This window comes from Carya illinoinensis, chromosome 13 (genome assembly GCF_018687715.1).
Source record: "Carya illinoinensis cultivar Pawnee chromosome 13, C.illinoinensisPawnee_v1, whole genome shotgun sequence".
NCBI classification, from domain to species: domain Eukaryota; kingdom Viridiplantae; phylum Streptophyta; class Magnoliopsida; order Fagales; family Juglandaceae; genus Carya; species Carya illinoinensis.
In genome coordinates this window covers 31,116,509-31,177,456 of record NC_056764.1, presented here as the reverse complement: position 1 = coordinate 31,177,456, position 60,948 = coordinate 31,116,509, and the positions used below count along the sequence as shown (strand labels likewise).

The 60,948-nt window shown below is 35.1% G+C and overlaps 6 protein-coding genes across 14 annotated transcripts; 5 read left to right on the top strand and 1 right to left on the bottom strand.

The window, feature by feature from the left end:
- Positions 1–1,129: 1,129 nt before the first annotated feature.
- On the top strand, positions 1,130–8,321 carry LOC122292300 (calcium-dependent protein kinase 7-like). Of its 2 annotated transcripts, none has more exons than XM_043100559.1 (9): positions 1,130–1,522; positions 1,849–2,368; positions 3,440–3,563; positions 3,697–3,840; positions 4,072–4,224; positions 4,315–4,430; positions 4,731–4,898; positions 5,171–5,401; positions 7,775–8,321. In XM_043100559.1, the coding sequence occupies exons 2-9, from the start codon at positions 1,859–1,861 to the stop codon at positions 7,928–7,930; spliced, it is 1,602 nt and encodes a 533-aa protein (XP_042956493.1). In that variant the 5' UTR covers positions 1,130–1,522; positions 1,849–1,858; the 3' UTR covers positions 7,931–8,321. The 2 variants fall into 2 exon arrangements, with proteins under 2 accessions (XP_042956493.1, XP_042956494.1); XM_043100560.1 differs by having other exon boundaries at positions 1,793–2,368.
- An 8,333-nt stretch (positions 8,322–16,654) lies between these two features.
- LOC122291880 lies at positions 16,655–22,242 on the top strand. 5 transcript variants are annotated; one of them, XM_043099909.1, is made up of 3 exons: positions 16,655–16,823; positions 18,772–20,875; positions 21,891–22,242. In XM_043099909.1, exons 2-3 carry the CDS (start codon positions 18,864–18,866, stop codon positions 21,892–21,894), a joined length of 2,016 nt encoding a protein of 671 aa, XP_042955843.1. In that variant the 5' UTR covers positions 16,655–16,823; positions 18,772–18,863; the 3' UTR covers positions 21,895–22,242. The 5 variants fall into 5 exon arrangements, with proteins under 5 accessions (XP_042955843.1, XP_042955839.1, XP_042955841.1 ...); XM_043099905.1 differs by having other exon boundaries at positions 16,655–16,847; XM_043099907.1 differs by lacking the exon at positions 16,655–16,823 and adding an exon at positions 16,857–17,330 and having other exon boundaries at positions 18,772–20,879.
- A 1,770-nt stretch (positions 22,243–24,012) lies between these two features.
- Positions 24,013–28,408, top strand: LOC122292406 (sulfite reductase [ferredoxin], chloroplastic). 2 transcript variants are annotated; one of them, XM_043100746.1, is made up of 8 exons: positions 24,013–24,314; positions 25,002–25,784; positions 25,862–26,158; positions 26,395–26,592; positions 27,175–27,309; positions 27,441–27,557; positions 27,649–27,807; positions 27,998–28,408. In XM_043100746.1, the coding sequence occupies exons 1-8, from the start codon at positions 24,144–24,146 to the stop codon at positions 28,196–28,198; spliced, it is 2,061 nt and encodes a 686-aa protein (XP_042956680.1). In that variant the 5' UTR covers positions 24,013–24,143; the 3' UTR covers positions 28,199–28,408. The 2 variants fall into 2 exon arrangements, with proteins under 2 accessions (XP_042956680.1, XP_042956681.1); XM_043100747.1 differs by lacking the exon at positions 24,013–24,314 and adding an exon at positions 24,707–24,809.
- Positions 28,409–29,239: 831 nt separating this feature from the next.
- On the bottom strand, positions 29,240–29,826 carry LOC122292407 (photosystem II 5 kDa protein, chloroplastic-like). Its single transcript, XM_043100748.1, has one exon. The coding sequence runs from the start codon at positions 29,726–29,728 to the stop codon at positions 29,396–29,398; it is 333 nt and encodes a 110-aa protein (XP_042956682.1). The 5' UTR covers positions 29,729–29,826; the 3' UTR covers positions 29,240–29,395.
- A 5,564-nt stretch (positions 29,827–35,390) lies between these two features.
- On the top strand, positions 35,391–39,109 carry LOC122291319. 2 transcript variants are annotated; one of them, XM_043098996.1, is made up of 4 exons: positions 35,391–36,227; positions 37,046–37,342; positions 37,788–38,183; positions 38,465–39,109. In XM_043098996.1, exons 1-4 carry the CDS (start codon positions 35,763–35,765, stop codon positions 38,810–38,812), a joined length of 1,506 nt encoding a protein of 501 aa, XP_042954930.1. In that variant the 5' UTR covers positions 35,391–35,762; the 3' UTR covers positions 38,813–39,109. The 2 variants fall into 2 exon arrangements, with proteins under 2 accessions (XP_042954930.1, XP_042954931.1); XM_043098997.1 differs by having other exon boundaries at positions 35,393–36,227; positions 37,797–38,183.
- A 2,174-nt stretch (positions 39,110–41,283) lies between these two features.
- On the top strand, positions 41,284–45,042 carry LOC122292801. Of its 2 annotated transcripts, XM_043101320.1 has the most exons (4): positions 41,309–41,439; positions 42,936–43,044; positions 44,418–44,518; positions 44,642–45,042. In XM_043101320.1, exons 3-4 carry the CDS (start codon positions 44,425–44,427, stop codon positions 44,785–44,787), a joined length of 240 nt encoding a protein of 79 aa, XP_042957254.1. In that variant the 5' UTR covers positions 41,309–41,439; positions 42,936–43,044; positions 44,418–44,424; the 3' UTR covers positions 44,788–45,042. The 2 variants fall into 2 exon arrangements, with proteins under 2 accessions (XP_042957252.1, XP_042957254.1); XM_043101318.1 differs by lacking the exon at positions 42,936–43,044 and having other exon boundaries at positions 41,284–41,439.
- Positions 45,043–60,948: the final 15,906 nt, after the last annotated feature.

Here is a 60,948-nt window from a genome sequence, read left to right as displayed (position 1 = left end):
TGTCATTTGTCAAAATGGTTTCAATTTTTTACCTGTCTTCATAATTAATTATGCTTTTGAATTTGGATCTTTGCAAGCCTGATACTTGGGATATGCCATTTGTCTCTCCCTCTCAGAAGCACGAAAATAAATAAATAAAAAATAAATAAAAAGTTATTAGCAAGGATAATAATGCCATTTCCATTGGGCAGTCAACAAAGTGCATTGGTTGTATAGCTCAACAAAGACTCTATTCTCCCTTCTTTTTCCCTTGTCTCCGCTTTGTAAAAAACCAATTTTATTTTTAATATTTTGCCGAGAAAAAAGTAATTTTTAAAAAATAAAAAATATAAATACGTAAATATAGAATTTGCTTTACTCAAAAGGTAAAACGAAGAGACGATGTGCAAAATCCAATGTTTTTGGTATTTTTAAAAAATCATTTTGGACTTTTTAAAATGAGACTGAGAGAGAGAGGATTATCGGATCAAACTTGAAAATCAAGGGAGTAACAAAATATTTGAGAAACAATAGTGTAGTCGTGAGTATGCAAATGTCGTATTATTATATAAAAAAATAGATAAATATGATATTCACGTGAAAAAAAATTAATTTTTTAACAGTGAACTTCACTTTTTTTTAAAACGATTGCACGACACTTGTACAGTTTACAATTGTATATAATATTAGTCAAAATATTTATTTTCAAAATTCAGATACTGATCTTTTGTACTCAGCTTTAGAATTTAATTAGATTTTAGGTTGGATTGAAAAAGTGAGGTATTCCAATTTATTGTTCATGTGTCGAGGAGAAGAAAATAGCCATTTTTACTAGAACAAAGCATCCCAGAATTAGTTTTTTTTTTTTAATATATATTTCTAAAAAATTTCTAATGAATGTAACAATTAACCAGAAATCACCTAAAAATTAGTTAGATATAACAAAATTTATACCGCCTTTCCTTTTAGCTGTCTGTAAAAATAAAACGAAATATATATATATATATATATAAAGAAAATGTTACGTTTTTGTTTGTTAATAAATTAAAGCCAAAATTAAAAAAATAAAAATAAAAAGAGAAAATTGAAAATTGCAAAAGAAAAGGGATTTGGTGAAAAGCCAGAAAGGGTTCATGCGTCTGTCTCATTCCGTTGTTGAATCCAAAGAGCAGTGAAAAAGGAAACTACATGAGAGAGAAAGAGTTTTAGAGAGAGAAAGAGTGAGCCTCAACCAAAAAAAAGGAGCTTTCTTTGACTCTCTCTCTCAATATTCATTCACACTTTGAAACTGATCCTTTCGCATTCTGCACTTTCCCCAGCCCTTCATTTCTTCTTTCCCCACTCCCCAAAACCCAATTTTTAAGGAGCCCGGAATTGGACTTCACATCTAATCATTCATATTGGTCTTCCTTGAAAATCTTTTTTGTCACCTAAATTCCCCATGATTCGTTGCTGGGTTTTGCTTCTGTAATATTTTGGCATATTCTCTCCCGTGCCTTGTGTACTGTTTGTAAACAAAAATACCCTCTTGCTCTTTTTGCAGGTACGTTTTTTTTTTTTTTAAAGCAAAATTATTTGTAACTAGAAGTGGTTAATTCTAGTCTGTGCCGTAGGTTTGAAGATTTTTTTAATTTTATTTCGCAAAAATTCATCCTTTTTTCGTTGTATGGATGTCTTGAAGGCCAAAGATTCATGGGTTTTCTTGTAAATTTGAGTAGAATTTGCGGATTCTTTCGAGATTATACCTTTTGATGAAAATGGATCCGAAATTGTGAATTTACCAGATGACTTAGGTTATTCTCTTATTTTACAGTATTTCCTCTCGGATTCTGATTTCTTCGCCTTTATGCTTTGTTGGGTCTTCTGAAGGCTCGGATCCATGGGAAATTGCTGTGCAAACCCCAGTTCTCCTTCTCAGAAGCAACACGGGAAGCGGAAGAAAAAACCCAATCCCTTCTCTGCTGATTACGCCGTGTCCAATGGAACTGGAGGCGGGAACAAGTTTTGGGTCTTGAAAAATCCGACGGGCCGTGACATCACGGAACAATATGAGCTCGGCCGCGAGGTCGGCCGAGGTGAATTCGGGGTCACATACTTGTGTACCGATGTGTCTTCAGGCGAGAAGTTCGCCTGCAAATCGATATCGAAGAAGAAGCTTAGGACTGCGGTGGATATTGAGGACGTGAGGAGGGAGGTGGAGATTATGAAGCATTTGCGTAAGCACCCGAATATCGTAACCTTGAAGGATACTTATGAGGATGACCAGGCAGTTCACATTGTCATGGAATTGTGCGAGGGAGGTGAGCTGTTTGATCGGATTGTGGCGAGGGGGCATTACTCGGAACGAGCTGCAGCGGGTGTTATGAAAACCATTGTTGAAGTTGTTCAGGTTGCATTTCGATCACTTTTTGAGTTATTGGTTTGGTTTGACATTATAATGGATTTTATGCTTGTCATGTTCCTTGATATCTATGTAGAATTTTAGATATTGTTTGCTTTCCCCCTGAACCAGCATGTGAGACCTTTGGGTTTTTCTTGAATGATACTGGCTGAGTCAGATGAAAGTTTCTTCTTGTAGTTATGATTATATGCTGGTAAATTTGTATAGGGAAATTCTATATGATTTTTTTACAACGTTTATAGTTCTGATATTGCTTTTTTTGTAGAACTCGATGTGATTCTTATTCTTCGTTATTTAGGCTTTTGGAACTCCAAGTAACAAGATCAAAAAAATTTGAGTATTTATTTTTCCTCTCCCATCCCGTGTACTTGAGCTCTTGCCTATTCTTATGATCAATAAAATTTTGTCTACCAATAAAAAAAACTCCTCCTTTCCCTTTTATCCATAGTTTTAAATCTCCCATTCTCATCGATTTACTCTCTAGGCAGGGCATGACCGTCTTTGTTGATTGGTCAATGAATTAATTGTTGAGCGAACTATTGATACTGTGCTGCCATCGAGTGCTGATACCTGCTTCACTTTAAAGCTGACACTATTGGCATTGTCATTGTTTTGTCTCGTGAATATTTTTATTCTTCCTCGTGAACATTGCTTGGACTCTTTCAACATTTTCTAAATTGTAAGTTGGCTGACTTCTGTGTGAATGGGTGCATGTAATTACTAATTACTAACTTATTGTGAGATCTGTCTCAGATGCAAACTGATTGGTTTTTCATGTGAGGAACTTTCTGTACTTTTTGAAGCTTAGGTTTTCTTTCTATGTCGTTTACTCTCTCTCTCTCTCTCTCTCTCTCTCTCTCTCTCTCTCTCTCTCTGTGTCTCTCTCATGTTTCTGTGTGTCTCTAAATTTTGCCTATGTTGGACCAAATTATTTGTTACCTCTGGTAAACTCTCACATGTACTAATTTAAATGAACTTACTGTTGTTGAATATATAATCCTGCTTTAGTTCAACATGTTCATGTGAAGTAATTTCGTATGTTTACATGCATCATTGCAGATGTGTCATAAGCAAGGAGTGATGCATCGTGATCTCAAACCAGAGAACTTTCTTTTTGCTAACAAGAAGGAGACATCCCCCTTGAAGGCAATTGATTTTGGGTTGTCGGTATTCTTCAGACCTGGTATTGCACCACATCTGTCCTGCCTGTTTTATTCCCTTTTCCCTCCCTTATGGACTTTCATATTTAAGCATTACTGTCATTTTTTTCTTTTCAGTTACATTTTACTCTACCTGAAGAATTTCATTTTGTTCAGGTGAGCAATTCAATGAGATTGTGGGCAGTCCCTATTACATGGCTCCTGAGGTTCTAAAGCGCAATTATGGCCCAGAGGTTGATGTCTGGAGTGCCGGGGTTATTTTGTATATTTTACTTTGTGGTGTTCCACCATTCTGGGCAGGTTAGTTTTCTATTGTCAGTGATTCTAATGGCTTTTTTTTTCTTTTTTCTTATTAGTTATTTTGACTTCATATGTAAAATTAAAAGGATGTATATAAATTACAATTACAGTATCGAACTGTTTCAAAATTTCTATTTTTGGTTTAGATCATTTTACACATGTTCTCAAGAATGTGCTTCCTTTTATTTTATGTTCTGGGCTCCATTGTCACGATTGTGTTTCTTCATGCAGAAACTGAGCAAGGGGTGGCCCAGGCAATTATTCGTTCTGTTATTGATTTTAAGAGGGACCCCTGGCCCAAAGTCTCGGATAATGCAAAGGACCTTGTGAAGAAAATGCTTGATCCTGATCCTAAGCGGCGGCTTACAGCTCAGGAAGTGCTTGGTAATGTTTTGCTTCATAAGCTTTATGTGTTCCATATATTCTAAAATTTATTGCTCTATTAAATAACTATCCCAATACTTTAAAATGTAGATCATCCTTGGCTGCAAAATGCCAAGAAGGCTTCAAATGTTCCCCTGGGCGAGACTGTGAAAGCCAGGCTCAAGCAATTTTCAGTGATGAACAAGCTCAAAAAGAGAGCTCTAAGGGTAATGATCTTGATTTGCTTGAAAGAACAGGATGCTGAAAGAACAAGATACCAGTGTGTAAAAATATATGGCTGTGTGAGAGTGAAGATAATCTTATGCTCGGCTCTTTCACATGCTCTGTTTGACTTCACACTTCACACTTTTCTTGTTTTTAGTTTTTTTTTTTTTCACCTATTATAAATTTTTCTTGATCAAGAGAACTTTCAAAGATGTAATAGTGTTCTTTCCAGATTGCTGTCATTGTAAAATCATGATTTCCTCATATTTGATGTCTGAACTTTTTGAGTTTTTTTATCCTAGGTGGTGGCTGAGCATTTGTCAGTCGAGGAAGTGGCTGGCTTAAAGGAAGCCTTTGATATGATGGATGCTGGCAACAGAGGCAAGATAAACCTTGAGGAGTTTCGATTAGGGTTGCAAAAGCTTGGCCAACAGATTGCTGATGTAGATCTTCAAATACTAATGGAAGCTGTAAGCCTTGCAAAACTATTGATCCTTCATGATCACCCCCTCCCACTTCCCCCTTTTGAAGTATATTCACTGGTATAATCTAGCTCCAGATAATATCGAGAAACTGAATATGCTGACCCATGATAGATTTGTTTATGTTCCCCTCTACCACCCCCCGCCCCCCAAAAAAGAAGAAAATAAAAGAAGAAGACAACAACAAAGGTCGGAATGTTTTGTTTCCAAAATATGATCAAATTATTTTTTGTAAAATATTTGAAATTTGGTTTCAACAGGCTGATGTTGACGGGGATGGAACTCTCAATTATGGAGAGTTTGTCGCAGTTTCAGTTCACCTTAAAAAGATGGGCAATGACGAGCATCTGCACAAAGCTTTTGCATTCTTTGATCAAAACCAGAGTGGTTACATAGAGATTGAAGAGCTGCGGGATGCTTTGAGTGATGAACTGGAAGCTAACAGTGAGGAAGTTATCACTGCCATTATGCATGATGTGGACACAGACAAGGTTAGTGTTGAAGTGCATGTGAATTTATCAAAACTACGTAGTGCAGAATACTAATATTTAGGAAAGCTTTGCTGTAACAAACCCTTTTTCTTCCTCTGACATTCACTCTATATAAGGGCAATACCCTTGGACTAATTAGTAAACGCTGTCTTCTTTCAATATCTTATACAAAGTCTTCTCTAGTCTTTTGGCTATTGTAGAGCTCTTAAACTTCCAATATATTGCTATGGTCAATTGGTAGTTACTTTTTGTGGGTGATAATATCGTATTGGGACATTCCAAGCTCTGCTGCCTACTGATGCTACCTTTCCATGGAATTCATGTTGTCTCTAGGGTGAAATGCATGTATTTGGTTTGGTTCAGTACTAATGCCACATAGGTTTCCAATTTTTCTAATCGTACACAGCTATTTGTTCTACAAATAAAACAAATAGCTATTATCTTTGGTTGTCTCTCCTATATACTTGATTTACACGATTTTGTAAGTCTCAATGGAAGGCCCAAACCACATGGCCTATACTTCAAAAGGACTAGTCAATGATACAATTAGAGCCCGATTGGAATCTTATAAAGAGCAAGAACTTCTCCTTCCCAAGCAATGTGGGATCTCATACATTACCTACCCATATCCTTATCATATGAGGTATTACAATCTACCCCCTTAAATTCCCAACATCCTCGTCGGGCTTATCTGTTGTAGGTGGCACGGCTCAAGTCCCACATTTCTGGTTGGGATAGGCTCTGATACCATTTGTAACGTTCCAATGGAAGGCCCAAACCACATGGCCTATACTTCAAAAGGACTAGTCAATGATACAATTGGAGCCCGATTGGAACCTTATAAAGAGCAATAACTTCTCCTTCCCAAGCAATGTGGGATCTCATACATCACCTATCCATATTCTTATCAAAAGGACTAGTCAATGATACAATTGGAGCCCGATTGGAACCTTATAAAGAGCAAGAACTTCTCCTTTTCAAGCAATGTGGGATCTCATACATCACCTACCCATATCCTTATCATATGAGGTATTACAATTTTTTAGTATCCTTCTCTTCTAGTGGATAGGTGTCTCTCTTGTATACTACTTGTGTACTTGGGTTGCGCCTTTGCACTTATTAATAAATAATTTTTTTTACATAAAAAACTATTTATTCTAACCAAATTCTTCTGTCCTCCTTTGTTAAGTTATTAACTGAAAATTTCCCATGTTTACAATTGTGCCCACACCCAAACCCAATATTTTTACCCATTCGAGTTCATGGTCCCCTTTCTCCAACATCTGACACCAGCATCTTCTCCACGATCATTCTAGATTTGGCAAGAAATTATCACCACCACTTTTCCTGTTGCAATCCATGAATACTTGAAAACCAAACCTCGACCATCCATGGTCAAGACCTCATTCTCCATTTCACGTAGACATGCACCCCAAGATTTGGTACTCTTGCCAACCAAAAGTGCCAATTCACCACTTCTCCATGTAGCAAACAACCCCTGGAGAACTCATTTATACCAATCAGCATCCAAGTTGGGTACACATCACCCACAAGACCTCCCAAAACACCCACACCTATTCTCTTCAACTCCCAGCTGTGACTGTTCTGACTACCACATCGGGCACCAGATTTGACATCCATTAACAATGCCAGGCCTCATGCAACCAAATCAATGACCTAAACCTCATAAAAACACCCAAGCCACACACATATCCTTGGTTTGGGCAATAAAAGCACTCAAGCCACACCGCTTGAGAACCGTTAAGCAGCTAGTGAACAAATCAAGGATGATAACAAGAGAGACTGCTTCAATCCCAGCTTTTGTGGAAGTAGTTGCAAGTGTAACATCATTTGGGCCTAATATGGGAGAATTTATGGGTTCAAATAACCAGGGTCGTTGGTGCATTTTTCCCTGGTTTTTAAAAAAATGGAACTGCTAATTTGCTTGTTACTTACAAAAAAAAAAAAATAATAATAATAATAACTTCCTTGTTTTTAGCACCCTATATCATGTTCTCTTTCTGTGGCATTACCTTTTCTTTTAGTCATCTCATAAATTCCCCATGATGCCTCCTTTTTTTTTTTCTATCACATGGTAGTCTAGGGTTGCTATCCCCTGGAGCTATTGTGCTTAATACATTCATTTAATCAATTATTCCATATCCCACATCTTTTGTCTCTCGTTATAGATGACTGACGGGTACAATCAAATGGTTCCTAATGTACAGTTTTGCCACTGGTTTTGTGCTTCTTCTCGTCATTAATTATAATAATATACCAGTGCTTAACACTTCATATACAGCCTCTCTTATAGAATTCTTAGATAATTTGCTGTATTGGGTGTCTCAACCATGTTCTGATTTAATCTTGCAGGATGGGCGCATAAGTTATGAGGAGTTTTCTGCAATGATGAAAGCCGGTACAGATTGGAGAAAAGCATCCAGGCAATATTCACGAGAAAGATTCAACAGTCTCAGCTTGAGGTTGATGAGGGATGGGTCCTTACAGGTAGCCAATGAGGGTAGATGAACCAACTATTATTAAAAATTACTAGAAATAAAAACTGATGTTTGGGAAATGAACATATTCTTTATTTTTGTTGGGGTTTATGCAATCCTTTGTATTTTTTTCATTTTATTTCCTCCAGACCTTCAAATAGGTTGATCGGCTTTAGGGTGGCCTTAATGTCTCTCTTTCTTTTTTGGTGTAACCTTTTTCTTTTCTAAGCATCAATGTCTTCTGGAATAGCCATCTTTAGGATTTGTTTGTTTTAAGGTAGTTGCAGGAGAAAGAAGAAGAATTAATGTTATCGTCGGGGAGAGTTTCATGCAAGTGTTAATGTTATGGTGAAACATGTGCTTGTAAATATGTCGACTCAGGCCCCTTTCTATATAGATATATTGTTTAATTGCCGTTTAAATTCTTACATGTGCTGTTGATTTTAGAAGCTGTCACTTGCAATTATTCATTTTTTTTCCCTTTTACTATTGCATTGTGTGAATATTTGTTTGTTCATTTTGTTTCGTCTCTCTTTAATATCACATCCCTCACAATAATTTTCTCGTCTGTCACATTTTTTTCCTTTATTTTGTGGACGAAGTGCTGTCATGTTGCCAAGAAAAGAAAGAAAACAACATCCCTGTAACAATTTCTAGCTAAAATGGTGTATTCACATGTATACTTCCAATGTACATGGCTTACGCCTTCTTCACATCAATAAATTTTAATATTACTTATCAAAAAAAGAAATAAAAAAACATATCAAATACTACTAAATGTTTATATTCTTTCTGACCATACAAAATGTGTATGTATGATTTAAATATTTAATTGTCTTTTAATTTGATACTTTTGGGATCTTATCCCATTTATCAAAGGTATCATTTGACTTTAATTTATTTACGATAAATTGAAGGTGTTGTCTCGTTAGATAAATTGAGTAATGTTACCTATCATCCTTTTTATTATTTTTTCATAATGTGTCATTTAGTAATTAGAGGCTATTTATTATATTCTACTTATAGATTAATAATTTAAATCAATAGAAGTTGAAAGGATAATTAAAAAAAATGATGACAAGTAGAATTTACACCATTTCATGACATGGTATTTAATGATTAAGTAATGTCACAGATAGTCGTGGAGTGTGCAAACATTGCATAATCGTTTTGAAAAATAGTGGTATCTATTATTAAATAATTAATTTTTTTTTCATATGTATCTCGTATTTATTCATTTTTTTCAAAAAAATTGCGTGGCGCTTGTGCACTTTACGATTGTGCGCAAATATCATTTTTCTTTTATCTATTCGATTAAAAACTATTTACTTATGAGATTTTTGTGGGATCCCACACCTTCTCAAAGGTTACAAACATGATAATCTTATTATTTCATCAATTTTACATTTTATCAATTGAGAAATATTGCATATGTATCCCTCACTTACAGAAGAATTAATAACTTTTTTACCCAATTTTATATGGTGACTGAGAAAATCTTTCCTTCCATAAATATTTACCAGTGAAAAACAACGAAGTATGCATATGTTGCCTTTTCTAATATTAATTATGCATTTTAAATGGGTAACCTATTTATTATATACGATATGAGCAATAGGAAAGCATATCAGATTAATTATCTTTTATATCCTAATCCTTAATGGTTAAGTATAAACTAAACAATTATTAATAGCATATAATAGTAACGGTGGTGTTAGAGCTACCGAGAAAAGGTATCAAGTTCGATACTGACAGTATAATTTTTTTTATGTATTTTAAAATATATATATAAATAAATACAGAACTAAAAAATAAATCTTTGAAAAAAGGAGTTAATTGATATAAATGATAAGTACAATTTGTCGGTGTACTTATCATTTTTTTGACAGTGAACTCGATATGATTTTCAAAATCTCGAACTTTTTGCCAAATTAGACAAGAAAGAACCTTTAAAAGGAGGTGGGTAACCTAAATTGCTTCGGTAGTTTGAAAACAAAATGAACGGAAAACAAGTAAATTTGAGCATAAGTCAGAAAATAAGAGTAAGAGGATGTCGGGAAAGGCAATGCAAGAACAAGAAGAAGAAACAACTGAGTACACGAGGAAGAAAAAAGTTTGGAAAAAATGGGGAACAACGCTTGCAGAGAGAATGTACAAAACCATGTAAGTTAAGATGAATTTCATCTTGTCATACTTAATCTTAATTTTGTTAATCCTATAAATTCGGTTTCTTATTATATATTTGTTATTAACCACGCTAGGGGTGGGTGGCGGGTCACCCTTGGCTGTTAGATGTCGGGGTGTGGGCCCCACCTGCACATGGAAGCTTAGGTAGGGACGGAGATAGGGCTCAAGATTGCCCCTTCTAGGCCCAACTTAAATGACATCATTTTTTTATTTTTATATAAAACGACATTGTTTTATTATAGGATTTGAGTTTCGTATAAAATACAAAATTTTCATTCTCAACTGCTCAACTATTCTCTTTTCCTCTCTCTCTCTCTATGTTTATGGTGTCATCATCACCCCCAATCGATTGCCTTCATGGTCTCTCTCCCTCTCGCCATCGGTCACAGTCGGTATATATATATATATATATATCTCTCTCTCTCTCCTGTTGGTGGTTCGTCGTTAATATTTGATAACTTGGAATGGTGATTCATTGTTGGTTGGTGGTTCACAGGTGGTTTTTGTTTTTTCAACCATGGGAGGCAGTGGGTTGTGGGTTCTTTGTATTTTAATTGGGGCGACGAGTGGATCAGGGGTCAATCTACCCCCAATAGCCGGACAGGAGGCCTTACCCATAGGGGACAAGGCCAAAGCTCGGGGGCAAGAAATGGGACAGTGGCACCCTCCGTCGGTGGTTCAGGTAGTACCCCTAATCCTCACCTTGCTTTTTCATTGAGAGTTTCAATTAATTACTAGTATTGCCATATTAGCTATGCTTTTAGATAATCGTTTCATCCATTGATTAGACCATACTTATTTTCTTCCTATTAACATTTTACATATTGATACTCGTTTGGTATTTACAAACGTCCTAGAGTCCCATTTTATTTATTTTTTCTCTTATGTAAGACATTAATCTGAGTGAACAATTGATCAAGTTACAAATTTATACATAAATTGTAGGCATTGTAGGGTTTTAGATTGCGAATAGACTACACAAAGAAAATAAAATCAAAACACTCAATTGAAGATATTCAAAGAAGAGGACACACCAAGATCAATAAGAGAGGAGTGCCCAACTTATAACGAGCAATTAATTCAACAAGATTTAGTTACAAATTTGATGTGTCAATAAATTGTTACTGTGATACTAAAAATTAAAATATCAATACTTTGATTTGAGTTTGTTATCCAATATGGTTAAAATTAAATTCTATAAATAAACTTTTTGATTTGACATTAGAGAATCCTAATGATGTGACACAAAGATGATAAGTGATATGAGTCCTTTTTTATTTTTTTATTTTTTTTAATATGATAAGATAGTGCTAGCGGACTGTCCAACACTTATCCCAACATAAATATGAGTATTCTTTTTTTTATTTTTTTTGTAAGTATTTTTTTAATATTTTTAATTATTAAAAAAATAAAAATATATATAATTTTACTAATAATTACTTCCTTAATTATAAGTAAAAAATAAATTAAAAAATTAAAATACATGAGTGATAAGAATGAAAAGCTCCCCTAACATCTTCCAATATGATATCTCACAATTTCCTTATTCTTAGTAATTTATATGGTACATTCTCTTCGTCTCTCTATCAGGTAATTGTGGCGTTTTGTGTCATTTAGAATGTCTGTCCAATAATATTTTAGAAAAATACCATTTGGGCTATAAAAAGTAAAGGAAGAAAGAAACTGTGAGCTCTGGTGCATTGACCTGAGTTTAAACTCTGAGCAAGTTCCACTAATATTTTTCATTTAACATGAATTTTCGTTTTGTTTTCTTTTGCTTATTTGATGACTACTGATGGGTGTTGGGGGTCGCTAATGACGTGACTTCTTGGCAGAGAACAAAACGGGGTTTTTGCTCTTTGAAACGCTCAAAAATAGCAGGTTGAGCTTTCGGAAGTCTCCAATACCAAAAGGGTCGGCTTGGCTTTTGCTTAGTTGTCACAATCACAGCCATTGGAGCTTCCATTTCTAGCTTTGAAAATAAGGTACCCACTCTTTAACGTTGTTAATTTTGGGTCAATGGCTGAACTCTGAAGTGTTTTGAAAAAGAAAGAAATTATATAAAAATATATTTATATAATTTATTACACTTATTGTATGATAATTTATAATATGATATATTACATTAAATCATATTATTTTGTGTGTTACATTAAGTTGGTTACACATATAATAATAGTCTTTCTTTAAAATAGAGTTCAACTATAGTGTATTTAGTGAGGCATGATACTTCACTCTAATATTTTTAGTATTGATCTTTGAATTTCAATTATTTCTAATATTTTTAGTGTCTTTCAACTTTTACAGTATTGAGATTTGAATTTTAATAAGTTTGCAAGTATGTTTCTTCATCAATTTCTGTTAAAAAAGAATTAATAGGAAAACTTCTACATGACATCAGATCGCCACGTCTCAACTTTCGATTAGCTGAGGTGGCATATTGATGCCACGTGATATATTCCTGTTAATTTTCTGACAAGAGATTGACAAAAGTACCTAATTACAAGTCCTTTTATATTCAGATATTAATATTGTAAAACTTAAAAACTGTTGTCTTAATTTGTAAAAACATGAAAACTTGAATACACAGTAACAGTGGCCTTGTGCAATATAGACAAAACCCAAAAGCCGAATTGGACTAAGTAGAGACAATTAAACAGACCTCAAGTGTTTTCCAACCCGAAAGTCCTTAGCATCCTTGACAAGTGAACCAAATAGGTCATTGCAATATTTCAGTTTTAGAAATGATATTTACAGTCAGAATGGGTTACTGGGATATTAGGATGAAAAGAAAAATAACATAAAAGGGTGGACTAAAATGCAATGGCAGGACTTGAATAATATTATTTACAATTTTAAGATATGTAAGTTCCATATAATTTTCTTAGAGAAATAACATTTAACAAGAAAATACAAGCTTTTTCATGTAGTTCTAGGTGTACTCAAACCTTAAAATAATAATAAAAAAATGCACGAAACTTATATGAAAACTATATAAATCATTTTCTATCAGTCGTGATTGCTAGACATTGATGTAAGCAGGTAAAGAAAATGATAATGATACACTTATTATCATCTTACTATTCTTTTACTATTTTAGTGTATTTGAAATTTTTATTTTTTATAATTATTTTATTTTAGGTATTTTTTAACATTCTTAATTATTAAAAAAAAATTAAAAAAATATATAATTTCACTAATAATCATTTTTTTAATTATTAAAAAATTAAAAAATTAAAAAATTAAAAGAATAGTAAAATGGTAGTAGGAGGGTAATATCCTTATCATTACTTTTTCAAGAAACATTCTTCGATGTACATCTTGACACGTGGCTGCATTAGGTTGTATGTAGGGGCACCTGTGCTTACTTGAGTTCTACGATCGAAGTAACACTAGAATAAGCTAATTTTGCGGAGCAGAAGGGAAGTGGAATATTGCAAAGGGGGCAAGGAGTGAGTTACTGCATGCAGGGCTTAACTAATATAAAATGCAAAACTAAAACTCTTTTTAAAGTAGATTTGTATATTTTAAATATTTAAATTTAATTATCCGAAATACGTCGTTTAAAAGAGAATAAAATCAATAGAGAAATGTTATTTATTATCTCAATTTTTATTATCTTCTTATCATTTCATGATGTGACATTAGATGATTAGAGATTATTTATTATATTTCACTTGATCTAATGTCACATTATGGAATGATGAGAAGATGATGAATATATTTTTTCAAATAAATAATAAAGAACATAAATTCTCAAGTAAAGAATATTTGAAAAAATAAAACTTTTAAAATGATGCATTTAACAAGGAGTCAACCATCCAAATTCAATAGGGTGTATTAGTTATAATTCATATCATATCTAACATAGATTTGGTTAATTAAAATACCACTGCCAAATAGAGAAATATATATAAAGTATCCAATTTTAGTTTATATGTCATTTTTAATATTTGATTTTTAATATTCAAATTTTTAAATTAATATTTTAAAGTAAATTATGAGATGTGAATAGCGTGTGATGTAAAAACTTTCAAATAATAATATTATTTTTTGATATCATGGATACGTGTCTGATTTGTTTTATTGTGTTTTTTCTTTATTATTGATTATAAATATATACAAAAAATGAATGTAAATGTAGGTACGAGGGTAGAGTCTTCTCTTCTTTCTTCTTCAAATTAAATCATAAGAATAATAATGCTTTAATTAACTCTCCAAAAGTCCAAAATAGTTATCGCTGTGCATTTTCTTATAAATTGAGATAGGAATACCATTTGGCAATGCAAAGAAACAAACTTTCAAGCTATTTGAGAGTCTCTTAGACCTATCACACATGCTTAAGATAACATAATATTAATGTCTAAAAGTCAAATTACCGATATTCTATTATCAAATTGGTGTGTCGAGTACACCGTCCACATCATTTAAATGGTAAAATTTAAAAAATATGATAGGTCTAAGAGACTTTCAAATAACTTGAAGGTTTGTTTCTTGGCATTGTCAAATGGTATTCCTATCTAAATTTAGAAAATGCATAAGATAATTATTTTGGAGAGTTAATTAAAGCATTATTATTCTTATGATCATCTAATTTGAAGAAGAAAGAGAGAAGACTGCAACCTAATTGACCTTCCTTTTAGGCTTTTTGTGTATACTTCTCATCAATAAAAAGAAAAGAAAAGTGAAACACAATAAAATAAATTAGACACTTATCCATCATAAATGAGGTATAAACTAAAATTGGATACTTAATATATTTTTCTCTATTTGGCAATGCTATTTTAATTAACCAAGTCTATGTTAGATATGATATGAATTATAACTAATATACCCTACTGAATTTGGATGGTTTTTTAGTTGACTCCTTGTTAAATGTATCATTTAAAAAGTTTTTTTTAATAGTCTATTGTGAAGTACTGTTCTTTATTAAGCAATGCTAGTTATAAGCTTGTTAACATGTAATGATTTGATTTGTAAAAAAATTAATTTTATTTTTATTTTTTTTAAATGATCAAATCATGACATGGTAATGGCATTGAGGATATGTACTTTATCCTAGCTTGTGAATATAATTTTCATTCTTTATTATAGATTTTATCAACTGAATGAAACATATGTGCTGATTGAATTTAAATATTTAAAATATATCACATAAATAAATAAAATTAAAAATTAAAAAGATGGGAAATATACATTTAAGACTTGGTTTGGTTAACAAAAAATAAAGCATCTTATTTTCTCTTATCTAATATAATCATTACAATTTTTTTAAATTTTCAAGCAAAATATAATAAACAATTCAATTTTTTTAAATATCAAAATAAAATTAATATTAAAAAAATTATATTATAACAATATTTTATTTAACTTTTAATAAAATATCTTATCTCACTTTATCTTATTTAAACTACGTAACCAATCTCATTTCAACTGCATAACCAAACGAGTTTTAGAGTATTCACAATGGATTTTGTAAAATATAAATTTCTGTAAAATATAAATTTCTATAAAATATAATGAAAGATGGCCAAAAGTCCCTTCCATTGGATCATCTATTTTATCTATATTTTACATTCAGCTACAGTAAATCCTCTACATGTAGAGGTTACTGTTCATTTCTTTAAATATTTTTGTTTTATTATTTCTCTCTCATTTTATCCTCTTTCATTTTTATCTTATTTTCATTTTAACCCTTTTATCACTTTTGCACAGGCTCCACTCTTTGATCTCTCATCTATTCTCTAGCACTCTGTTTATAGTCTATTCAACTTTTATGTATGCAAAAGTTTTGATATTGTTAATAATAAAGGCATGTATTTTTTGAAAATATTTTCAAGAATTATCGAGAATATATATATTTTTTAATATATTTTGACAATATTCTCATTATATAATTTTTTTTCATATTTTGAATTAATTTATATTTTGGTTTAGCTAAAAAATTTGGATTAATTTAAAATAAAATATATTTATATGACATTGTATATGAAGAGATATTACAAATATCAAAAGATATAAAAATATCATTGATAGTTAGAGAAAATATTTAAAATGAATACAAAAGATTAAAAAATATAATATTTAAATAATATAAAAAAATTAAATTGGATATATAATATATTATAGAAATTAGTATATAAAATAAAAAATAAATTTTAATGATATATTTTAATGGATAATACGCATAAAGTATCGGGGGTGCTCTGAGCTTAGTGTTACGTGGTTAGCCAAGCCCAGGAGTAACTCACGCCTGCATTCCACTTCCCTTCTACACTGCAAAATTAGCATATTCTGGCTACTTTTACTTTGGAACTCCAAGAAAGTACAGGTGCTCCTACGTCCAACCTAATCCGGCCACGTGTCAAACGTCGAAGAATGTTTCCCGCCTATTACGAAGCTGACATGGCATAGTACCCAGTGCTGTGATTGGCTACAGTGCTATTCTACATGCTCACGTCAATGCCCAGAAAGCACGTCACTGCCACTGTGTCAAAGGCGCACACAGCAGTGGCCAGACTTGGGTACTACCCAAGCCTCAAGGTACTACATCAACATGCTATTGCTTTTTAGGCTCCCTTTTTCGTTCTCTCTATTTTTTTTTTTAAATATTTTTTCCTACTCCTCCTGATGTCCAAGTAGTTCCAAATTTAGGTTCCTTTTCAGTTATACTCTCAATGGCCTATTTGGTCCACTTGTCAAGGAAATCAAAGGACTTTTGGGTTGGAGAAACTAGGGTTAGTTCTGTTCCAGCACTTCAGGTTTGGTTAATGTTTTCCTTCTTGGTCCAGTTTGGGTTTTGGGTTTTATCTGTACTCTTTTTACTGTGTTTGGGTGAATTTATTGCATGATTCAATTTTTGACCTCTCCAGGATTCTTCATATCTAAGCTTATTTGTAATAGGTTTTAGCGTTAATGTGGTTTTTGGTTGTATGCAATTGAATTTCTCTAATTTAGCTTCCCGAGCTTTTAATGTTTGCGTTTTCTGAGTTGGAATGGGCTAATTCTTTATTTGCTTTCCATTTTCTCTGTGGGGAGGGCCCTATTTAAGAACCCTCTCAGGGAATTTGAAACATGGTTCACTGGGAAGCTCTGCTAAGCAAGTGGGATTTCCCTGCACACAATTCTCTACCATATTGGTGAAGTCTTTAGCAAAAATAGAGTTTGCCACAAGTTTCTCGTTAGCAACAAGGGGGTTTCTTGATTGAGCTCAGTGCTTGAAGCAGTGTCTGAAGCAGTAAGAGGTTCTCTAACTAAATCCTCAAAATCTCCCCCCGACCCACCTGCGTTTTCTTCTGTATGATTATTGAATTCCATTTGACCATTTTTGTTCCTTCATACCCAAGGCTTTCTTGTGATTTTTGGGTTGCATGCATTTTTCTAGGCTTCAATTGTGATGCAATTGGTTTGCTAGACATCGGCATTCAGGTTTTGGTTGTTTTAGGTTTATGGGTCTCTGTTGATTGTTTTGATCTACGACAATTTGATTCTTAATATCTGGAGTATTCTCCTCATATTTAAGGCATCTTATTGTTTGCCACTATTCTATTGTGATGAAATTTAGGTTTTCCAAAGTAAAGATTCAAGTTTTGCTCTTTTTTGGTTTTGAGATTCTCTTGAGTGCTTTGATATCACCCTTGTGGGGTTTCTCAATTCATTGTATTTTCTACTTGTTATTGTCTTGCACGTATTTCGGCTGTGGTTTTCCTTTTAGTAGAAGCCAATATATGGCTGCTTGCTTATTTTCCATTTTTGTTGCTTTTATTAAATACATGCATTTGCATCTAGACACATTCAAATACATATGTATCTATATCGTCCTTTTCTGGGTTTTCTAATCAGAGATTGGATGATATAAATGTTCTGGGTTAAAAATAGTGGCATTTATCATGCAATTAATTAATTATCAGTGTTTTACTTGGGGCTGAGTCGGTGCTTGTTTGTCTCTGGGCTTTTTCTTGAATGCTTTCATTCACCAAACTACTCTGAAACTCAATATTTACTCCCTAAAACAAACAAACAAGCAGAAAAGTTTCTGAGATAGGTTTAAAGAAGCAAATGAGATTAGTGGGTAGTATATATATTGACAATTGCTATTCTCATCCAAATGTTGGTTTGATGATTCATGTATCTATTGGACTTCAATGGGATTGCATTGCGTTGCATTGCTTGATGAAGTTCTATATCTGATGAATTAGGCACTAAAATTATTCAGTTATTAATACGTTCTGAAATTTCAGGAATCTTGAACAATACGATACAACAAACACTTAAGTTTCTTAAGACTTAGTTTCTTGTTTGGGGATTAATGCATGGATTTTATTTGAAAGAAACCAAAGTACCAGTCCTGGCTATTAATGGTCAAGATAAAGGATCCTTAAAGAAACGGCAAGACTTTTCAAGAGTACATGGATTCATGAACTTTCTGTAGAACTGGCTGCATATGACAAATGCAGTTGCTAGTTTTTTGGCGTTTTCTTCTAGCTCTGAGTTTAAAGTCTTCATCTCTCATGAATGTGTGATTTTTTTTTAAAGGTATAGGGTTGTGCACTTGCTTTTAATTCCATTTTTTTTGTTTTATTCTTTTGATTATATGTTTTAGCTTCTTTTTCTCAATCTTGGTAGAAATCTTCTTCTCTTTATTTTTGTTGTAACAATGTTTTGATTGCTCCATGCTTGTTGCAGGATTTATATTTAGCCTGGTGCTTCATTGTAGGGTTTCCCTGACGATCCTTTGCATCACAAGGTTGGCAGGTTGTGCATTCTGATTTTTCAATATGACTAAAAAGGGTTTGGCCAAGAAAGAGGATAAGAAGGAATCTAGGTCCACAACTCGAAAAGCTACCAGTGGCACAAACAAATCAAAAGATGCTTCTGTAGATAATGAGATGAGAACTGGGTCTCTGAGGGACGAAGTAATGAGAAAGGTTGTTGGTAGTTCAAAGGGAGAGGAGTCTGCTGTAAAAAATGGTAGTAAATCTAAAGATGACACTTTAGATGATGATCTGAAAATAGGGGCTCTGAAGAATGAAATGCTGAGGAAATCTGCTGTTAACAAGCCTAAGACACAGAAATCTGGGGCCAAAGAGGTAAGAAAATCAAATGATTTTACCATAGATGCTGATCCAACATTGGAGGTTTTGAAGACTGAAGAAGGGGGGAAGGTTGCTGGTGATAAGTATATGGGAAAGAAAGTGGCCAAACAGAGCAGCAAACTGAAAGGCAGTGGTGCAGATAATGATCTAAAACTAGGGGCTCTGGAGGATGAAGTAACAGAGGCAGTTTCTGGTGGTAAGTCTATGGGAGAAAAATCTGCAGCAAGAAAGACTAAGGCAAGAGGTGGTGCCAAAATTGTTGATGAAGAGCAGGATGCAAAGACAAACATGATGAAGGAAGCGGGTAAAGAGGACACTCCCACTCCCATGAAACGAAAGAGGGGAGCAGATGGGGAAATGGCACAGGCATTTTGGTTGTCCATAGAGAGAAGTTCATCTAGGCTCCGCCCAAGGAAGGAGGTGCCTGCTTTCCGTTTGGTAGATTTGGAGGATGATGATAATGACAGGATTGTTGGCAAAAGAGTTAAGGTTTACTGGTCAGGGTCACGAAAATGGTTCACTGGACACATCAAAGCTTTTGATTCTGACAAGGGGCTGCATGATATTCTGTATGAAGATGGTGACTGTGAAATTTTGGATTTGAGGAAAGAGCGATTTGAGCTTGAAGTTGTGGCCACCGACTGTTTCAAGGTGAGAACCAAAGCCAGTTCTGAAAAGAAAGTGAAGGGTTTGGATGGTGCCAAAGTCAGTGCAGCAACTTTGAAAGAGGAGATGGTAGATGCTGAGAAAGAGGCAAAGGAATTGGAGCCAGAGAAGAAAACTCCAGCAGAGATACTTGTCAAAGAAAATAAAGATCATGATGTTAGTAATGAAGGAGACCTCATTGCAGAAATGGGTGTGCAAATGCTTCCTGAAAAAGCCAAGGAGGTGGTCATTAATGAGGTTGTTGAAGAACCTCATCAAGCTGGTTATGAAAAAGAGCAAGATAGATCTAAAATGGATGAAGAAGCCACACAAGTTATCGGGCTGGTAACTAATTCTCAGGCAAAAGAATTGGGATCAGGTAACGTGGAAGGGAGTGCAGAAGCTGTGGAAGTTGACTTCATTGAGGTAGACAGTGATAAATCAGTGAAAAAGCGTGTGAACTCAAAGAAAAGAGTGGGACCTGGAGCTGTGAAAAGAAGAAGCTCCAGGTCACAGAACAGGAAAGAAAGCAAAGAGGAAGAAGACCAGGATAAAAATAAGGGAGGTGTTTCTCATGATGATGAAATTAAGGACCAGATTATGCATGTCGACGTCAATGTTGTCAAATCTGTGGAGGTTAATTATAAGGACGTTGGAAAGATTGATTCTCTTGCAGAAGCAGTACATGAAGGTGGAATATCAGCTGAAGGTCAACATAACACACCAGATTCCAAGGTTGAGGAGAAAGAGATGGATCAGGCAGAAAAGCAGTCTGAGATAGGAGATGTAATGGTTCCAGAAGATGCCATAAATAGGTTGGGTTTGAGTTCAAATGCTCAAGGTGGGAAAGATGATATGGAGGACTCAGCTGTTAGTACAGAAGCTTCTGTTCGTCTGGATGAAGTCAAGGAAAAAGTAAGTATCAGAAAAATCAATGTTGAAGGACCTGGTGATGTTGATACTGGGAAAGCAAAGAAGGCCGAGGATGACAATAATCCTGAAAGCATAGCTCAATATGTCCGCAGGGAGCGATCCCTAGTTCAAACAGAGTGAGTATGTTCATAAGAACCTGAATAATCTTTAGTGGAATGGGAATTTATGATATTTGCTTTCATCTCTTGCTTAAGTTACATGTTACAGTCTGGTTTATGTGTATGCATGTGATGGGCTTTAGGACCTAAATTTTTGAGGATTGCCATTTTCATTTAGGTGTATCTGTGCCAAGATTAACCCTGCCATTATTATTGTGTCTTGATGTATTGGCTGATCAGATGAAATACTCGATTACAATAAACCAGTATAGTACCACATATGGAGTGATCAGTGGAAATACATCTGTTCTATAGACCGAAAGCATACGTTTCCTCTAACTTTGACTGTCTAATTGATGTCTCTTTTCCTGTCAAGTGTACTTGAAGTTATAACTGACTCATTACTTAATTTATATCTTACCTCTTTTGTACCTTAATCTATTAGTTCTTTTCAACATACTCGTATGTATGCTTTAGTCTGTGTATATGATTTTGCTTCCCTGGGCGAGTGATATTAAAGATGAATTAGCCCATTTCTGCTGGTGAACTTTTGAGGTTTAATTTGGCAAGGATAAACATTCTTGAGGTTTGCAAAGCTCGATTTCTGGCAGCTCCATATATCCCCTTCCTTTTTGTGATATATCAATTCCTCTTTGCTGTTTTGTTTTGTTCAAAATGGCAAGGTGAATCAAGTTTCCTGAGAAAAATTCAGTCTGAATTTTGATATGCTCTCTGGCACCCAACTCGTGATTTGGCCACTTACCCATCAGAATCTTGTCAATTGATCATTGCCTAGAGTTCCAGATCACCAGCTGACTAGGCAATGACCCATTAGAGGAATCCAATGGAAGTTTCGCACTTTCTGCCTCTTAAACACAAGATGTCCTGCTACTCGGCATAAAACAACTATCATATGCATCATTGTCCTGTCTTTATCACACTGTCAATTCAGCACAATCCTTTTTTCCCAGAATGTTTTTGGGTATTGGTGAAACATCATTATGATACCTTTACCTTGTTCTGGTTTCTACAGGTAAGCCTTTTGAGTTTGAAGATGGAGCTAGCCTTTGACTGCAAGAACACGTCATATCCAAGGTGACAGGTGGCTTTGATCTCCATAGAAATCAATGGCGTAAAATGGGAAAAATGCACTGAATTGTGTCAAATTTCTTTTCTTTTCTTTTCTTCTTCGGCTTTACTTCCTCTCTCTCTCCCCCCCCCCCCCCCCCACCTTTTTCCGTTTTGCCTTCCTCCCTTCTGGCTTCTCTCCAATCAGAAAAGCAGAAACCATGTGAACTTGTTATGCAAAGCATGCTCTATGAACCATATATGGAAAAAACTTCAGCCTTTAAATGTATAATCTATCCTGCTTTATATTGTGGTGAGCTCTTCTGCTTGTTTCAAACTCAAAGCGTCATTGACAATACTCGATGGAGTGTCTGGCCTGATTGCTCACAACCTAGGGACTAGCTTCATTGTCCTTGAACTAGAACTAGAAGCACAAAATGTTGTTATGGAGCCGTTACTTTGCTTGATGTCACTCGTCCCGCATCTTTTAATGTTTTATTTCTTTTTCATAACTTTGAGCTTTAGGCCATAGTATTTGATTCTGCATAAGCCTGTAAGATAGCTCTTACACATATTAGCATGAATGATTAGGTTAGAGCTCATGGGATGCCAGCAATTTGTATGAAAACCCGTCAACTGGTTCTGGTTATAGAAGTAACCATGTCAAGATTTTATGGTCTAGTCCATTTAGTTACATGCATCATCAAAACCAAAAAAGTTTAGTTAACAGTGTTTACTTTAATCAGCTTCCTTTAGGTAACAGTTTTTATAATTTATCTTCTGGATAGTGGGTTTTATGATTATAAAGTTTTGAATTTTATACTATATCATTGTTTTTTCTTGTAGTGGACCTCGTATCAGTCTCCAACTTTAATTCCTGGTAGCACTTTTTATTTTTTTAAATTTTATGTGCAATTATTTTTATGTATATTTTATATATTTATTAATGTAATTAAATGTATTATTTTTTTAATATAAAATAATTATTTTTATCAATCTAATGAGATGTTTAATAAATACGCAAAAGTGCTAGCAGAACTTTTTTTTTTTTTTTTGGTTGTTTTTATTATTATTTCTGAAAAAGAGGCAGCCATGGTAAAATGGTAAAATGCGTCTATGTCCAAGTTTAATGCATCCCGGAATCCCAGAAACTTTTACTTCCCTCACTGGATGTCTGTCACACCTCCCTGACCGCTCGATCTTGGCGCGTGATTGTGGTTCGTAGATACGCATTACGCATAGATTCGTAGGGTCATCTTATATATTATCATCTTTAATAATATTACAATATCATCTTTAATATTGATCTTTTTTTTTTTTTTTTTAAAACTAAGCTAATATTGCTCTTGTTAATTACAATATAACTGAATACTATTTAAAATATCTTTCATCTAAAACTTAAGGATTAAACCAATATATTTGGAAAAATAATAGATGTAAATAAAATATAAGTGTTGTTTGTATAGTGAATTTAGATAAGATGAATTAAAATGAAAGTTGAATAAAATATTATAAAAATATTATTTTTTTAAATTATTATTATTTTAAGATTTGAAAAAGTTGAATTGTTTATTATATCTGTATAAAAATTTTAAAAAATTGAAATAATTAGATGCAATGAAATGAATTGAGATTAATTCTGAATTTAAACGGAACAAGATTTCTTTCGTCCCATCATTTAAAGATATTATTGATTATTTTAATATGAAAAATACTTAATTAAGTCATGTTTAGTAATTAAAAGTTTCTCAAAATTTTCTACTGCCTCAATTTCGTAACCAAACAATTTTCATAAAACTAAAAAACACTTTCACAAGAATTTCCTTCTTTTTTATATTTTTAATTTTACTAAAATTATATTTAAATGATGTCATAAAAGTTTGAAAAACTCATGAAAAATATGACATTCACATATCTCATCAACAAATATTTTAAAGAATTTTCGTTCCTTCTAAATAAATAGTTGAGCCGCTAATCGAGCACCCCGCGCGTGGGGGTGATGTCGTCACCTCGTGACACGCACGTGAGGGCGCACGTTGGGAATGACCTTTTGTTTTTTTTTTTTAAATTCCCCCGTAGCAGCCATTCCATCAGAGACGCACGTCTCTCTCTCTCTCTGTGTTAAGAGTCCTCAACCATTTCTTTCTGTGCTTCTTCTTCTTCCTCTACGTTCGTTCCCGCACACACCCTAGTCTTACTCTTCGAATTGGACAAAGCAATGACTTCGTCTTTTGGAGCTGCGAACTCGGCCCTGCTCGTGGACCACCAGAAGATTCAGTTTCCGGCCTTTCGCGGCCTCAGGTCCTCCAACTCTCTTTCTTTGTTCCCGCGCCAGCACTCCGTTTCTGTTTCATCTTACCGTCCTTCGCTTATTAGAGCCGTGGCCACGGTGCGATGTTTCTACAATTTTCTTTTGAAAGCTCTTTTTTTGGTTTGAATTTGAAGTTTGATTCCGTTATCTGAGTTAGCTCTGTTTGGGTTGTTAGAAAATGTAGGAAAAAGATACATAAAAATTTACTCTGTTGCGACATCTTTGGGAGGATGAGTGAATAGAGGATCTAAATGCTTAAGAAATGAGGCTCACTTTAAGTGATTTCGGTTTAAAGTTCTTCTCGTTTCTGTCTGTTTGTCTGTTGATACATGTTTGGAATGTAAGGAAGATCTCGTTCCTAGTTGGACTATGAAAATTGGTCTTTGAGAACCAAATAGCCCTTGAAGTTTTTTACTAGTGTTTTTAATTATTATTTTTCTTGGTGTCTGAAGGGGTTAACGGTTTACGCGTTCGAAGCGATCATGATCTGTTCGTACTTCCATCTTGTTGCTAGAAAACCTACAAAAAGAATAGCTCACTCAACTTGGCTTTTATGACAATTTCATTAATGAGGTCAAATTACTTTCTTTTTTTGATAAGTAATTATTGAGGTCAAATTATGAAACATATCTGTTTGATTATTAGCAAATATAAGGCTCAAATGCACCTTTCCTTAGGAGGATGTTGATTGTTAGATTGACATCTCTTCATTTTGCTAAGCAAACTACTTGGTTTCGAAAATTTGAGTAATATCTTCTTTTGCAGCCCGCAAAGCCTGACAGTGCTTCCGGGACTAAGCGCAGTAAGGTTGAAATATTCAAAGAACAAAGTAATTACATAAGATATCCTCTTAATGAGGAGATGTTGACGGATGCTCCAAATATTAATGAGGCTGCCACACAAATGATCAAGTTCCATGGGAGCTATCAACAGTACAATAGAGATGACCGTGGTCAAAGGAATTACTCATTTATGCTTCGTACAAAGAACCCATGTGGAAAAGTATCAAACGAGCTCTACTTGACAATGGATGATCTCGCGGACCAATTTGGAATAGGAACACTTCGTTTGACAACCAGACAAACATTTCAGCTCCATGGAGTTCTGAAGAAGGATCTCAAGACCGTTATGAGTACCATCATTAAAAACATGGGCTCAACTCTTGGTGCATGTGGCGATCTCAACAGGAATGTTCTTGCTCCTGCTGCTCCATTCAAAAGAAAAGATTACCTATTTGCACAGCAAACTGCAGAAAATATTGCTGCACTTCTAACTCCTCAGTCAGGCTTCTACTATGATGTATGGGTGGATGGGGAGCGAGTCATGTCGGCAGAACCTCCTGAAATAGTGAAGGCCCGCAATGATAATTCTCATGGAACAAATTTCTCTGATTCACCAGAGCCCATCTATGGAACTCAGTTCTTGCCAAGGAAATTCAAAATTGCAGTCACTGTGCCTACAGACAACTCGGTTGATATTCTTACAAATGATATTGGTGTTGTCATTGTATCTGATAATGAAGGGGAACCTCAGGGATTCAACATATACGTAAGATGGATAAATCTCAAAAGTTTCCACGTTTACTTGTATGGCTTATAGTTGATAGTTAACATCTTTTATTGCAGGTTGGTGGTGGAATGGGAAGAACACATAGGTTGGAGACAACTTTTGCTCGTTTGGGAGAACCATTGGGTTATGTGCCGAAAGAGGATATATTATATGCAGTGAAAGCTATTGTTGTTACACAGCGGGAAAATGGGAGAAGAGATGATCGGAAGTATAGCAGAATGAAATATTTGATCAGCTCCTGGGGGATTGAAAAGTTTAGAAGTATTGTTGAGCATTATTATGGAAAGAAATTTGAGCTGTTCCATGAGTTGCCGGAGTGGGAATTTAAAAGTTACTTGGGATGGCACAAGCAGGTTTGTTCTGGACTTGGTTTTAGTTGTCTTTAGTTTGTGTTGAGGTGTCAAATATTTAATGGGAATTGAGAATTATATTATGATGTGTAGTTGTAAAAAAAATTATGTTTTTATAAGTTGCTCCTCCTACTTAGTTTGTAGTATATACTATCTCAAATCATAACTTTATGACCAAGTCATTGCCGTAAATTCCCTAATTCATGCCCTTTTTACTGACTGTACAAAATTTTTAACAGGGTGATGGCAGTTTATTTTGTGGGCTTCATGTTGATAATGGTCGTATTGGGGGGAAAATGAAGAAGACATTGAGGGAGATAATACAGAAGTATAATTTGAGCGTGCGACTCACACCAAACCAGAATATAATCTTGTGTGATATTCGCAATGCTTGGAAGCGTCCCATCACTACAGCTCTTGCTCAGGCTGGTCTGCTGGTGAGATATTCATGTTCTTCAATACTGTTTTGTGGCTGCACTTTCACTCCGTCAAAATTTTTCAGTTTGAACCAGTCAACCTTTTCAATGAAGTGGGATTACCCTGCAATGTTGACATGCGACCTTGTCCATGTGATTTTTATACAATTTTCAATTTTAGAGCCAACAATATAAGTATTTTAAAATTGATGCACCTGTAAGAGAGGGCTGATGACATATTATTTTTCTGGTAAATAGCAAAGAGATAAGAGGAGGGGCATTTATTGAAATTTTATACTGCTCTTCGTCAATTGAATTTCAAGTTTACCTATGTAGGTACACATTTGATTCAAGTCCTTTGTAAAACATTTTACACTTGTCTGATTACCACTGCATGTCCAAAACTTATAAGTATTCAGATTCTTGTTCTCGAAGCTGTAACTATTTGAATTGCATTATCTTGAAATCGTGTAGGGTTCCACCAATTTCAAGTTCAAGGGATGTTATCAATCCTTTCCTTCTTTGTACTTCATTAAGCTTAGCTATGACTTCTTCGGATCTTGTTTCCTTTGTGGGCATATATTCATTGTTGGTTGTTTACAGCAACCTAGGTATGTAGACCCGCTCAACATAACTGCAATGGCATGCCCAGCCTTTCCACTTTGCCCACTGGCAATAATTGAAGCTGAACGGGGAATACCTGACATCCTTAAGCGGGTTCGTGATGTATTTGAGAAGGTATAATTAAGATTTCAGGTTTATATACTAATTGAGAGAAGCACTAAACACATATGGAAAACCAATTCTATGTCTGTATAGGGATCAGGAGTCCTGATGTGTACTAATGGGTGAAGCCTTTGTGATGTCAGGTCGGTCTTAAGTACAACGAATCTGTTGTTGTAAGGGTAACTGGCTGCCCCAATGGTTGTGCTAGACCATACATGGCTGAGCTTGGGCTTGTTGGTGATGGTCCGAACAGCTATCAGGTATTACTGCCACTTGCTTAACTCTCGTTTTATTGAATAATCAACTTTAATGTTAGGCTATGAGTTCCACTTTTAATGTGTCAAAATCCAGATATGGCTTGGTGGAAGACCCAATCAAACTTCATTAGCAAGAAGCTTCATGGATAAGGTTAAGGTTCAAGACCTTGAAAAAGTTTTGGAACCTTTATTTTATCACTGGCAACGCAGAAGACAATCCAAAGAATCATTTGGCGACTTCACAACCCGCATGGTGAGTAACAAAGCAACTGATTCTGTGTTTTGTTGTCCCTATGGGCTATGCGTAGAAAGATAGCCAGGTTTCAAATTTTGTACAATAAAATGATAGTTGACTTTGCAGTAGACTAATAGTGAAGTGATTTGATGGACTTTTGCGGTAGACTAATAGTGAAGCGATTTGATGTGGACTGCTAATGTGTCAGGGATTCAAGAAACTAAAGGAGTTGGTTGACAAATGGGAAGGTCCAGAGCTGGCAACATCGCGGTACAATCTGAAGCTTTTTGCTGATAAGGAGACATATGAAGCGATGGATGAACTTGCAAAACTGCAGAACAAGAATGCTCATCAGTTGGCCATGGAAGTGATCTGCAATTTTGTTAAGCCCAATGGAAAGGGTGAATGAGATTGCTATGGAAGTCATTCGGTTGTTTTTCCATGGCATTAAAAGGCTAAGGTGAATGAGGATCAACTCTCTCCGACCTGTTACTCTTCGGTAACAGCTGGAGTGAATGGATACTGGTTTTGGTATCATTTTGTATCGAGTTTGTTGTGTTTTGGTTTTACAGCATCCATATTTATATATTTATATAATTTTCCCGAATTTTGTATCCAATCTGCCATTTAGTTAAGAATTTTATTTATTCTTGCTTCATAAGATCTCCAGTCCATGCGCTGATTATAAATCCCAGTTCCAAGAGTGTCAAAAATTGCAGTTCTACATGTTGAGAATGCATAAAGTTAAAGCAATTCCTGATTACGAATCTATGATAAAAGAAGCTCCTGAGACTTGAGAGGCATCTGTCACAAATCCACCGAAATAATTTTGCTATTCATTCTCAATCTTCTTAGGAAAGTAGCTTAAGGCACATCAAATAGCTTGTTTACAATGTGAAACTCAAATGCTGTGCAAGATAATAAGGTAAGCCTTTCTCAAAATCGATTCTGTCCCGTTAGAGGTGGGAAATATTTGAAGGCGTGATTGTTGAATCGATTTTCTTTTCCCCATTTTGGTGTACCATAAATGAGATAGCATCATATATTTCAAGATACCTTAACATTCTGAAGAGCTTAGCAATCTCAATAACCAAAGATATAAGAGGGAACTAAAAAACTTTCCAGAATCTCAACGATGGGGGCTGTATTGATAAAATGGAGATAATTGTTTTTGCTAGTATATGAGCAATACTGATAGAGAGCTTTAAACTGGCCTCAGGTACATGTTAGTTTAATCTGACACCAAACTTCTCCTTCTGTCTCATTTCAACAGTTCTAGGCGTCTTTGTATGTATGATCCTGCTCAAATTCTACCTTACATTTTACTGAACTTTTTTCTAATCAATTTTGTTTGCTATATAGGTGTGTATAAATTGTCTGAATTTGTGGCTACGTTTCCCTTTTCTTTTTAAAAGAAAAAGTTAAACTCATATCACTCTACAATTACAACTCTGATCAAATATGGGCAGATTTAGCAGATGAAAGTTAAATGAACATGAGTTTCTTCCAACGAAAAGGATCATACAAATATGCATAGAGTTACATCTTTTAAATTTCCCTCGGACCAACCATAAACAATTAACTCAAGAAAATCAAACCCCTTCCCTCACTTGCGACAGATACGTGCAGTAGGCATCGTGACACAGACGGGTCCATACTTCTTCTTGGCTTCTGGGGTCCCCCGCTTTGGCTCGACATCAGCAATGGCAATCTTTGCAACGGAGAATGCTACAGCGGCCGCTGCTGCTGCAAAGACCAAGTCCCTTCTCCCGCTGCTGCTCTCTTCCTTGCTGTTCCGATTGAATTCCAAGTTGGTTTTCTCTGCTTCTGTGGCTCTTACAGCCTTGGCAACAATGAGGCTCCGGCGAACAGAAGTAGAGGGATGCTTGGTTGCAGTTGAGGCTGCTAGGAATGAGGCTGTCATGGTCACGGATGCCATCTCTGCAGTCTGATTGCTCTCTTTTTGTTGGTGAGAGACGTATGAGAAACGTATGACTGATTTAATCGTATAGAGTACAGATGATTTTGCTTGTTAAAAGTGTGAAGAAAGTCGAGGCAGTGCATGCTTGAAGGGATTGATCCATTTCCTTATCCGAAGAAATGTGTTGGCAAATGGGCTTTTGCCACGTGTATATTTTTATCTTACTGAAAACTCTTGGTTCCCCAAACCTCTTGAGTGATACATCCAATTGCTTCAATTAAGCATGATAATATTTATGCATCTCAGCTTTAATTGGCTATTGAATTAAGACCAATATCTATATAAATTTCAATATTTTTTACAAGCTCAAATGACACACGACAATTTAATTGGTACGGATAAAATCTTATTTAAGGAAAATGAAAAAAAGAAAAGCTAAAAGTTTTCTCCCTGGCTTTGGTTCTCCCTTCTACAATGGCGTAATAGCCTCTTTTCTGTCTCCCTTTTAAGTGAATTGTTTCGTCAATTCTCTCCTCTGTAACCCTCATCGAGTCGAAGCTCAACATGTGCATCATCCACTTTTTATCATAATCTTTGACTCCCTTCTGACGACGGTATGATTCCACATAGATTGTTTGAAGCTGCCTAGCTAGGCAAACATGGAAGTTATAGCTAGCTCATTTGTGGGAATTGGAGTTGTTGTGGAACCATCATTTTCTCAACTACCTTTGCATTTATTTTGTATCTGTTCTACTCATTTCTTTCATGGTGATTGGGGGGATGGAGCATATATATTTTTTCAAAGCGACTGCACGCCGCTTGCACAACCACGACTGCAAATATCATTTCTCATATATATATATATATATATATATATATATAATGACCTTAAAACAACTGTAGAATGATCATGTCTGGTACGAAATATTAAATGTGGAAAGGAGTAGGGACCAACACAAACCATGGAGAAGTCACAGCAGTTTCATTGTAGTCCAAGAAGCATGTTGATTTTAGTGAATGCCAATAGTTGTAAACTTATGACATCTATCTCCCTCTATCAGGAGGAATGTTTTGGGATTCGAATCTAGATACACTCAACCTCTTCAACATATTAATTTCGATGGATGAGAGGTCATGAGTTTGAGTTTTCATGGACACAATGTTAAAGAAAAGAGATTCATGTCCATCATCTTCGCCCATCGACGTGGGTAGGGCCTCTAGTGGGTTAGGGTTAGACTATGGCTCAAGTTTGTTTTAAGAGAGCTCATTCGACACCCTACCCAGCTAAGGAATCAATCTTTGGTCTCTTCCTCCTTATTATGAAAACACTGTTCATGAGTGTCATGAATCGTGTGTACGGACCGTGTCTTCAGCATTTTGCTTTGAAATTGAAATCCAAATAAGATTGATTCTCATTGGTCTTTTGATGGTGATGATACAGAGCTTTTAAATTTCATGTGATCGAAGTAGGTAAGATTCCACACAAGTTTGATATGGAGAAGAACATACAGAGGACAGGTACATGAACTCCACCATGTGAGACATAACATTTTTGTTGCTTAGCTGAATTCTATTTCTTAATGATTAAAGCATTGACTTGACTTGGTTTCTTCTTTTTGCAAAATATTCCCCAGCTAATAATTTAATCAAACGTGAAGAGTCAGACAAACAAGAGTTATCAAGGACGATATTTGTTTAAAACTAGATGGGAAAAAAAGTATTGGAACTAGAGGTGGTTTTGCTTGATTATTGGTGTCGTTTTCAGAGCTTGATTAATTAATATTAATGTTGGTTTCTTCCACAGATTCCAGTACCATATATATAGTACAACCTACAACGGTAAACTAATGAAATTGCCAGAACTCATTGCAAAGGATATAGTTTTTTTTTTTTTTAGAAAGAGCCGAGGTCACATGTCCATGAGTGATCCCTTTCCAATTTTATTAAAACTGTGGTTACAACTCGATGCCTGGGGGTTACAGAAAAGCCCAAAACCCAAGAATTAAAAGACCAAAACCAACTAAAGAAACCAACAACTTACAAGACCAAAAAACAACCAAAATAAACCAACCTGCAAAATAGCTCACACATAAGAATCAAAAGGGAAAACACAATTACAAGAGCATACCTCATTTCGAAAGCCTCAAATATGGTAAGCCAATTCTATCCATTCGAAGGAGACCGCACAATTGGCTAGGCAAGTCTTCCTTCTCATCAAACCAATCCCGAGTAAGGCCCCCAGCTCCCTGCTTCGCCAGAAAATCAGCCACAGCATTACCTTCACGAAAAACATGAGTTAGTCTATAATCCAAGCATGCAAGGCACGCACGAAGTTCATCCCAAAAATCCTCAAAATACCAAATATTACAGGCACCCTTAGTAACCCAGTTGACCAGAAGTTGAGAATCAACCTCGATATAAACCTGTAAAAAACCATACCGACAGCACCTCCTCACACCTTCCAGTAAGCCTTTCAATTCAGCATAATTATTGGAACTCTGACCTAAATCCATAGAGTAAGCTATACACAAATGACCACTGGTATCTCGAATAACACCCCCAGCACCAGACTGACCCAAGTTACCCAAGCTACTACCATCAGTATTAAGCTTCACCCAACCCTGCTGAGGCTTAATCCATTTTACCATAGTCACCTTCTCAGGTGGAGAAGGAGGGACCGGAATATCTAACCTCCGTAAAATATCACCATCTTGTTTAGCCAATCTCAACTGTTTTATAGACCCTTTAATAATATGACAAATCCAATATTTAATACTGCTCCAAACCGATTCAGAGGTGTCGTCCTTCCCCTCAAGTCTAGCTTTGCAACGTCTAGCCCAGAGTTTCCAAGAAACTATAGACGGAATAAGGCCAAAAATAATACGAGTATAAGAAGAGTTACCAGCACGGCGAAACCACAAATTGACCTGCTCCTGCCAAGTATTAAAAAAACCCATGTGCACACCCAAATGAATCGCAGGCAAGCGCCAAATTTGCCTCGCAAACTCACTTGTACACAAAATATGATTAAGATCCTCAAGATGACCCTCGGAACAACAATTGCATTTAGAGACTATGGGGATACCCGCCAACCTGATCTTCTCATCCACTGCCAAACAATTATTAGTAGCTTTCCACATCATAATAGAAATTTTTTTAGGGAGAATAGCATGCCAGATCCAATGAGCCCAAGGTAAAACCGGCGCCCTTACCCTTATACAATCCCAAGCAGACTTAGTGTTAAAATTGCTAGCAATTCATTTTTCCAAACAAGGACATCCTGCCCCTCCTTACGAGTGGAGAAAAAATTCACCAACTCTGTAGCTTTCTGATGACCCACAAGCCTTTCCAAAAGAGGAATATCCCACCCATTATCAATACGACACTCTTTAACCTTCAGAAGAGGTTTATCAATAACCGGATAATGGTCACGCAGAGGACCATCATCATCCCAAGTATCATACCAAAAGGAAACATTACCATCTTTCACCAGCCACTGAGAATTATTTAAAATATCTGGGACACTTGTAGCAATCGCCTTCCAAAAACGTGTACCTTTATTAGAATCCACAAGAGATAAATGCTTACCTCGTACATATTTTCCTCTGAAAAAATCCGCCCATAAAGAGTTTCCCAGAAGCAATTTCCAGGCGAATTTCATATGTAAAGCTTTCTGAATATCACCAAAATCACGGAGACCAATCCCACCTTCCTGAATGGGTTTACAAATATGTCTCCAAGCAACCCATTTACGCTTACCTTTACCCGCAGTATCACCCCAGAAGAAAGAACTCAGAAGTCTATTCAATGCCACCAAAGGATATAGTTATTTACACTCCAAGTTGCTTAAAGAAACCCCAAAATTAGAGTATTTGTTGGCATTATGAAATGAAACAGCCATTTGTTTCTCCAACATGAGAGACTGCTATTACCGAAGTTGTTTCTCCAATGAAATACAACAATCAATATATAGTTGTTTGGAAAAAAAGAAAAAGATATGTTCTGAGGAAGTGGCTCTGCAATCTATCTGTGTGATATAAACATGGTGCATGTTTCACTCCGTGGCAAGAGGATTCCAACAAAACTTCTGTGGGCAATTGGTGCCTTTGAATTTGTAATGAATTAATGATTCACAAAGGGTACGTGAAGACAGAGAGAATCAAATCATTAATTATTGGTATGGTTTGTAGGATCTTTGAGAGAGAGAGAGAGAGAGGAGTGATGAAGAATGTGAGGCTTTGTCAGCAATGAAATAAAGAACAACTTCAACGGCACGGATCACGCTATTTATTGCTGTGAAGTGAAAATTAGACAGTGACACTCTTCCTTGTTATTTGTGATTCTCTTTAAACATATGTTGACAAAGAAAAAGGTTTCCCAATCACACGTTTTTTTTCCACTTAAATACTATTTTTTGGCTTAAAAAAAGAAAAAACTCCACCTCTTATGTTATGATAGAGATTCTCACAGTTCTTTCTCTTAATTATTTATAACTCAGGCAGTGAATTGGAACCAGTCTGAATCCAAATATTGGCAAGACTGCATTAGTGTTGTTTGTTGAACAACAAATATACATATTTAAGTTTGTCTAAAGCTTTTATTTGTTATATATCTCATTGATGGCAAATTTCAGTACATTGCATTTTGGGGTTTCTGCATTCTACCAACACCTGGCTGAAGGTTTTAATTTGAATTTGATCAATAGTGGGAAATGGGGTCATGGGTTTTGGTGCTTGCTCAGATCAAAAGCTGGGAAGTTGCCTAATTTGAAGTACAATTGAATCAAACCCACTCATTGTACTTGAAATTTGATGCCAGATGATTTTTTTATTTAAATATTTGTGAGTCTTAGACAGCCCCCCAAGTCTGCATTAGCCTAGTAAATTGGGATTTTGATGACATTTGGAGATTACACGTTTAATATAATCAGTCACAATAACTCAGATGCAAATCCTTAATTTGAAACGGCTGCTTCCTCATCTATTATCTCCTTCCGCAACTTCAGCCTACTGCTCTTTCTTCTTTTCTGCAACATTTTGCATGGAAATCCAAGAATTCTCCAAGCCCCATAAAGAAACCTGTTGTAGGATGTAGCTCATATCGAGTGGAACACGTGTACGGAGAAAATAGGCCAATGCCGGCTAAGTTTAGTCTAAATACATATGATGCAACCCTATTTTTTTTATAGTGAAATTTAGCCGCCACTCGCTCATGTAGATGTAGACACACTGCCGAACAATGTTTAATCCGTGTGATTATTTTTTTTTTCCTTTTTTTTTTTACTTTTCCGTACTATTCATAGTAATTGCCACACGTTTCACAATAAAACCCCAAATCAAAAAGGATATTTTCCGTGTCTAAAAACTTGTTTGCTGCACATTTAGCATTGCAGGACAACACTAATTTGCGGTGTTTGCTCCCTTTTGGGCTTCTAACAAGCTAAATCGAGAAAATAATTCAATAAGAGAAGGGTATAAATGGAGTAGATATGAACTTACTACTTGATCAGTAAGTTGGCCATAAAACTTATTTCATGAGTCTGAAAAATCTGAACTTGCTACTTGATCAGTAAGTTGGCCTTAAAACAAAAAGAAACAAAAACTTCTATTGCAGATCATTTTTCGAATTCCCAGACATTAATTACTAATTAGGTCTAAGGTTGGAAGTTATAAAGTACTCATATTTACTGATAAAAAAGATTACAGCTTTCATTTGAAATCACTGTTCTTTCATCTCAACGAGGTTGCACGCCTGTGGGCTGTAACTCCTTACTCCTCCAGCTCTCTTTCCCTCTCTTTCTCTCGTCGTGTTCCCGAAACCTCACGAAAAAACCACCTCTTGTCAAAACCAAAACGAAAAAACTTCAAGAAAAAGCTCTCTCGTCGTGTTTTTATTTATTTTTGATAAGTAAAGCTCTCTCGTCGTGTTACCATAGTCCAAAGTCTCTAAACCCAAAATCACTGTCCACTGTTACTGCAAAACGCAGTTAAAGCTCATATTTTCGAACCCAAAAGCGAACAAAGTTGGTGGCATACGTAGTGAAAACAGGTCAATGACTACAGCAACAAGAAGAACGAAATGGCAGTACCCACCAGTACAACCTCAAACTCCAAGAATTCTCCACTTGCCTCGCCGGCCTCGGCGGAGACCTCCGAAGACTGCTGCTACAAAACCGGCATCCATCGAGGCCCGGCATGACCGTAAGGGCAGGCTGGAGGCGTTGTTTGATCAGGAGCGTGCGTTTTCGAGAACTGGGGTTCCAATAGTGTTTTTGGACTACTGTGGTGGTGGTGGGGAAAGTGAGAGGAGGAGGGTGAAAGCTGAGGATGATAGTAGCGAGAGTGGTGGTAGTGGTGGTGGTAGTGTGGTAGAGGAGAAGTGGAGGTTCCAGGCAGAGATGTTGAGGGCTGAGTGTAACTTGCTGAGGATGGAGAAGGAGATTGCGCTCAAGAAGTTGGAGAGGAGCCGCGTGAAGATGAAGAGGATTTTGAGATCGGCCGGCCAGACTCTTGTTTCTGTTAGTCTCTCTCTCTCTCTCTCTCTGTTTGTTTGGTTTTCTTGTATTCGTTTATAGGAGTTTTGGGTGGTCTGTTCGGCCGCTGAGAAATTGCAGAAAAGAAATGAAACGATGAGAATAATAATAAGTTTTTGAATAATAATGTTAAACGGAAGTCTCCAGTGAAGATAGGATTATTATCAGTTTCCTTCGTTCTATCTTTCTTCTTAGTCTCTCCGTTTCAAGGAAATTAAGCAGAGTACTGCTCTGTTTAATCACCATAAGATGGAGGAGACCGAAGTTCTATTTGGTTAGAGCTTTTGGTAATTGGTAGTTAATGGTCCCATTTGAGCTGAAAGGTTACAGAAAGTTGGAGAGAGAGAGAGAGAGAGAGAGAGAGAGAGAGAGAGACGTGTCCCGGATGATATGGATGGACAGCGTTACTGGTCCATCCATACCCGCGTGTCGCATTAATATTGGTGGAAGTGGCCCAAGGATAGATGGCAGTTTGAAACTTTAGTGACACATTCAAGATATAATTAGGGTTGTCTTTCGGCTTGTACAAAATTTGGTTTGGAAATAGTATCATCCCTTAGCTTAATCTATTTTGTTCCTAACTATAATAGGTATGATCCTCTTCATAACAGTTACTAACAGTTATTGCCTGTCTTGTCGGAAACTTGGGACATTTTGTAACCATTTGCACTTGCTTTATAAAAATATGACCTCTTTTTGCTTTATTTTTTCGTAGTTGTTTCAGCAACCAGCAAGAGGTAATATAGTTTTGATTTGAATTTTATCTGGTAACTTGGGGTTGGTGCTTGGTTTCTACTTTGAAGGGAAGAAAGAAGATTTGTGAAGGACAGAATATGAGCCTGGTATTGGTGGAAGAGATCCAAGAGTTGGTAGAGAAACTAGAGAAGTTGCAAAGGAGCTCAGGAGTAAAGGATTTTATAGTTAGGAACTATAGTAATTTTGATAAACAGGCCTCTCTTCTTCAGAGACGGCTAGAGAGGTTCGGAGCAACATCGGATGATATATGTGTGAAAGAGATTCAGGAGATGGCCGCAGCAAGCTTGTCAATGGGAACAAGTTGTAGAGTGGAAGAGAGCTTTGTTTCAAGTGGAAAATGCAATGTAAGAATGAAGATTATTTTACTAGCTTTTTTATAGCACAAGACTGCTTATTCAAATATTGTTACTCTTTGACTGCCCTAAAAGAACAAAAAGGAAGAAACTCCTAATTTCGAATCATCATTTTTACGCTGTTATGGTTTCTGAAAGGGAAAAGTTGAGTGGAGTGGAGTTTTTTTGTGGCCTCGAGGACCATCTATGGAGTATTTAAGGTCAATTGTAAGCAACTAAATAAAAGCTTTTTCATTTTCAATTTACATATCCTCCTTTTGGTTGATATAATCGAAATAATGCTTACTAATAATCTTTAGACTCAATTGAGTGGACGAATGTTTCTCAACACCCAACATCATTGACATTAAAATAGTTTCTTTTTATGAACTTTTTCAACATGAATTTTTCAACGTTTTCCACCCATATCAGTAAGAGGGTATTATTGATCTGAAAGACTCTGCAGGTGGACATCCTAAGAAGGAAAATGGAAGCATTTTCAAAGGGCATTTTGTTGGACAGAATGGAAGAGGAGTATAGATCAATGCTTTCTACAGCAAAAAAATCAGTTGCTAGTTCTGCCACCTCTTCAAAGAGGATCGTGTGTACCCGAATAAGACCTGATCAGGCACAAAAGACGAAGTCCCCAGAAGACAACCTATGCTCAGGACGTTGCAAGGATATAGTGCTAAGAATTGTGGAGCAAATACGAGTTGAGACAGAGCAGTGGTCCCAGATGCAGGAAATGCTGGGGCAAGTGAGGAAAGAGATGGAAGAGTTGGAGGCTTCTCGAGACTTTTGGGAAGAACAAGCTCTCAATTCTGATCATCAAATCCAATCCCTATGCTCTACTGTAAGATTTCGTATAGAAAGCTATAGCTAACTGTCCCAAATATTGTCTCAATATCTATCCTGTAGAGTTGCTTGATTTTATTGCTGCTAGATTGAGCTTTTATGCAAAGACTCTTTCCAGCTAGTTTGAGGTTCAATTAATGTAGTTCTCTGGCTAATATCACTCTATGCTGTACTCTTTCACGACGTTAGAAGACCTGAAAACTTGCATTTTTCATGCTTTCTAAGTATCTCGTCAGCTTACTTTTCATGCTATTAAGATATCATGTTTCTTCTCAATAGGTGCAAGAATGGAGACAGAAGGCTCTATCATCTGAAAGTAAAGCAAGTGAGCTACAAGTGCAAATGTCTGAGCTTCGCCAGGAGCTCGAATGGATGAGGAAGCAGCAAAACTCAGTAATTAGGGCACCCAAAATAGCCCAAAATGCACAAAATGAGACAGAGAAGCGAGTACTGGTTTGCCGCTTGAAGGAGAATCATTATACTAGTAACAATTCCAGTAGGGAGGTCTCAAGGGATAGAAGAAAAGTACCCACATCCAGTAGTGGATTTGTGGCTCCAAAACGATTACCTTTTCAAGATATTGGCAACTCATCATTGTTGATGAGGCAAAATAGCAAAGCCATTTAGCCTTTGTATTGCCCCCTCCAAATCAATGGAGAGTAGAACTTTTTGAGTGATAAGAGTTTCAGTATCTTCATTGAGTTAGGGGCAATTCTTCTTGTCTAACTATATCAAGTTTAGCACTCTATATCTAAATAGTTATCTCAGGAGCAGAGAGTTTCTTTGTTGATTGTGTTATTGCAAGTTTGAGATGAAGATATCAACTTCAATAAAAAAGAAATGGGCATGGCAGAATTCACTCGAAGGAGAAGGCATCAATTGTAACATGAGTATTTACTTCATGCCATAACATGTTAAGATGCATCTGAATCTTCATGATCTGCAAAAGTTTGTACAAATATCTGCCTAGTAAATTTCTTAAACTAGACATTACTGAAGTTATGGGACTTTGTAAACCAACAGCACAAGACTCGGCTTTGGGAAGAATCAATGGAGCCTTTTGTACATCTTTCGGCAAGTTTATTACATAGTTGTGAAGAAACCGAACCCTTTTACAACTCTACAAGTAGATAAAAGAACTATCAAGTAAAAGGTAGTGTTGACTTCAAAAACATGAAAAGAAATCAGGGGATTTGAGCCAATGGAGCTTTTCATGCCATCCTTCAGTTAAAACTCATGATTTTTTCCCCCTCCCGGATCAAATACAATACATAAGAGAAAGAGGTCCTATACAACAAGAGTGGAGAGTGGAAGTGGTCCATTCCATACTCAAGCTTACACATTTGACATGTAGTTGGATGGATTTTCTCAGCATTCCAACACTAGATTGTTTTGAGTTAGCTTTGCAAGAAATAATTGGATATGTTAGGCCAATGAAGCTTTCTGCTTATGAAATAGCGTTCTCTCAATGAATAGTTTGATTATTAAATTAACTGAATAAAAAATCTAGAGGAAATCAAGATGACCATTATCACAAATCTAAAGAGGTCGAATTGCATTTTAGAGGAATGCTGCTCATAATTAATTCTTTTATTTGTCATATTCTTATCATTTCATGATGCGTACTTAAATGATTGAAAAATTATTTGTTATTTTTCATTTATTCACATTTAATGTCACTTATGATTGATGATGAGATGATGATGTTGTTTAAAAGAATGATTAATAACCTTTTTTTTTTTTTTTTGGCTTGGAATGATTCTGACCTTTTTTTTTTTTTTTTTTTTAGCTTGCGCATTAATAGTAAAATTTTGTTTTTCTTTCTTTTTTGAATAACTAGCAAGATTTTTATTTAAGATTATTTGAATTTAAATAAATTTTTAAACTACACACTTTCTATTTAATATTATAAAACTTATATACTATATTTAGGCTCGGTTTGGATTGAGAGGGACAAGTTATATTTTCTCATCATTATAACTTTTATAAATTTATACATAAAATACAATAAACAATTTAGTTTTTTTAAATCTTAAAATAATAATAATAAAATAATATTTTAATAATATTTTATTCAACTTTCAATTTTAATCTTAATTCATAATGCAAACCTAACCTTAGCCAAATCAAACTGTGAAAAAAAAAAGTTTGGATATAAAAGAATAATGCTTGTGAATTACCCCCTTTAAGGATTGCACGAAGTCCAACGCTCGGCAAAAGGTTTGAAAGAGATTTTAGTGAACTTTTTGAATGGTTCACTAAATCGTTTCAATTGATCAATTTAGGTCGATTCTATGTTTCTAACTGATACTAGACTGATTTAAACTATTGAAAATTGTATTTATTTTTAAATTATCTAACAACTATTTTTTTTAAAGTTTTTTGAACAAAAATACCTTAAAACTAAACATATATTTACTTTTTCATCGTTATATTTGATAAAAATAGCAGAAAAATTGAAATATAAGATAGGTAGTTTTTTTTTTTTTTTTAATCTTTTTTAGTTGAACAAAACAACTAGAAGATGAATGAGTATTTTATATTAAATTTGTGGTTATGCATAAAATGCTATATTTACCATGTACTTATAATTTAATAGTCTTTATCTTTTTAGTTGATGCGGTAAAAAAATGTCTATGATTGGGGTTAAATATATAAATTATATATTTATTGAAACTATTTAGATTCATATAATATTTTTATTAAAACTAGTTAATAAATTTATATTTTATACTTTTTCATACATAATATAATATGTTTAAATTATATTATATATAATTTTTAATATTTTTTATTAATATTAAAAGAAGAGTCGGGCTACCGTGCTGCCCAGCTTTTATCACTTGACGTGCCACCCAAGCTTTTTTTAATTTTTTATTTTCATATTTTTTAAATTTTTTTAAAAAATAAAAAATATATAAATATATTTAAAATCATTTTTTTAATCACTAAGTAATTTTTTTTATTTTTTTTAGTCCAACGGTATACTGTAATGGTACAGCCACACTAGGTTTTTCCTTAAAAAATGATTCGTCGGATTGAATTTGTTGAACCGATCGATGCGTTATCCGATTCGAACCCGATTCTGATTTCAAGCTTAGGCCGCGAACCCTGAAGTTCCACGCGGTCGAATCTGATGGGCTATTAAACATTTAACGGGGTCCTATAAAGGTGACCTACCCAGACCGATGCCAGAAGGTTCGAACAAGTCTTTCAACCATTTCCGTCGTAGTTTCAGATCGGAAACCCTCACGGTGAGTCATTTCATCTTGGGATTGCGTCTCTCTCTCTCTCTCTCTCTCTCTCTCTCTCTCTCTCTCTCTATATATATATATATATACACACACATATATGCGTATTCTTTCTTGTCTCTCTCTCGAAAGATAAGCTGGTCGATGTAATTTTTCTTTTCCGGTGTTTGATTTGTGCTGAAGAAGTCCTAGAATTCATAAATCTTATAGCCTGATATTATATTTTTTGGCTGATTTAAAGGACTCAAGTGTTTGCTGCATGCTTTGAAATGGGTTTGTTCGTGTTGTACTGTTGCGCTTTATTTTGGAAACGAACTGTCTGCTTGGTTGCTGAGAAAAGCTGGAAATAGAGTGAATTAAATGTTCGGTCTTATAATTTCTTTTGGGACCTGGATACCTATAAAAAAAAAAAAATAAAAATTCTTTTGGGACCTGGAAAATTATACAAAGTGGCCGGATTCATTTTGTCCTGCTTCGGTGTTAGGAAAAAGAAAAGCGGAGTCTTGACATATTGGTATATAAATGCCTACTGTTTTTTCCCTTCATTTATAAATGTTCAGGAAAGCATGTGTCTCTTGTTGTGGCTCTTCTATTCTAGTGGTATTCTTTGCATGGAAGTCATCATGTCTTGATTTGATGGTAATTGTTTTGGGAAAGAAACCTAGGTAGATATGAACACCGTAAAGAATGAAATATTAAGTCATGGGCTGGGAAGTCTGAAGACTGGGAGATTTTTCTACATTGTGGACTTTTGGGTCATTTATTTTGAGTAAGTGCTTACAGATTCTAACAGAAATTTAATTTAAAAGGAGTCAAGCATGAAATTGCCAATACAATATGTAACCTTGTTATGATGTAATGGATGCTAAGGTGCCAAAATTGTTCACATGCATGATTCTTGAAGTACTGTTTCAAAGATGCCTGAAATAAATGTAGAGCAAACCCTTTTATAATCTTCAATGTAGACAATGTACACTATTTCAGATAGGATCAGCTGAGTGAGTTATGCAGAGATTGAATGTATTTGCTTAGGACATGATAGATGCCTTCTTACTACACTTATAAAAAAAAAATGCCTTCTTACTACTTCCATGTTTAATATTTACAATCAACTCCTATGTGCCTGTGCAAGTATGCCTCTTTTATATTGGCACAGAACGTTTTCTTTTCTTTGGAATGAGATGGCAGAATTGCATGATTATCTCTGTTGAAACAAATTTTGAAATGTGTTATCTCAGTTGGAGATGGAAAGCATTCTGAGTGGTTTGGGAATGAGAAACATAGAGATGTCCTTCTTCCCATGCCACTTTAAGCACGGGATGCCTTGTTAAGGTTTCACAGTCTCATGCTTCAAATTATTTTTCAATGTAGATGAACTGCTTTCTAGAATCCGTGTTGGCCCCTTTTTAATTATATATATATATATAAATAAATTTGGGGCAGCTGATCCATATGTTAGCATCAATTAAACTGACACTTGGCTTGACTTTAAATTTCAGAATTCATAACCTACTGTTTGTATGGAATTGGGCGAAATGGCTATCAAGTTGGATGAGTTGGTTCTCGATCAACATGTTTCAAACTCTTGAAACAGCCCTATTTTAGAAGGTGTATCCTAACTTTATAGTTACCCATTGATGTTTGAGAGATCTTTTTTCTTTCTTTGATAAACCAAACTAGAGAATCTCGTATATTATCAGAATTTCTGCTGACAAGGGGTGCTACCCACCATACCTGGGTGAGATGGCCACTTTACCCCCACCCACACCCCTTGTCTGCCCGTACCTGTTGAACAGGCGGGTGGATTGTCCAACCAACCGCCCAGAACTCTGTCCAAAGCCAGATCCAGCATCCTGTAACCTTATCCAACCAATCAAATGACAGCCCATTTCAAACTCAAACAATAAAATCAGATCTGATCTGAACAGTAAATCTATATACGAAAAGATCTGATGTCCAAGCTGATCGGATTTGAATAGATTGGATCTCGTCAGATTATCAAGATTAGCTCTGATGTTTGCTCAGATAAGCCAATCGAATATCAAATCTGATCTTAGATTTAAGACACTGCAGCACTGTGGATCTGAGAGCAGGGGAGAAGATAGAAGGAAGAAGAGAAGAAGGAAGGAGAAAGAAGGAAGGAGTAGAGGAGGAGGCGGCGGTAGTGATTTTTAGGTATAAGATGGTTTTATACTATGATTACATGTGCTGGCAGGTGAAAACCCAATCGGGTGGGGTCACTTGGTAAAAAAATTGTATAAGCTCGTTCACCCCACCCATGCGGCGGGCGGGGCTCGTCCTAGTGACCCGTCCCTTGTCCTTGGTGTTGACTCTGGACAGTGATAGAGACATACTTAGATGAGGTGTTGAATAAACTATTTGTCTTAATTATCCACATTCAATTATGCAGTTCTCTGAATCATATTCTATTCGCCCTTTGTCTCTTTCATCTTTTGTGGAACACTTTTTTGGGTAAAGATGTAATAAGTTTTGCCACTACCTTGTGTTTTGTTGCTGGCTTTTGCTGCTTTAACTCGAGAAATTGTACTTCTTTAATATTTTTTATTGGAATTTTGGCTATTCAATATATTTTATCTATGCCTGTTCAGTAGAGTTGCTTTGAAGCTCCTTTAGCCAATAGTCGTAGTTTTTATTTGTTTTATTTCCAAATCATATTTTTTAAGCACTCCACATACAACGTTCGAGTTTATCTCTTTTGGAAATGGGTAATGATATGAAAAGAGATTGGATAGGGGAAAAAACCAGACATTTGCATTAGCATCTTCTTTTATCCGTTTACAAATGATTTCAATGTACATTTTGTGATGTTTTGTTGTGTTGAGCCATTTTATAATTTTCATCTTGAATTCAGCAAGCTTTCTATGCTTTGGGATGAAATAGGCTGGTGCTCGTATTTGAGTTTTAGCACTATCTTCTTTTAACATTTTGTGACTGTTTTTTTGTTCTTAACTCTTACACAGTTAAAAAATGTCAGCAAAGTACATCATAGGAGGTATTTTGGGATCTTTTGCGGTTGCGTATACGTGTGACTATTTTCTTGCTGACAAGAAGATATTTGGTGGTACGTTCTGGTGGTGACAACTTTTTTTATTAATCACACTTATAAAAAAAAAAATTCCTGATTATTTAGTTTACAGTTATCAATCATTTTTCAGCTTGACAGAGTTATTAATTTGGTTACCAGGTACTACCCCTAAGACCGTTTCAAACAAGGAATGGTGGGAAGAAACCGATAAGAAGTTCCAGGCTTGGCCTCGCACTGCCGGGCCTCCTGTTGTGATGAATCCCATCAGTCGCCAAAACTTCATTGTCAAGCCCCGTTCCGAATAGTGAAGCTTGCATCTTTGGCAAATCATTCGAATGAATTTCTTTTCTTGTTAGGCCTTGCAAAGCCATGCTCATAAATTCTACTGTATTCCATTATATGATGCAGCCATATATTGGGTTGGGATCTTAATAACCGTCATCAGGGCATTTCTTTGTCAGAATGATAGTTTTTGTTTATCATTTGGATGTCTGAAACATGATTTTACAAGCTTTTTTCTTCATATTTGAGTGTGTGGAATGTCTGATGGATTTGCTCTATTGCAGAGTGCCATTCCTTATTATTGGTCTATAACTATGAAATCTGGAATTAAATTCTGTAAATGAAAACGAAGTCACCAACTTCAAACTGTCAAAGCTCTCCGCTTATCTGTAATGGGAGCATCATTTTTTTTTTTTAAACCCTGCAAATAGACTTCCTTGAAAGAAACAGATTGCATCAAAGTTCATCATCCTAAGAACAGCAATACAGATAAATTACAACCCAAAAAAGTCCACCGTAGAAATTGAGTCCATAGTAGAAACTTGAGGGTCTTTACCACTATGAATGTCTAGGAGGTAGGTGGGAATAGAAAGAAGGGTATGCTTCCATAAAGGTTATTGGAAGTCACCTATTACGCGATAGAATGTGTTTATCGATTCAAACTTTAATGAATTTTCCTAGCTTGCTAACTTTGGAACTTGCTCAGGAGTTGCCTTATGTCTTGAATGATAGGCTGTACGATCCAAATTGAGGATGCTTCTGGTTCTTGCACCACTAGTATGGTGTTTAAGGAATCACCTGCCATTATAGCCATTCCAATGCCCCTTTCCACTGTTTCCTTTACTCCTATTGGCAGAGTTGTGGCTTATTCTTGATTAGGATCTTTGCTAGGGATGAATTCTATTTGGACAAAAATAGGTGTGCCATCTTCTGATCTGCATATGATAGTTGTTGCACTACCAGTCTCTGACTGCCACATCAGAGGTTATAGTGGAATGGTCTCTAGGGATAGCTCTCCATTGTTGGCCTTCATTTACTTGTTTAGTGCCCCATGCATAACAGTGATCTTTGAAAGTTTTGAGCGTACCATCAACAAAACTGCTAATTCAAGGTTTGATATCTTCATGGACTATCTTATTTCTAAGGAGCCAAATGCTATCCATAGCTGTGATAGCAAAGATTTGGAAATGGTGCTCGTCACTGGGGGGGTATATTCAAACTCTTAGAAGGGATGATAATATAATCTATCCAGCCCCTTGTGTCCCTACTGGCAAAGCTAGTGATGTCAATAGGCCAAGGGGATTGTCTCCAAAGGATTCTTATGAAGGGGCAGCTCAAAAACATATGACTTTGGGATTCTTCCTAAGTTTTGCATATAGGACAATTAATGTCATCTTCACACAAGGGGATAAATCTTTTCAGATTACTCTTAGTGGAATGATATTGTGTGTGACTTTCCAACAAAAGAATTTGAGTCTGTCCTAGATTTGAATTTTCCACAGCTTCTTCCAGTTAGTGAACTGGTCAGTGGAATTAGAGTGAATTTGATTCATGGAAAGATCTGCATAAGCAGATTTGACAGAAAAGTTTCTTGAGTTATGATGCAACCACTTTACCCTATCTTTTTTATGAAGGTAATCAAATTGTGCAAGAGGTATCTTTCTGATTTCATTAACAGTGTCTTGATGAAAAAGAGCCTGAAGAAGGACGTGATTCCATCTTCTAGGTTCTTCCATTATAAGTTCAGCTGTCGTAAGATCAGGGTCCTGATAGATGGATACAGAGTTAGGTCTGGGTTGAAAGGTTGGGAGAGTAGGGATCCAGGGGCCGGTCCAGACTTTAATACTCACACCATTATTGACTTGAAAATAGACACTTGCTTTGAGAAAATCTTTTTGCTTGAGGATCCCTTTCCAAATCCAAGAGTCAGAGAGCTTAGGGTTGGTTGTGAACAATGAAGCGTTGTGCAAGTATTTGGCATTAAGCATTCTCTTTCAGGTATGGTCACTCTCATTTACCGTTTGCCAACCTAATTTGCTCAAGAGGGTAGTGTTGAAGTCAGATGTTTTTCTGAGCTTGAGGCCTCCTATAGATTTATGTTTGTAGATGGACTTCCAATACTTTGGAGTGTAATTGTGAATTTTTTTGAGTGAGAGAGCCCCACCAGAATTTCATGAAAGAACTATCAATGAACTGGGTGACAGCTTTTGGGATAGAGAGGGTGGCCATATGGTAGGATGGAATGGAACTAGCTACAAACCTAATCAAAGTGGTCCTACCAGCTGGAGAGAGGAGTTTTGCCTTCCACCCTGTCTATTTTTGAGTGATCTTATATTGCATTTCCTCAAAGTGCTCTTTCTTAGACGCTTTGAAAAGGAGAGGCAACCCCAGATACATTACGTTAGAAGAGGCAGTTTTAAAATCTAGGATTTCTTTCACTTTTCTTCTAGAATGAATAGGAGTTCTGCAACTAGATTGAATGGAGGACTTTGCAACATTGATTTTTTGGCCAGACCAAAGAGAGTATTTAACAAAACAGTTTTAAATTTCTGAGCATTATTCTTGGAAGCAATGCCAAAGAGGATAAGATCATATGCAAAAAGCAGTTGTGAGATTTTTGGGTCTATTTCTGCAAATGGAAATCCCACTGAGATGGCCTAGACTTTCCTTTTTTGTGATCATATGAGTACGAACCTCAGTACCAAGAATAAAGGGGAAGGGGGAGAGGGAATCCCCTTGCCAACTTAATCCTCTAGATGGATTAAAGTAACCACAAGGGTTACTATTGATGATGACCGAGTACGAAACAATAGAGATACATTCTTTGATCCAGTTAATCCATTTATCATGAAAACCAAGATTGGACATATCAGTAAGCAGAAAATTCCACTCCATGAAGTCAAAAGGCTTTTTCCATGTCTATTTTAATAGCCATGAGCCATTTTTCCCTTTTTTTCTTCTTTTTTTCTTTTCTTATTTTTTCCCCTCCTGATATGATGGAATATCTCTTGTGCCATAATGGTATTCTCTTGGATAGTTTTCACTAGGACAAAGGCTGTTTGATAAGGATAGATGATTTTAGGAAGGATCTTTTTCAATTTGTGGCCAGTAGCTTAGCATTGATTTTGTATCAAACGTTGGACAAACTAATTGGCCTGAACTACTGAACAGTATTAGGACTGGTAGTCTTAGGGATTAGAGCAATATGAGTGTGGTTCCATTCCTTGAGAAATTTCCCATTAATGAAAAAATTTTAATGGCAGCATTGACATCTTCCTTTATTATCTCCCATTAGTGCTTATAAAACATACCAATGAAGCCATAAGGCCCAGGGGCCTTGTTAGAGGGGGTTTGTTTCAGGGTTGCAAGAATTTCAAGGTCTGAAGGGATTTCACAAAGGAATTGATTGTCCAAATCAATGATCTTGTCAGGAAAAGATCATTCAATTCATTGCTCAAGATTGGATTTGAAGTGTTGAAGATTTCTTGAAAGTGTTCAATGAATTTGGTCTGGATCACAGAGTTGTCAGTTGTCCATGTTTGAGGACTTATTGTAATGCTATCAATGGAATTAGTATGCCTCCTAATGGTGTTGGACATGTGATAGAACTTGGTGTTAAGATTAGTTGTGGTTAGCCAACTTAGCCTTGCCTTTTGTCTCCAGAGGGTCTCCTTTCTTCTAAGTTGCTCATCAAAGTTTGCCTTAATCTCATTTTCAATGGTCATGGACTGAATGATTGGGTCTTTGGATTGGATTTTCGTAAGATCTTGTGTGAGTCCTTTAATGGTAGTTTGGATGTGACCAAAATGGTTCGTGTTCCATCTTTTCAAGGCCCTTTTAACCTCTTTTAGTTTCCTTGAAAGAATGAAGCTAGGTGTTCCTGAGATTTGGATTTTCCATGCCTTTTGAATGACCATCTGACAGGTGGGATCTCTCATCCAGAATTCTTCAAATTTAAAAGAGGATTTGTGATATTTTCTCCCTGAAGTATCAAGCAAAATGGGGGAGTGGTCTGAGGCACTAATGGTGAGGTGTTGGAGGTTTGCATTAGGAAAGAGGCTTATCCATTGGTGGTTAGCAATCCCCTTATCAAGTCTTTCCCTTATGTTGCCGAGACCCTACCTGTTATTAGTCAATGTGTACTTAGGGCCATGGAAACTGAGATCTATCTTACCAATGTTGTCCACATAGACCTTCAAACCATTACCATGAGAGGAGCTAGCAAATGGTCTGCCTCCTATTTTTTCAGTTTGGCTCAAAATTGAGTTTAGGTCCCCAATATGTAAGATAGGTCCATTGAAGTTATTAGCAATATGGTTCATGGTATCCCAAAATTTTCCTTTTTGACTATTCTGAGCAGGGCAATAAACAAGATTGAGGAGCCAAGGATTATAAACAGGGTCAGAATACACAAACAAAGACATAATATTGCTATTTACATAAACTGGTTCCAAGTCTATGCCTTGCTTCCATATAAACAAGAAAACACCTTTTCTTCCAGTAGGAGGCACTTCTATATATGTGGAGAAACCTAATCTATTTACAATGCTAGAAATATTCACATGCATTAAACCTGGTCTCCGAGATGAAGACAACATCAAGATTGTAGGTCCTAATGTTAGCCATCAAGCTTCTGATTGCATGGGCTCGGGCTATACCCCTATAATTCCAAGAAAGTAGCTTCATTTCTGCTTTGGTGGCAGTTTAAGCCCTGCCACACCAGCCTTTTCAAAAGTTGGAGTATGAATCTTATTTCCAGATGAGAGATCTTCTTTCTGGTATGGAGAGAACCTGATTTTTTTGGACTTCCTGCTAAAAGTACCATTCCTTTTGTTCTTTGCTAACTGAAAATACTTAGCAATGGGCACGTCCTCTTCCTCTATTTGAAGTTTAAGACCCTCCCCTCTAAGGTTATTTGAATTCCCTTGTCCCTCCTGAGTCAAAGCCAACCCCATCTCTGAATTTTGAGGAATGTTCATGACTGGGTTGATGAGAATTGGTTTATTAGTATGCATGCTGTTAAGAGGGTCGTGTGTTGAGTCAGTTATGTTTTCAAATTCTCTAGGTTGGTGACTGGTGAGGATGTTTGACGTGGGCCTAATTGCAAGGCATGATCTTCCAGATGGACTTACAAGGAGTGAGATGGAGTGTTGTTTTGGGTCCAGGTTTGTTGGGCTCTGAAGTTTCTTGAATTGGGAAATGACCTGCTTGAACAAGCTGGGATCTGGGTTGTTGTTCTGCTCAGTGAGTGAGTTGGTTGAGGATGAAGTGATGGGTGAGGAGACTTGAGATATATGGGTTAGTGCAGGAGGCTAGATTGTCTTGATCATTGTGAGGGTGAGATCAGCTTGTACTATTTGTGTCTGCCTAGGGGACTAGATACGATAGTCATTGTTGTTCTTTAAAACATACTGGTTTTCTGTCTACTGAGTTGGATATTTGGCACGTGCTACTTTTTGCTGTTCAGAAGATCCCCTGCATGTTTGGTTTCATGGAATGGTGCACCTCGACCTTCAATTTGGATGCAATGTGGCCTTGTATCTTTGTTTGGACCCCAATAGAGATTCTGGTTTACAGTTAGACTGGCCTCCACTTGTATCACTTTGTCTTTACCTTTGTTAGAAGCTTGTGGGAAGAACTGTCTTGTGGTAGGAGTTGAGTGATGGTTTTGTGACTAGTCTGCTACATTTCTTCCGAAGGCTATCATATCAAAGGGTTGTATTCTTACATTATCATATTGGTTAGCAATGTGGGGAGTTCTTCTAGAGGCATGGATTCTCAGCTCTCATCCATGATCCAAAATTAGTGACTTCAATTTGCCCTTGGAGGAGTGGACGTGCTTGTTGAATATGGCCTAGATAGCCACAATAGTAATAGAAATCAGATAGTCTCTCCTATTTGAAACTTATCCAAGTGGCTGGTTTTCAATTTCTTACTAGAGGAAACCCATCTGGCAGTGGGTTTTCTATATTAATCTCGACTTGTATCCTCATGTATCTTCTAAAATTTATGCCTGTTTTGTATGCTTGTTCCAGTTGAATAAAAGTTCCTAGTTTCCTTTCAATCTTCTCAGCATTTTGATTTGTCATTAACTCTAATGGGAGCCCATGTATTTGACCCCAGAAAACAGATATTTTTAAATCTAATTCTTGTAGGCTCAATCTTGGAGGCCAGTCCCTTATCAGCATGTGAAATCCCTCGATGTTCCATGGCCTTTGATCCATCACTCTATTTTTCTCTTGTTGAGATGTGAAGGTAAACAGAAAAGTGTTGGTGGTCAGGTCATCGATTGCTAAGCCAGGTGCAAAACTCCAGACTGCCTTGATGGTGGCATGTAGGGCATTCTTGTTGAGTGGTTTGGATGAGACAATCCTACCAACAAGTGCGTGGTTGGAGATATAGGTCGCAAACTCCATTTCTGGTTCCAGGTTCAATTCTTTCCAGTTTGGGGCTATAGGTGTAGATGTTTGACTTTTAGTGTTTGGGGTGGAAGACATGGCTTGGGTTTGGTTTCAGGAGATTTGGTTGTTGGAGTTTTGGTTTCTGAGAGGGAACTTGAGAGGTTGAAGTTGTGGGTTGTTTAAAAGGGTTAAGAGTGGGTTCGGGTGTTTAATGATAGATGCTCGTTTCTGGTGTGGTTAGTGAGGCTTCAATGCTGGATTACTGGAGTTGATCATTGGTGATGTTTAAGTGATATAGTGTTGTGCTGGGCAGATTTGGTTGTTGGATGAGCTTTAAACTGCAGCACCTAAGCATTCAATTTCTTCCTGGATTCTATCAATATGACAGATTTAGAAACTCTGATGGAAAAGCTAGTAAATGGAAGTAAGAAGAAGTTGTTGGCAATGCTTAAAAGGAAATGTGTTTATGATGTGTTAATGGTGAGGATTTGGAGTTGTTGTGCGATCTGGGCAGTTGTATGTGAGGACTGGTTGTTGGGAGATCCTTAGGATGGGTTTGACTCACTAGGGAGGTAGGGAAAGCTCATCTTGGAGGTGGGTAATGTTGAAGAGCCAAGCCCCTGGTTGTTATTGATAAAGAATGTTTTGATCTTTTTATCTGGGAAGTGGAAAGATGACTAATATTGCATGATTATCCCTGTTGGAGTAAATGTTTGAATGTTTTAGTTTGCAGCTTTACGGAACTGCTATTGCTTCATATTTGAGGATGGAGAATGATGTGTATTTGGCCATGTGTATAATTCCATTGGTTTTTATTCCAGTTATTTTCAATAAGTGAAAAAAATGTTACAAACTATACTTTCTGGTAAAAACCTTTTACATTTTGCAAAAAATTAAATTAAGAAACACTTTAGGTTGAAGGAAAATTAGCTCGCAAATGCTATATATCTAATAGAACTACACGTACAATAAAAAAAATAAAAAATAAACAATAAAAAAGCAAGAAAGAAATCTATAGAGAACCGACCATATCATATCTACAAATACCAAGATCATAAACCACATTAATGAAAATGAAAATAAGACTATTCCACAAAGATAATACCCATGATTATTACTAGATAGGAAACAACCGTTAAAAAGTTCAAAATTAATTAACTAAAATTACATAAATCCAAAACTAAATCATCCAAATGTGGTTGATTAATTCTTATTAGTGGTCATTGCGCTAGTATACAACCTAGCTAGCTAAGATTTATCAAACGTACAATTTGGGTCTTTTGAATCGTTATTCTCAAGATCATCAAGCTTATCTGTAAACAATGTATCAGTGTAATCGAAATCCCAACCTTGCAAATATTTGAAGTTTTCAGAATCAGGACACGTAGGGTTCCAAATTGGCTCAAAGACATTCTCTGAGTAATCCACCAAAGGAGGAGGCCTAGAGTCAATTGGTTGAACCATCTGAGCAGGATCATTAACCATTAGTGCTCCTTCATATTGATCATGTTGATTACTGCTGAATTGATGGGCAATTCCCATTGGCTCAGGATCTATAATGGCATTCTCCAAACCTGAATGAGTGATCTCATTACGAATCTAGCCTAAAAGAAACAATTAATATTACTACAAGAACATTTGTTTGAAAAAGAACCTCAACTCTAAAATAAAATTCAGAAAACTAGAATGAAAGGATGAAAAACAAGATACGTACCCTCATGTCATTTGCTTTCCTTTTGTTTCGAGGAGGAGTATTCACCGTAAATTCATGCATGATCCAGTTTGTTTTGACACCATTCGGAGGTTTTCCTCTGTAAAAAACCAATGATTTCAGAACTTATGGCGCTTCTTCAAGGTTTGAGAATTTGCAAAGTTTTAAATATCACTAAGGTGATTGTTGAAATGGATTCGAAGGTTGTTATCTCTTGGTGGATGAGAGGAAGATGTGGTGTATGGTATCTAGAGGATTTTTGGGAGGAAATTCTTGAGCTAACCCGAACTATACAATGCCAATTTCAACATGTTTTACGTGAAGGTAATAGAGTGGCGGATTGGTTAGCCAAATCTGGAGCTTCAGGGGAGGAGTTGGTGTTCTATACTCATTGTAATAGGCCTCGGATTTTGCGAGGGTTGATCCGTTTGGATAGTTTAGGCCTCCCTTCTTTAAGATGTTAGGTCTGGTTGCTTTTCTTGTCTAATAGGCCTGGCGTTGTTTTTATTTTTGGTGTGTGGTTTCTATTGGTTATTTCTTGGGTTTTGTTTTCTGTTTCCACGATATTCCTCCGCCAAAAGTGAGGGTTTTTAATAAATATGGGAGGGGGTCACTCTTGGACATGTGACTTTCCGCTCTTTTTTAAAAAAAAAAAAAAGTCTTATCGATTTAGAAACCAAAAAGGACTAATGAATAGAGGAGCATTAACCGTAAAAAATTCTATTTATCATTTCTGTATATATTATTGTTATTATTTATATTTTTGATCAAATATGTGATATATCGATGATGAGTAAAAAAATTCAATTAGTTTAAGAATAATAAAACTAAAAATGATTGAAAATAAATAACTAAATAAAAGTGTATTATGTGATATATGATACGTGGAGATGATAAGTAACAAAGCTCTACTATCAATATCCCAAGTAAACTCATGTAAGACTTTGAAGCATGCATTAAGAATGAATAGGAATTTCAAGAGTTTAGAGCGCTCTAGATCAAGTAGAGGCCTCTTGCAATTTGTTTCTCCTTTCATAAAATTCAATAAAATAATATCTTAACTCAAATTATTTCACTATTTTTAATCACAGATATTCTTAAATACTTTTAATATCCAAACGAGCTTTTAAAAATGTGAATGATCAGATCGATGCCATGGTCACAAATACATATTAGTATAGAACAATACTTCTAGTGGCACGGAGAAGTCACTACAACATATTTGGTTTTTAGTGACAGTTGGAAAATTGTGATAGTCCCCAAACTATCACTAAAAAGTATTTTTTGTGATGGTTTTTGGAAACCGTCAATAAAGACAGATGAGATGAGATTTTTTTACGTTCAAACGGAGATGAAAATTACGTTCGAACATTGAGGCTACTGATGTGTGAACGTGAAATGGTTTGGTGCCAACATTCGAGCATTAGTAATTAACGTTTGAATGTTAGTTGTAACTTTAAGTTAAATATGACTCTAATTTAAAAATTATGTGGTTTTTAGAGTGCATAACTTGTGAACAAGTTTAAAAAATTGTAATATATATTTATATACACAATTTGTAAAATATAATTATATATTTATATATAAATATATATTTATGTTTATATATATTTATATATACATATATAATAATATATTTATGTTTATATATATTTGAAGTGCAGTGATTTAGTATTGTAGTTGGAAAATCTAATATTAAAGAAGATCGAGAATTGAAATTAAAAAACAATAGATATATTAAATAATATTGTTCCTTACATATATTAAAAACAAAATACAAAATATGATAGAATTTGGTAAACAACACTCAAATGACTATGTTGATCACGAAATTCGTACTTTGTATCTCTTTAGTCAAGGATTCAATCTTCTCATTGAGGATATCTACGCAATGGGCTATCTCGGTGATAGACTTCTCTACAGCCACAATCTGTCGATCAATATGTGCAGTCAGCTGTGAGATCACCGCATCCACCCAATTAGGCCGCCTATCTCCCGCAAATGTACTCGTCGGCTGCTTACTAGTAATCCCCAAATTGGGGCTTGGGTTGCGTCAGAGGAACTAGATCCACTACAGGGGGTGGCTGATGTCGTGGATGCCCCCTTGCTTGTTCAATGCTACGTCAATGCGTAGTCATGTTGAGGGAGCTCATCTGCTCTGTGACCCGCTCACTCGAGTAGATTGGCACGCTCCGATCAAGTAATAGCTGGCTGATGATGACACTATATAGGAGCTTGTCCATGGAGACGATGCTTGCCTCGTAACGGATCCTCTCAAAGATACATCGTGGCAAATCGAGGGGATCTCCATGTGCCACTCAGATAAAAAACTATGCCCAAGTCTGACTAAATGTGGTCTTATGTGCCACAGGATCCACGTTTGTTGCAACAATAAGTTGCAACATGTGAAAGAAAGTTAGTAGATGTATTTGGTTGAAGGCGTTCTTCCTCTCGATCGGCATGCGGTCTCTCCCGGTGAGGATGTAGAAATCCTCGTCTTGGCTATCATCCCGAGCCTCATGGTCATTACCCTCAGCCTCTGATCGGTCTGCCGTGTGCAGATGTAAATGTGCAAACCATGGCTGCATTGCTAGTCTGAGAGTCAGCTGTAGTCGATGTCTCAACTACTTGGCGAATCACGAGGTGGTCGGCGATGACATCCAGTGAAATCTCAAACGACACACCACGTACAATCACGGTGTGAGAGGATGCGTTCTGAGGCATGGAGCATATCCCCATATAGAACTCCCGAACCATTGAGGGGTATACCTTCATCCTCAATATGCAGATATTTCCCTAGCCTCTATTGAGGAAGACATCTCTGAGGCTTGTCTGCTCCCATCTAAGCTCGTCAAACTGATTAATTAGGACCTCTCACTCTACCATAACAATGCTAACCCTAATTCGAGCAGTGTCCTCAATGGCTACTTCCCTCCCTCATTTCCTGGTATGCAAAGAATGAGTCATATCCTGAAAGTAGAAAAGGAAAAAAATTTATTAGCATCAAAATAGTATTAATTTTAAATTGCTCTGCATTAACGTTCAAACATAATTAGACATACGTTCGAATGTTAAGTTAAAACGTTGGGACTTATGTGTTTAACGTTAAAACATAATTACTACTCATTCAAATGTATAGCATACACGTTCGAAAGTTAATTGCATAATGGCTAAAATTTTTAATTTCGTGTGTTTGAACATTATTCCTTACACGTTCGAATGTATAAGTTTAGATGATTGAACGTCAAGATTTACTTGTGAATGTAAAATATACACATTTGAACGTAAAAGGCAAAACGGCAAATAAAAGTGGGAAGTACTACGTTCGAATGTTTATATTAAACGTTCAAACGTAACTACTATTAATAGTAACGTTCGAATGCACTAAAATGTACATCCGAACGTGGAATAAAAACGGCTTTGCATTTGAACCGTCGTACATTCGAACATTCTGATTGAAACGTTTGAACGTTACAATAGAGAATGTTAACTCAGCCATTCTTGAAAATCACTACATTTTGATCTAAATGGCTGAATGACACCATAGAAATGAAGTATACACTTCCATAGACCTTTATACGGTGGCTATTTGGCCAATGGCAACCCGTGGTGGCCAGAAAATAGAGTTAAAATTCCGGCCACCTAAATTTCTTAAATATTTTAATTTTCTCATTTAAATCTAAAAGAAATATATATATATATATATATATATATATATATATATATATATATATATATATATATATAAAATGACAAAATAAGGATGCCTACCTTTTTGTGACTGTTGTGGTGGAGTTTGATGAATGTGTCGAGTGTTTAATGGCTACGTTGACGATGGAAAGAAATGGGAAACATCGTGAAAATGACGTTTCCCGTTTCAATATTTGGCTTAAATAGACGATAAGTTTGAAAGTTAGTCTGATTAATATTCAGATGTTAATGTAAGCATCTAAACATGTATGAACTTAACATTAGAACGTAAAATGAAATGTCTGAATGTGATAAATAGTACATTCAAATTTATTATATATTATATATAGTTATTTTATATATATTTTGGTACATTCGAGAACATGTTAAAATAGTACGCTTGAACATTTATACGTGAGAAAATATGACCAATTATAATATTATATATAGTTAATATATAATATAAAATATTATATTATATTTTATATATTATAATATATACTATATATGTAGAATATAGTTGGTTTTATGCATATTATTTATAAAACCAACTATATATATAGTATATTATATAAGTTTATATAAGTATATATTATTTATAACATATTATATTAATATATTATGTTATATATTAATAAAACATATTATATATTAGTTAGAAGATATATAACTAATAGTTATAACATATTAATATTAATATATTAACAACATAATATTAGTTATAAAATATGAAACGGCAGAACATTTTTATTTAACGTTCGAAAGTGAATAGATGTTCCTATTCAATGTTTGAACGTTAAATTATTAACGTTCGAATGTGAAAAAAATGCAAAACATTTTTCGCTCATTTCCTCAGCTTTTATTATACACGTTCAAACGCTACATTATCTACGTTCAGATATTAGAAAAATGAGGGAAATCTCTTGCTGGTTTTCCCATATATAACAATAAACATTCAAACGTTACGTTATTTACATTCGGTTGTTAGAAAATGCAAGAAAATTCCCACTCATTTCCTTAGTTCGTATAATAAACATTTGAACGTATATTATTTACGTTCGAATGTAGAAATTATATATATTTTTAACTGTTCGAACGTTGTATCTGAAAACTGAACGATAAATATTAACGTTCAAACAATCATGCATTGGATGAAAAGCGGCCTCATTTTTCCTTCATCCCGTGTGTGAAACAGAGAGCTTGAGAGAGAGAGAGAGAGAGAGAGAGAGAGAGAGAGAGAGAGAGAGAGAGAGAGAGAGAGAAAGTAATTACTAATTCACAAAAATTAGTTTGTTCTTGAAGAGGGGTTAAGGTGAGGTTACTTTCATCTTAGAAATTTTTTGTGTTATTTGTTAATAAATTTATTATAAGTGAACTATTTATATTTGTATATTTTTTGAAGAATTATATGGTGGAGCTTGTAATCAACTATTTGATTTGATACATTTTTATGTTGTACTAGGTATATTTCTAAATTTTGTTTAATATATTATTGTGAATTTGTTTGTAAATATGTCAATATATGCATATATTGTGATTATTGTTTGTTTGATTAAATATGTTAGAAATATGTTTATATATTGTGATTATTGTTTGTTTTATTGAATATGTTGGGAATATATTATATATTGTGATTATTGTTTGTTTTATTGAATATGTTAGGAATATGTTTATATATTGTGGTTATTGCTTGTGAATTTTTATTGAATATGTGGGGAATATGTTTATAGATTGTGAATTTGTGTGTGAATATTTATTAAGTATGTTGCAAATATATAAAATTGTTGTGATTATTGTGTGTGAATATTTATTAAATATGTTGTGAATATGTGAAATTGTTGTGATTATTGTTAACATTTAATATACATTTCATATGGGAATAAATATTTAATATGTAATAAGTATACTAGGTGGGAGCAACGTGCAAAGCACGTTTGTCTAATTTTATGAAATGATTATTTGTAAAAAATAATATATATTTTATAAAAATTATTGATGTCACTTAATAATTTAAGGCATATTGGAGAAGATAAAAAAATTAGTTCAAAATATCATATAATCTAATACATATTTATAACATCCATAATTTTAGCAAAGATGTATACGAAAAATTTAATAAAAGTCTAACACAAACGGTAGTTCAAAATATGTGTCGTTTGATGTTTGTATTATAATTCATCAATTTATGTAATCCTGTAGACGATCAATTGAGACAACATTGAAATTTTTATTTTGCTGTTGGTTGAATCGATCAAGATCAACATAAAGTTAAAACATAATATTTTTATAAAATTTGTGGTATAATATTTTTTATATATAGCATATATATAAATCCTAAAATATATTTTAAAATTGTTGGCCGAATTTATTCTTTCTTAATTAGCTCAAGGATCACAACCTTTGTCACGTGCCCATCATAGCAAGCCCACGTGTGGAATATGACTTAGTGGAAGCTACGTCCTACTACCATGGGAAAAAAAAAACACTTTGATTAAACACACTTGTATTATATATTATATGAGATTTTTAAATTTAGAATACTCAATAATCTGATTTAATGAAACGTATAATACACATGTATTATACTTAGGAATTCACGTCTTATGCACCTAATACACGTGTACATGTTAAGGAGAAAGAGAAAAATATAATAACTAATCTTTAATTACTTATTATTATATAAACTATTAAGTATTGTAATTATTGTGATTAATAAATCATATAACAACATTGAATGTTATCTCTCTCAACATTTATGTCTTCATTGTATATGCCGATTACATTCACACGTATTTAAACAAACGGTGTTAACTTTAACGGAAAAACAAGAAAAACCGTTAAAACAAGATTTTCCGTTTCATACACATTTTTTATATATAGAAGATATAACATATTAATATTGCTTTAATTAGAATATGATTAATATGCAACTTATAAGTAACTAACTTAACTATATATAAAGTATAATATACATATAATAACTATTTGGTGGTAACACATTAAATATTCCTACCCTTGTGACTTTCTAAATCACAATATTATTAAATATATATATATAAATGAAGAAAGTAAAATATTCTTCAAAAAAGAGGTATTGAACCTACCAAATAAGTTGAGAGTTGGAATGAATAAATTACTATGTATTTAATATAAAATAGAGAGTAAATAACAATGGATCAAATAAATGTTTAATTAGAATATACTATATACTTATTGTTTATATAAATAAATAACTCGCTCAGTTAATTATATAGATATTATTAAAAATTTTAGATATAATAATTAATTATAACTATTATGTACTTCTACTAAGTTATAATAGAAATAATAAGAAATAAATAAGTATAAATTATAATAAAATATATATAATAACAATTAACTATTAATAATAAAAATTATATAATAACAAATATATATAATAACAACTTTATAATAACAATAATTTTATTTTTTAAATAAATTAACAATGTCAAACAAATAGTAGTCTAATATTGTTGAACTAGAGAGAGATATTGCAACTATGCTCACAAACTTCCTGTTTTGGAGAGAACGATTGAGAATTATCTTGAAGAAATGTCTGACAAGTTGCTTGACTGTCAAAATCTCTCTGGCCTTAAGAGTTGTTAAGGCTGGATAGTTTGTGACAGTCAAGTAATTAGACATGAATTTAGACATTTCTTCAAGATCATTTTCAATCGTTCTTTACAAGACAGGTAGCTTGTGAGCATATTCTTCCATCTAAACTCTAGTTTAACAATATAACACTATTGCATTTATTTGACATTGTTAATTCAAACAACATGAAAATGTTGTTTTTAGTATTTTTTGTAAGATATTGTATGACATTGCATAAATAACCTTAGACCCGTTTGAAAATTAGTGTATATTTAGGTGTACACTAATTCCTTAATTGTCCAGTATGGACAGTTTGAGATTATATTATCTGTATTGCACATCCTTGTTACTCCTACTGAACACGTTTAGTATGAAGTTTTGGTATCTTCCTCTACTGTTATTCAGGTATACTGTTTGTAGGGTCACAATCAATCTATTAAAACATGTATACTTAGAGAATGACGGAGAGGTGGTGTCGAAATTTCTACTGACTTGAAAAGTAATAGAGTGACGAAATATGTGCAATATGAATAATATAATCTCGAATGAGATATGACCAACTATCTTATCAAAAGAGCAGTTCGAATTAGAGCATGACATGCATGTGAATTTTCTCTGCACATCATGTTACTAATAGACAACTTTTTAGATATGGACAAAAGTTAAATGTGTCTAGGCGATAGACTTGGAAATGATTACATAGGATTACGTACCCTATACGCGTGGAGTAAGAACCTTAATTGATTTTGCAAGGGCCTCTGCTGATA

Bases quoted from the DNA above. Each gene is read 5' to 3' on its own strand.
- LOC122292300 (XM_043100559.1), top strand. From the start codon at position 1,859: ATGGGAAATTGCTGTGCAAACCCCAGTTCTCCTTCTCAGAAGCAACAC. The intron at 3,841-4,071 runs GTTAGTTTTCTA...TTCTTCATGCAG, and splicing joins TGTTCCACCATTCTGGGCAG to AAACTGAGCAAGGGGTGGCC. The intron at 4,431-4,730 runs GTAATGATCTTG...TTTTTATCCTAG, and splicing joins TCAAAAAGAGAGCTCTAAGG to GTGGTGGCTGAGCATTTGTC.
- LOC122291880 (XM_043099909.1), top strand. From the start codon at position 18,864: ATGACTAAAAAGGGTTTGGCCAAGAAAGAGGATAAGAAGGAATCTAGG.
- LOC122292406 (XM_043100746.1), top strand. From the start codon at position 24,144: ATGACTTCGTCTTTTGGAGCTGCGAACTCGGCCCTGCTCGTGGACCAC. The intron at 24,315-25,001 runs GTGCGATGTTTC...CTTCTTTTGCAG, and splicing joins TTATTAGAGCCGTGGCCACG to CCCGCAAAGCCTGACAGTGC. The intron at 26,159-26,394 runs GTTTGTTCTGGA...AATTTTTAACAG, and splicing joins ACTTGGGATGGCACAAGCAG to GGTGATGGCAGTTTATTTTG.
- LOC122292407 (XM_043100748.1), bottom strand. From the start codon at position 29,728: ATGGCATCCGTGACCATGACAGCCTCATTCCTAGCAGCCTCAACTGCA.
- LOC122291319 (XM_043098996.1), top strand. From the start codon at position 35,763: ATGACTACAGCAACAAGAAGAACGAAATGGCAGTACCCACCAGTACAA. The intron at 36,228-37,045 runs GTTAGTCTCTCT...TCTACTTTGAAG, and splicing joins CCGGCCAGACTCTTGTTTCT to GGAAGAAAGAAGATTTGTGA. The intron at 37,343-37,787 runs GTAAGAATGAAG...TTGATCTGAAAG, and splicing joins TTTCAAGTGGAAAATGCAAT to ACTCTGCAGGTGGACATCCT.
- LOC122292801 (XM_043101318.1), top strand. From the start codon at position 44,425: ATGTCAGCAAAGTACATCATAGGAGGTATTTTGGGATCTTTTGCGGTT. The intron at 44,519-44,641 runs GTACGTTCTGGT...TTTGGTTACCAG, and splicing joins TGACAAGAAGATATTTGGTG to GTACTACCCCTAAGACCGTT.